Source organism: Salvelinus namaycush, unplaced genomic scaffold (genome assembly GCF_016432855.1).
Source record: "Salvelinus namaycush isolate Seneca unplaced genomic scaffold, SaNama_1.0 Scaffold570, whole genome shotgun sequence".
Lineage (NCBI taxonomy): Eukaryota > Metazoa > Chordata > Actinopteri > Salmoniformes > Salmonidae > Salvelinus > Salvelinus namaycush.
In genome coordinates this window covers 36,328-96,873 of record NW_024061276.1, presented here as the reverse complement: position 1 = coordinate 96,873, position 60,546 = coordinate 36,328, and the positions used below count along the sequence as shown (strand labels likewise).

The following is a 60,546-nucleotide window of genomic DNA, read 5'->3' as shown; positions in this document are numbered from 1 at the left end:
GGATACAGGAGGATGCTAGTGGTGCACCCGTGAGTCCCAGCAAAGCCGATGATCCTGTAGACTGCGATGAAGAATGGAATGGAGAGGGAGGGGCTGGGTTACCTAGCAACAGGTTGGAGGTGGAGCCCATGAGTCTCAGCCAATCTGATGATGATGATGCTGCAGACTGTGACGCAGGGGACACGGATTGGTTGCCTAGCAATGGGCTGGAGGCGGAGTCCATGAGTCCCAGCCAGTCCGATGATTGTGATGCTGCAGACTGCGATGAAGAATTGGACAGGGAGGTCAGGGATTGGATGGTTTGCGATGGGCTGGAGGTGGAGTTATCTCCAGAGAAGCACACACCAGAGCAGAAGGTGAATATTTATTTTCCCATTCAGAAAGTGAGTATTTATTTTTCCCAGTCAGAAAGTGAGTATTCATTTTCCCAGTCAGAAAGTGAGTATTAATTTTCCTAGTCAGAAAGTGAGTATTAATTTTCCCTGTCAGAAAGTGAATATTTATTTTCCCAGCCAGAAAGTGAATATTTATTTTCCCTATCAAAAAGTATTTATTTTCCCAGTCAAAAAGTGAGTATTTATTTTCCCAGCCAGAAAGTGAATATTTAGTATTCATTTTCCCAGTCAAAAAGTGAGTATTTATTTTCTCAATACTTTCATTGATTCCTCAACAACTTCTGCAAAAGGCTTTGGGAGAATATCGGATGTTCTTCCTCTTAGACTTTCTCCTTTATTGAGGAGGTTGAGGAGGATGAAGTTGAGGAGGATGAGGAGGTTGAGGAATCGAGGAGGAGGTTGAGGAGGAGGAGGTTGAGGATGAGGTTGAGGAGGAGGATGAGGTTGAGGAGGAGGAGGATGAGGTTGAGGAATCGAGGACGAGGAATTGAAAGACTTCAAAGTTCATTGACAGGTAGGAGAGGGTTTCCCATCCTGATTAATTAAGTCTCTTTTTTTGTGATTTCTAGGACAAGTGTCGCCCACCGAAGACCCTGTGTCGTGCCTCTCCCGGTAGCGCCTTCATTTTGGGTCTGAAGAGGGTGTCTGTGCAGCTGATGGACTGCAAGAAAACACTGGGGCAGAAAACCTGCAAGAAAACCCACTCCTGTGCTCAGTGTGGGAAGAGTTTTGCCACAAAAGACATTCTGGAGCGACATCTGCTAACTCACACTGGAGAGAAACAGAAAAATATATGTGCTGAATGTGGGGGAGTATTCAGTACATTTTCCAGCCTTTCCAGGCATCTGAAAACTCATACTGGAGAGAAATGTCATGTTTCTGAAACCACATGCTCTGAATGCGGAAAGACATTCAGTACACATTCCAGTCTTAGGAGACATCTGCTAACTCACACTGGAGAGAAACCGTATGTTTGCCCTCGTTGTAAGAAAGGTTTCAATGATCCAGGAAACTTGAAGAAACACATCAGGAGAGCTCACCCAGGAGAGAAGTTGGGTGTGGAGAGGCTCTACCGTGAACCGTGTCCTCACTGTGGGGAGAAGTTTCCCACAAAGAAGGCTTTGGAGGAGCACCTGGTAACCCACACAGGAGAGAAACCTCACCAGTGCTCTGACTGCGGGAGGGGATTCAATGAATTGTCTAGTCTTAAGAGGCATCTGAGAACTCATACTGGGGAGAAACCATACATTTGCCCTCGTTGTGGCAAGCCTTTTAATGATCCAGGAAACTTGAAGAAACACATAAAAAGAACTCACTCCGGAGAACATTCCAAAGAGAAACCTTCTGAGAACAATGTTGGTTCTTCAGAACAGGAGGAGACAGTAAAGAAGCCAGTCCTTCATCCATGTTCTCACTGTGTGAAGAAGTTGTCAACCAAGACAAGACTAAAGATTCACCTGAAGACCCACACTGTAGAGAAATCTCACGTCTGCCCCGACTGTGGGAAGAGCTTTGCTTTCCGTCCCTCCTTGACTAAACATCAGAAACTTAGTCATTCAGAGCACGGAGGAGTGAAAAGGCATGAATGTTCAGTGTGTGGGAAAGTCTTTAATCAGCCAGGAGCCTTGAGGTCCCATCAAAGAACCCACACTGGAGAGAAACCTCACCTCTGTGCTGACTGTGGGAAGAGTTTCTCTTTTCAGTCGTCTCTGAAAAGACATCAGGCACTTCACGCAGCAGGTAGTGCGAAGCCCCACATGTGCTCTGTCTGTGGGAAAGGCTTTAGAGATTCTGGATACTTAAAAAAACATCAAGCCATCCATTCGGAAGAGAAACCTCACCTCTGCTCTGATTGTGGAAAGACTTTTGCATCCTTATTTACCTTAACAAATCATTCCAAATTGCATCGTTTAAACAGAGACCAATTCCAATGCCCTGAATGCAAGCGCCATTTCCCAACAAAGGAAAGGCTGACAAGCCACCAGAGAACGCATACCGGAGAGAAACCATTTCGCTGCTCCCAATGCCACAAACGCTTCTCTCACTCAAGTAGTTATCAAAGGCACCTTCGTATGCACACTGGGGAGAAACCCTTCATTTGCCCCCTTTGCGGGAAGCAATTTAACGACTCTTCGAATCTTAGAACACATGTTAGAAGACATAAAGGAGAGAAGGTAGGAAAGACACAGGTCTCTGAGCCATGCCCTCACTGTGGGAAGAGGCTAGCTTCTAAGGCAGGGTTAGAGACTCACCTGCGGACACACACTGGAGAGAAACCTCACCTCTGCGCCGACTGCGGCAAGAGCTTCGGCTTCCACTCAGCTTTGAGAAGACATCAGAAAACGCAGCACGGAGAGCAATTAGCGAAGCCGCACGTCTGTTCTGTCTGTGGGAAAGGTTTCATGGAATCTGGAGCGCTGAAGAAACATGTGGTGACCCACGAGGAGAAACAGCACCTCTGCCCTGACTGCGGGAAGACCTTCAGGGTGCTTCAGGCCTTGTCAAATCATCAGAGAACCAAGCATCAAAAAACGAACGAGCAAGTAAGAGAGAAGAATCCGTTCCTGTGCCTTACTTGCGGCCAGGAGTTCAATTCAAAGCATCGATTGGTAATCCACGAGCGAAAGCACACAGGCGAGAAGCCTTACCAATGCTCCCATTGCGACAAACGCTTCACTGAGAAGTCTTACATGAAACGTCACCAGACTGTGCACACGGGAGATAAACCTTTCCAATGCTCCGTCTGCGATATGAAGTTCTCGCATGGTGCATCTTTAATACGGCACCGCCTAATACACTCAGGTGAGAAACCGTACCACTGCACTTACTGCGACAAGAGTTTCTCTCAGTCAAATACTCTGAAAACACACATACTAACGCACACCGGAGAGAAACCGTACCCATGCCCCGACTGTGGGAAGCGTTTCACTGAAAAGAAAGCAATGAAGAAACACCAACGCGACACACACGGGTCAGGGGCACACAACTCTGCTTTCTCTTTGCCTGGTAAAAAACAGAGATTGAGTCAAGACCAGAGCCCTCGAGCAAAGCCGTACCAATGCCCTGACTGTGGCAAGTGTTTCTCCGAGAAAAGAGCTCTTACGAAACACCAGAAGACACACCGGAGAGACACCGCCCCCTATTGGTCCGGTATACTGCAGCGATGGAGTCAAGATCCGCAACACTCTAATACTGACTCAGACTCTGACCAAGACCAAGACTGGACCTCTTTATAAAGACTCAGACCAAGACTCAAAGACAGGACAGACTAAGACTCAAACCAAGACTCAGACCTCTTTATAAAGACTCAGACCAAGACAGGACCTCTTTATAAAGACTCAGACCAAGACAGGACCTCTTTATAAAGACTCAGACCAAGACAGGACCTCTTTATAAAGACTCAGACCAAGACAGGACCTCTTTATAAAGACTCAGACCAAGCCTGGACCTCTTTATAAAGACTCAGACCAAGACAGGACAGACCAAGACCTCTTTATAAAGACTCAGGCAGGACCTCAGTATTGACCCCCCCAGTCAGATGAGACCAGGACCTCATTTAAACAGGGCAGATATGATTGTGTTGTTTTGGCCAGCAGTTCTCCAGGCTTTTTCCCCTTCTTCACACTATGTCAACCTTCAGTATGCCAATTCTGTTTAATTAGGAGACATTTTGTTTCGTTGCATGTTGTATTGAGACTTGAGATTTTGCCCAATTATATAACATAATATCTATCATTTAAGAAGAGTAATTGCACCAAGAGCAATGAGAAGATCATCTGGTCGGGAGTCTGGAAACACCAAGAACATGAGATCATCTGGTCTGGAGTCTGGAAACACCAAGAGCAATGAGAAGATCATCTGGTCGGGAGTCTGGAAACACCCAAGAACATGAGATCATCTGGTCTGGAGTCTGGAAACACCAAGAACATGAGATCATCTGTTCGGGAGTCTGGAAACACCAAGAGCAATGAGATCATCATCTGGTCTGGAGTCTGGAAACACCAAGAACAATGAGATCATCTGGTCGGGAGTCTGGAAACACCAAGAACATGAGATCATCTGGTCGGGAGTCTGGAAACACCAAGAACATGAGATCATCTGGTCGGGAGTCTGGAAACACCAAGAACAATGAGATCATCTGGTCGGGAGTCTGGAAACACCAAGAACATGAGATCATCTGGTCGGGAGTCTGGAAACACCAAGACCAATGAGATCATCTGGTCGGGAGTCTGGAAACACCAAGACCAATGAGATCATCTGGTCGGGAGTCTGGAAACACCAAGAACAATGAGATCATCTGGTCGGGAGTCTGGAAACACCAAGAACAATGAGAAGATCTGGTCGGGAGTCTGGAAACACCAAGAGCAATGAGAAGATCATCTGGTCTGGAGTCTGGAAACACCAAGAACAATGAGATCATCTGGTCTGGAGTCTGGAAACACCAAGAACATGAGAAGATCATCTGGTCTGGAGTCTGGAAACACCAAGAACATGAGAAGATCATCTGGTCTGGAAACACCAAGAACATGAGAAGATCAACTGGTCTGGAAACACCAAGACGACCAGATCAACATTCCATCTTCGGTATAAACAAGCTAAGGGACGGGAATGGGGGAAAACAACCTCAAATTCATAGGCAGACATGGCAACAGAAAACTGCCCATAGCATTTTACACAGCTAACAACCATTGGATTTAAAATGGATTCATTCATTGACTGTTCTTTGTCCTAACAACCATTGGATTTAAAATGGATTCATTCATTGACTGTTCTTTGTCCTAACAACCATTGGATTTAAAATGGATTCATTCATTGACTGTTCTTTGTCCTAACAACCATTGGATTTAAAATGGATTCATTCATTGACTGTTCTTTGTCCTAACAACCATTGGATTTAAAATGGATTCATTCATTGACTGTTCTTTGTCCTAACAACCATTGGATTTAAAATGGATTCATTCATTGACTGTTCTTTGTCCTAACAACCATTGGATTTAAAATGGATTAATTAATTGACTGTTCTTTGTCCTAACAACCATTGGATTTAAAAATGGATTCATTCATTGACTGTTCTTTGTCCTTCAAGATAACATTTCCACAACTCTTTAGTTACCAGGAAACAAGACAATTAGAAACAAGCGCCCCCCTCCACCACACCCACATACCTAAGAGACTCAATGAACTTAGAGTATATTGACGTGTTTCACAGTTGTGTACAGCAAGTCATTTGTTTTACATTTTTAATGGCTCTATTCGATCAGATCCACTTTAGTGGTGTCGGAGGTGGAACTGCGTTAGAGCCGTCAAATCCACAAGCGGCTCCTGGCATTATACCTAAAGCGGACATTGCGATCGGTATTGCACAGTCACAGAACTCCCATGCTGCCTTGTTTAGAAGTTGGAACACTGTGTGATGTAATCTACAGCCAGTTGAATGATTTTTAAATCTTGAGTGTATTCTTGCCATGTATAGTCGACAGTTCCAACAGTTCCCCCTCAGACGCCGCCAGAACATCCGCTATGCCGGTTAATGATCTCATTGAATCTAGGCCTGAGTATATACTTTGGCAGATGATATTGAAGAATGTTGTGTGTTTCAAAGGATGTTTGAGTCTATGTAAAAACACCATGGAAACCGTGACAGTAAACGTGTTTGAACTGAGTTCTGATGTTCTAGTCTTCAGTTATTTGACTGTCTGGTCAGTGGAGAGTTTTACAGCAGAGATTATCAATATGGACATGAAGGTTATTTGACTGGTCAGTGGAGAGTTTTACAGCAGAGCCAGAGATGATCAATATGGACATGAAGTGTAATTAATTGGAGGTGAAGTTAGATAATTACATGTCATTCTGAGTAACACTGTCCAGATAGCATTACTATTGGTTTTCTAGCCTTTACTGCCGGGCAGTTGGGTGCCTTCGTTGGCAGGGACGTAAGAAACATTTAAATTGTGATGTGGTCTGCGCCATCATATCCACGACCAGGGTTGGCACTTCACAGGCAAACATTTAGAAAAAACTTCTTCCACTTGTAGAAATTGAAGGATAAACTGATTGGAGCTCATTTCTAATAAAAACACATGGCACCTTAAGGTTTGATTATATTTGTCAAGACGCAGGTGATGTGGATCTACGTCTATACAGGTTAGTGTTGAAACAATACTGAACTATAAGAAAACACCCACACCGACGGCTGAGATGTAACGTTGCCATGGATACAGAACAGTACTAAATAGATCCTACACCGACGGCTGAGATGTAACGTTGCCATGGATACAGAACAGTACTAAATAGATCCCACACCGACGGCTGAGATGTAACGTTGCCGTGGATACAGAACAGTACTAAATAGATCCCACACCGACGGCTGAGATGTAACGTTGCCGTGGATACAGAACAGTACTAAATAGATCCCACACCGACGGCTGAGGTGTAACGTTGCCGTGGATATAGAACAGTACTAAATAGATCCCACACCGACGGCTGAGATGTAACGTTGCCGTGGATACAGAACAGTACTAAATAGATCCCACACCAACGGCTGAGATGTAACGTTGCCGTGGATACAGAACAGTACTAAATAGATCCCACACCGGCGGCTGAGATTTAACGTCGCCATGGATACAGAACAGTACTAAATAGATCCCACACCAACGGCTGAGGTGTAACGTTGCCGTGGATATAGAACAGTACTAAATAGATCCCACACCAACGGCTGAGATGTAACGTTGCCGTGGATACAGAACAGTACTAAATAGATCCCACACCGACGGCTGAGATGTAACGTTGCTGTGGATATAGAACAGTACTAAATAGATCCCACACCGACGGCTGAGATGTAACGTTGCTGTGGATACAGAACAGTACTAAATAGATCCCACACCGACGGCTGAGATGTAACGTTGCCGTGGATATAGAACAGTACTAAATAGATCCCACACCGACGGCTGAGATGTAACGTTGCCGTGGATACAGAACAGTACTAAATAGATCCCACACCGACGGCTGAGGTGTAACGTTGCTGTGGATACAGAACAGTACTAAATAGATCCCACACCGACGGCTGAGGTGTAACGTTGCTGTGGATACAGAACAGTACTAAATAGATCCCACACCGACGGCTGAGATGTAACGTTGCCGTGGATATAGAACAGTACTAAATAGATCCCACACCGACGGCTGAGATGTAACGTTGCCGTGGATACAGAACACTAAATAGATCCTACACCGACGGCTGAGTTGTAACGTTGCTGTGGATATAGAACAGTACTAAATAGATCCCACACCGACGGCTGAGATGTAACGTTGCCGTGGATACAGAACAGTACTAAATAGATCCCACACCGACGGCTGAGGTGTAACGTTGCTGTGGATACAGAACAGTACTAAATAGATCCCACACCGACGGCTGAGATGTAACGTTGCCGTGGATATAGAACAGTACTAAATAGATCCCACACCGACGGCTGAGATGTAACGTTGCCGTGGATACAGAATACTAAATAGATCCTACACCGACGGCTGAGTTGTAACGTTGCTGTGGATATAGAACAGTACTAAATAGATCCCACACCGACGGCTGAGATGTAACGTTGCCGTGGATACAGAATACTAAATAGATCCTACACCGACGGCTGAGTTGTAACGTTGCTGTGGATACAGAACAGTACTAAATAGATCCCACACCGACGGCTGAGGTGTAACGTTGCTGTGGATACAGAACAGTACTAAATAGATCCCACACCGACGGCTGAGATGTAACGTTGCCGTGGATACAGAATACTAAATAGATCCCACACCGACGGCTGAGATGTAACGTTGCCGTGGATACAGAATACTAAATAGATCCTACACCGACGGCTGAGTTGTAACGTTGCCGTGGATACAGAACAGTACTAAACAGATCCCACACCGACGGCTGAGATGTAACGTTGCCGTGGATACAGAACAGTACTAAACAGATCCTACACCGACGGCTGAGATGTAACGTTGCCGTGGATATAGAACAGTACTAAATAGATCCCACACCGACGGCTGAGGTGTAACGTTGCCGTGGATACAGAACAGTACTAAATAGATCCCACACCGACGGCTGAGATGTAACGTTGCCGTGGATATAGAACAGTACTAAATAGATCCCACACCGACGGCTGAGATGTAACGTTGCCGTGGATACAGAACAGTACTGAACAGATGAAAAAGGACACAGTGGATTACTAAGAAACGTTCTTTAATTGTTCCTGTTCATAAGGAAATATTGGTTTTAACATTTTTCATACAAAAACAGCACATACGTATTCGTAACGTCGACACATTGCATTGATACAATATTTGACACAGTTGCAAGGGGGGAGGAGTTACAACGAGGGGAAAGTAAAGACAGCAAAAAATAGACATTTAAAACGGCCACAAAAATGTCTTCCATACAAAAGTAATAATGCCACAAGACTGTTGTAGGGAAAAGACCAACCACGTCTCTTGTTGTATTCACAAAATGGCTCCCTATTCCCTTTCTAGTACACTGCACTATACAGGGAACCATTTAGGATACACACCCTTGGAGAAGGTTCTAGCAGGAGCTATAAAATTAGAGGGGAGGGGCTTTAACTTTATACATATATATATAAAAAAAAAAAAAAAGTTATTTTAAACTCCATTTAAAATATTATTACAGCACCGGGACAGTATTACACTAGAATCAGTCAAGTGGCATTTTGGGGGGCGGGGTTTAAGAGACACTTAATGGTTCACTATGAACGGGACACGGAGACAACATTTTTACGGTTAAAACTAAACCGGTTTGACACCGGTAACAGACACGGTGAGGGGGAAAGATTTCAGACTCGGTGACAGTAACTAGGTGGTCGTGGAACAACTAGCCTGGCCTGGTGTTCAGGACGATACAACGTAGAAAATACACACCAGATGAACGACGCGATTCCCTCTTCTATAGAACAAAGAAGCGCATCAAATCTAGATAGTCTATTTCTAGATGAATATTCTGTAACGTCGATCCTCATGGAACACAGACCCTGGCGGTGTACCAAATGGCCCCCCATCCCCTATATAGAGCACTAGTTTTGACCAGAGCGCTATAGACCCTGGTTAAGAGTAGTGGACCAGAGATCAGGCTGCCATTTCAGACCCTGATGTGTTGGGTGATTAGAACTACGCCTGGGTGTGAGTTCTCTCTCTGTATTGAACAGGTGTCCGTAGCACCACAACATGCAGAGTGGTAACTACCTAATCCATCACGATACAGGGGATTTATCAATCAATACATCAGAATTGAAAAACAGTGCGAGCAAAATAAAAAGACAAGTGGGGAAAAAAATATTGATTATGTCCCAAATGGCACCCTAATTCAATCCATAGTGCACTACTTTAAACCAGAGCGCTATTGACCGTGGTTAAAAGTAGTGCACTATATAGAGAATAGGGAGCCATTTAGGACTGTTTTTTCTTTCCTAAAGGAATATCCTGCTATGCCACATGCTGAGGACTCCTGTCATGAATTATGGCTTTAAGACGTTTCTCTCAGCCAGTCAGATTAGTGCAGCTGGTTGAAACTTCAGGCCTAGTTCCAAACCCGGTCCTAGGGGGTAGGAGTCAAGTGGCCAGGGGTAGGGAGCAGGAACCAAGGTGGTAAGGAGCCAGGGGCTCGGTTCCATCGCTACCAGACCTCAGGAACGTCGAACAGAGAAGAAGTCGTCTCTGCACCTAGAGGGAAAGATGAGAGATACAGAGAGACAGTCCCAGTCAGTCAACCTGAGGTACACCACTGGTGTTTTGTTGTACTGGTGACGTTGCTACGAGCAACTGTTCCAATACAGAGAGACAGTCCCAGTCAGTCAACCTGAGGTACACCACTGGTGTTTTGTTGTACTGGTGACGTTGCTACGAGCAACTGTTCCAATACAGGGAGACAGTCCCAGTCAGTCAACCTGAGGTACACCACTGGTGTTTTGTTGTACTGGTGACGGTGCTGCGGGCAACTGTTCCAATACAGAGAGACAGTCCCAGTCAGTCAACCTGAGGTACACCACTGGTGTTGTGTTGTACTGGTGACGTTGCTGGGGACAACTGTTCCAATACAGAGAGACAGTCAACCTGAGGTACACCACTGGTGTTTTGTTGTACTGGTGACGGTGCTACGGGCAACTGTTCCAATACACAGAAGCAGAGAGCAAACGCACAGCCAAGTTTAGGCTCCAACTATCAGGGTCTGGCACCAGAGGCTGTTAGCGCCACAGATACACTATTAGTGATTTACATACTTGGATGGTTCAACTTCCTGCATCTGAATCAAGTCCGAGGGTCTTATGACTGGAGCCGAAACAGAGAGAATCTGGCCACACATTTTAAATTCACCAGCAATAAAGGAACATTGATACAGAGAGACTCATCCTTTTATTACCAGCAGGCTTGACTACTGTAATGCTCTACTGTCTGGTCTACTACCCAAGAAAGCCATTGGTCAACTGTAAAACATACAGAATGCTGCAGCGTGGGTACTGACCAAGACCAGAAGGACATCACACCGGTTTTAACGTCTCTGGACTGGCTGAGAGTTTTACAATTCATGTTAAGATTCTTCTATTGGTTTTTAAATCAATCCATGATTGTGCAACTCAATACATGTCAGACATGTCTTTAAGTGATGTACCCAGTAAGTCTCTCAGGTCCTCTGGCCTTTTAACTCTCCCAAAGCCAAGGACCAAGAGAAATGGAGAGGCAGCCTCTAGTTACTCTGCCCCCAGCCTCTGGAATAGCCTGCCAGAGAACCTGAGGGGACCAAGATGCATGGAGAGACAGCCTGTAGTTACTCTGCCCCCAGCCTCTAGTTACTCTGCCCCCAGCCTCTAGTTACTCTGCCCCCAGCCTCTGGAATAACCTGCCAGAGAACCTGAGGGGGGACCAAGAGGCATGGAGAGGCAGCCTGTAGTTACTCTGCCCCCAGCCTCTAGTTACTCTGCCCCCAGCCTCTAGTTACTCTGCCAGAGAACCTGAGGGGGACCAAGAGGCATGGAGAGGCAGCCTTTAGTTACTCTGCCCCCAGCCTCTAGTTACTCTGCCCCCAGCCTCTAGTTACTCTGCCCCCAGCCTCTGGAATAACCTGCTAGAGAACCTGAGGGGGGACCAAGAGGCATGGAGAGGCAGCCTCTAGTTACTCTGCCCCCAGCCTCTAGTTACTCTGCCCCCAGCCTCTAGTTACTCTGCCCCCAGCCTCTAGTTACTCTGCCCCCAGCCTCTAGTTACTCTGCCCCCAGCCTGTAGTTACTCTGCCCCCAGCCTGTAGTTACTCTGCCCCCAGCCTCTGGAATAACCTGCCAGAGAACCTGAGGGGGGACCAAGAGGCATGGAGAGGCAGCCTGTAGTTACTCTGCCCCCAGCCTCTGGAATAACCTGCCAGAGAACCTGAGGGGGGACCAAGAGGCATGGAGAGGCAGCCTCTAGTCACCCTGCCCCCAGCCTCTAGTCACCCTGCCCCCAGCCTCTAGTCACCCTGCCCCCAGCCTCTAGTCACCCTGCCAGAGAACCTGAGGGGGACTTTTAGTTACTCTGCCAGAGAACCTGAGGGGGACCTTTAGTTACTCTGCCAGAGAACCTGAGGGGGACCTTTAGTTACTCTGCCAGAGAACCTGAGGGGGACCTTTAGTTACTCTGCCCCCAGCCTTTAGAGAACCTGAGGGGGACCAAACTGTGGACATTTGTAGCTCTGCATTTTCCTTCAGGTGTTTTTTAGTCGTTCAGTTGTTGTTGTGTTTGTTTATCCACTTGTGTTTGTTGTGTAGTAAATATTTCAGTTTCTATCTTCAGTGTTTTTAAGGTTTGTGGACGGTCATGTCTGAAATGTGCTGTTAGAAATAAAGCTTGATTTGATGGATCAATACAGACTTTAAAACAAGCCTTCCGGAACACACACGGCTCTCTCACTCGTCTCACCATCGGTCTTCCTCTTCTTGTTGTTCTTGCGGCTCTTCTTGCTCTGATTGGTAGAAGGCTGCTGTTGCCATTCGCCCGCCGCCGGATCACTAGCATCGTCTACCGCCTCCGACCCCACCTCTTCCTGGATCGGGCTCATGCTCGACGAATCAGACCCAGACCTACAGGGAACAGCAACCAATCACAGGCTTAGCTGCCTTCAATGAACACCCAAGTAGTTTTTCCAAGTTGAAGGCCCCACTATCAGTACTGGAGTTACATGTTCAACTGTACACATCTTTACTTACTGAGTTTTCAGCCAGCCTTCTGACGTCCTACTGTCCACTACTCCTGCATACGTCCGTACACAAACCCCTGGAGACAACACAGACCACATCAGATCCACACACCCCTGGAGACAACAGACCACATCAGATCCACACACCCCTGGAGACAACAGACCACATCAGATCCACACACCCCTGGAGACAACAGACCACATCAGATCCACACACCCCTGGAGACAACAACACAGACCACATCAGATCCACACACCCCTGGAGACAACAGACCACGTCAGATCCACACACCCCTGGAGACAACAGACCACGTCAGATCCACACACCCCTGGAGACAACACAGACCACATCAGATCCACACACCCCTGGAGACAACACAGACCACACACCCCTGGAGACAACACAGACCACATCAGATCCACACACCCCTGGAGACAACACAGACCACATCAGATCCACACACCCCTGGAGACAACACAGACCACATCAGATCCACACACCCCTGGAGACAACACAGACCACATCAGATCCACACACCCCTGGAGACAACACAGACCACATCAGATCCACACACCCCTGGAGACAACACAGACCACATCAGATCCACACACCCCTGGAGACAACACAGACCACATCAGATCCACACACCCCTGGAGACATCACAGACCACATCAGATCCACACACCCCTGGAGACAACACAGACCACATCAGATCCACACACCCCTGAAGACAACAGACCACATCAGATCCACACACCCCTGGAGACAACACAGACCACATCAGATCCACACACCCCTGGAGACAACACAGACCACATCAGATCCACACACCCCTGGAGACAACACAGACCACAACAGATCCACACACCCCTGGAGACAACACAGACCACAACAGATCCACACACCCCTGGAGACAACACAGACCACAACAGATCCACACACTCCTGGAGACAACACAGACCACATCAGATCCACACACCCCTGGAGACAACAGACCACATCAGATCCACACACCCCTGGAGACAACAGACCACATCAGATCCACACACCCCTGGAGACAACACAGACCACATCAGATCCACACACCCCTGGAGACAACAGACCACATCAGATCCACACACCCCTGGAGACAACAGACCACATCAGATCCACACACCCCTGGAGACAACAGACCACATCAGATCCACACACCCCTGGAGACAACACAGACCACATCAGATCCACACACCCCTGGAGACAACACAGACCACATCAGATCCACACACCCCTGGAGACAACACAGACCACATCAGATCCACACACCCCTGGAGACAACACAGACCACATCAGATCCACACACCCCTGGAGACAACACAGACCACATCAGATCCACACACCCCTGGAGACAACACAGACCACATCAGATCCACACACCCCTGGAGACAACACAGACCACATCAGATCCACACACCCCTGGAGACAACACAGACCACATCAGATCCACACACCCCTGGAGACAACACAGACCACATCAGATCCACACACCCCTGGAGACAACACAGACCACATCAGATCCACACACCCCTGGAGACAACACAGACCACATCAGATCCACACACCCCTGGAGACAACACAGACCACATCAGATCCACACACCCCTGGAGACATCACAGACCACATCAGATCCACACACCCCTGGAGACAACACAGACCACATCAGATCCACACACCCCTGGAGACAACACAGACCACATCAGATCCACACACCCCTGGAGACAACACAGACCACATCAGATCCACACACCCCTGGAGACAACACAGACCACATCAGATCCACACACCCCTGGAGACATCACAGACCACGTCAGATCCACACACCCCTGGAGACAACAGACCACGTCAGATCCACACACCCCTGGAGACAACAGACCACGTCAGATCCACACACCCCTGGAGACAACACAGACCACGTCAGATCCACACACCCCTGGAGACAACACAGACCACATCAGATCCACACACCCCTGGAGACAACAACACAGACCACATCAGATCCATACTCCTGGAGACATCACAGACCACATCAGATCCACACACCCCTGGAGACAACAGACCACATCAGATCCACACACCCCTGGAGACAACACAGACCACATCAGATCCACACACCCCTGGAGACAACACAGACCACATCAGATCCACACACCCCTGGAGACAACAGACCACATCAGATCCACACACCCCTGGAGACAACAGACCACATCAGATCCACACACCCCTGGAGACAACAACACAGACCACATCAGATCCACACACCCCTGGAGACAACAGACCACGTCAGATCCACACACCCCTGGAGACAACAGACCACGTCAGATCCACACACCCCTGGAGACAACACAGACCACGTCAGATCCACACACCCCTGGAGACAACACAGACCACGTCAGATCCACACACCCCTGGAGACAACACAGACCACATCAGATCCACACACCCCTGGAGACAACACAGACCACATCAGATCCACACACCCCTGGAGACAACACAGACCACACACCCCTGGAGACAACACAGACCACACACCCCTGGAGACAACACAGACCACATCAGATCCACACACCCCTGGAGACAACACAGACCACATCAGATCCACACACCCCTGGAGACAACACAGACCACATCAGATCCACACACCCCTGGAGACAACACAGACCACATCAGATCCACACACCCCTGGAGACAACACAGACCACATCAGATCCACACACCCCTGGAGACAACACAGACCACATCAGATCCACACACCCCTGGAGACAACACAGACCACAACAGATCCACACACCCCTGGAGACAACACAGACCACATCAGATCCACACACCCCTGGAGACAACACAGACCACACACCCCTGGAGACAACACAGACCACACACCCCTGGAGACAACACAGACCACATCAGATCCACACACCCCTGGAGACAACAGACCACATCAGATCCACACACCCCTGGAGACAACACAGACCACATCAGATCCACACACCCCTGGAGACATCACAGACCACATCAGATCCACACACCCCTGGAGACAACAGACCACGTCAGATCCACACACCCCTGGAGACAACAGACCACGTCAGATCCACACACCCCTGGAGACAACACAGACCACGTCAGATCCACACACCCCTGGAGACAACACAGACCACGTCAGATCCACACACCCCTGGAGACAACAGACCACATCAGATCCACACACCCCTGGAGACAACACAGACCACATCAGATCCACACACCCCTGGAGACAACACAGACCACATCAGATCCACACACCCCTGGAGACAACACAGACCACATCAGATCCACACACCCCTGGAGACAACACAGACCACATCAGATCCACACACCCCTGGAGACATCACAGACCACATCAGATCCACACACCCCTGGAGACAACAGACCACGTCAGATCCACACACCCCTGGAGACAACAGACCACGTCAGATCCACACACCCCTGGAGACAACACAGACCACGTCAGATCCACACACCCCTGGAGACAACACAGACCACGTCAGATCCACACACCCCTGGAGACAACAGACCACATCAGATCCACACACCCCTGGAGACAACACAGACCACATCAGATCCACACACCCCTGGAGACAACACAGACCACATCAGATCCACACACCCCTGGAGACAACACAGACCACATCAGATCCACACACCCCTGGAGACAACAGACCACATCAGATCCACACACCCCTGGAGACAACAGACCACATCAGATCCACACACCCCTGGAGACAACACAGACCACATCAGATCCACACACCCCTGGAGACAACAGACCACATCAGATCCACACACCCCTGGAGACAACAGACCACATCAGATCCACACACCCCTGGAGACAACAGACCACATCAGATCCACACACCCCTGGAGACAACACAGACCACATCAGATCCACACACCCCTGGAGACAACACAGACCACATCAGATCCACACACCCCTGGAGACAACACAGACCACATCAGATCCACACACCCCTGGAGACAACACAGACCACATCAGATCCACACACCCCTGGAGACAACACAGACCACATCAGATCCACACACCCCTGGAGACAACACAGACCACATCAGATCCACACACCCCTGGAGACAACACAGACCACATCAGATCCACACACCCCTGGAGACAACACAGACCACATCAGATCCACACACCCCTGGAGACAACAGACCACGTCAGATCCACACACCCCTGGAGACAACACAGACCACGTCAGATCCACACACCCCTGGAGACAACACAGACCACGTCAGATCCACACACCCCTGGAGACAACACAGACCACGTCAGATCCACACACCCCTGGAGACAACACAGACCACGTCAGATCCACACACCCCTGGAGACAACAGACCACATCAGATCCACACACCCCTGGAGACAACAGACCACATCAGATCCACACACCCCTGGAGACAACACAGACCACATCAGATCCACACACCCCTGGAGACAACACAGACCACATCAGATCCACACACCCCTGGAGACAACACAGACCACATCAGATCCACACACCCCTGGAGACAACACAGACCACATCAGATCCACACACCCCTGGAGACAACACAGACCACATCAGATCCACACACCCCTGGAGACAACACAGACCACATCAGATCCACACACCCCTGGAGACAACACAGACCACATCAGATCCACACACCCCTGGAGACATCACAGACCACATCAGATCCACACACCCCTGGAGACAACACAGACCACATCAGATCCACACACCCCTGGAGACAACACAGACCACATCAGATCCACACACCCCTGGAGACAACACAGACCACATCAGATCCACACACCCCTGGAGACAACACAGACCACATCAGATCCACACACCCCTGGAGACATCACAGACCACATCAGATCCACACACCCCTGGAGACAACACAGACCACATCAGATCCACACACCCCTGAAGACAACAGACCACATCAGATCCACACACCCCTGGAGACAACACAGACCACATCAGATCCACACACCCCTGAAGACAACACAGACCACATCAGATCCACACACCCCTGGAGACAACACAGACCACAACAGATCCACACACCCCTGGAGACAACACAGACCACAACAGATCCACACACCCCTGGAGACAACACAGACCACAACAGATCCACACACCCCTGGAGACAACACAGACCACAACAGATCCACACACCCCTGGAGACAACACAGACCACATCAGATCCACACACCCCTGGAGACAACACAGACCACATCAGATCCACACACCCCTGGAGACAACAGACCACATCAGATCCACACACCCCTGGAGACAACACAGACCACATCAGATCCACACACCCCTGAAGACAACACAGACCACATCAGATCCACACACCCCTGGAGACAACACAGACCACAACAGATCCACACACCCCTGGAGACAACACAGACCACAACAGATCCACACACCCCTGGAGACATCAACACAGACCACATCAGATCCACACCCCTGGAGACATCAACACAGACCACATCAGATCCACACCCCTGGAGACATCAACACAGACCACATCAGATCCACACCCCTGAAGACAACACAGACCACATCAGATCCACACACCCCTGGAGACAACACAGACCACATCAGATCCACACACCCCTGGAGACAACACAGACCACATCAGATCCACACACCCCTGGAGACAACACAGACCACATCAGATCCACACACCCCTGGAGACAACACAGACCACATCAGATCCACACACCCCTGGAGACAACACAGACCACATCAGATCCACACACCCCTGGAGACAACACAGACCACATCAGATCCACACACCCCTGAAGACAACAGACCACATCAGATCCACACACCCTTAGAGACAACACAGACCACATCAGATCCACACACCCCTGGAGACAACAGACCACATCAGATCCACACACCCCTGGAGACAACAGACCACAACAGATCCACACACCCCTGAAGACAACAGACCACATCAGATCCACACACCCTTAGAGACAACACAGACCACATCAGATCCACACACCCCTGGAGACAACAGACCACATCAGATCCACACACCCCTGGAGACAACAGACCACAACAGATCCACACACCCCTGGAGACAACAGACCACATCAGATCCACACACCCCTGGAGACAACAGACCACATCAGATCCACACACCCCTGGAGACAACAGACCACATCAGATCCACACACACCTGGAGACAACAGACCACATCAGATCCACACACACCTGGAGACAACACAGACCACATCAGATCCACACCCCCCTGGAGACAACACAGACCACATCAGATCCACACCCCCCTGGAGACAACACAGACCACATCAGATCCACACCCCCCTGGAGACAACACAGACCACATCAGATCCACACCCCCCTGGAGACAACACAGACCACATCAGATCCACACCCCCCTGGAGACAACACAGACCACATCAGATCCACACCCCCCTGGAGACAACACAGACCACATCAGATCCACACCCCCCTGGAGACAACACAGACCACATCAGATCCACACCCCCCTGGAGACAACAACACAGACCACATCAGATCCACACCCCCCGTGGAGACATCACAGACCACATCAGATCCACACACCCCTGGAGACAACACAGACCACATCAGATCCACACCCCCCTGGAGACATCACAGACCACATCAGATCCACACCCCCCTGGAGACAACAGACCACATTAGATCCACACACCCCTGTAGACAACAACACAGACCACATTAGATCCACACACCCCTGTAGACAACAACACAGACCACATCAGATCCACACACCCCTGTAGACAACAACACAGACCACATCAGATCCACACACCCCTGGAGACAACACAGACCACATCAGATCCACACACCCCTGGAGACAACACAGACCACATCAGATCCACACACCCCTGGAGACAACACAGACCACATCAGATCCACACACCCCTGGAGACAACACAGACCACATCAGATCCACACACCCCTGGAGACAACACAGACCACATCAGATCCACACACCCCTGGAGACAACACAGACCACATCAGATCCACACACCCCTGGAGACAACACAGACCACATCAGATCCACACACCCCTGGAGACAACACTGACCACATCAGATCCACACCCCCCTGGAGACAACACTGACCACATCAGATCCACCCCCCTGGAGACAACACAGACCACATCAGAACAGGTGTTTCTTGATTCTTGTTTTCCTTTAAAACATTTTGTCATGATTTGTACTCTGGTGGATATATACACTTAGTTACTGTCCGTCTTCTAGCAGGGGAGTGTGTCTGTCTCTGTGTGTGTGTGTCCTTACCGTCGGTCCTGATCTTCTTGCTGCCCGTGTCGGAGTGTGTGTGACAGTGTGTGTGTGTGTGTCCTTACCGTCGGTCCTGATCTTCTTGCTGCCCGTGTCAGAGTGTGTGTGAGAGTGTGTGTAGCCACTCCATCCGTCAGCGTGTCTCTGAGCCTCTCCGTCTGTAGGCTGCTCCTCCTGGATAGGACTGACGCAGCGCTTCCCCAATGACGGCCTGACACGTACAACAAGGTACAACACACTTCACATTTAAACATCAACCTGCCTTAGAGATTCCACGGAGAACGCTGGAGGACAAGGTACAACACACGGACCGGCCTTCACATTTAAACATCAACCTGCCTTAGAGATTCCACGGAGAACGTGTAGAAAGCTGGAGGACATCCTGAGCTTCTTTTAATAACAAACATGGACATTTTCTTTGACTGAAGCCTTTCAAGACACTCTTCCATTAAAAAGTCCATCAAATGAAGTGGTGTGTGTGTGTGTGTGTGTAAGTAAAAGAGGCGTGTACCTGTTGTGACCGTAGCTGTAGCCAGTAGGACCAGCACCAACGGTAGAGGGGGAGGTGTAGTGGGGTTTAACCCAGCCGTCCTCATCCCAGGACTGGGTAGAGTGGCCCTGGCTCTCCCTGACCTGCCGTCTGCCCTGGACGTACTCTGCATACGTCTGGATACGGTAGCTCTCCGCATAGCGACTGGTGTTAATCGCTAGACACACAGAGGAGAGAACGGGAGTCAGTCAGAATAAATATCAACTTTGACTCATTTGAAGTGAAATGTTCAGTTGTTTTCGAGAACAGTGTTGGTCAACCTGGTGCCACATCAACCTCTGGTTCAAGGGCAGGGGAACAGGCTCAGGCCTCTGGTTCAAGGGCAGGGGAACCGGGTCAGGCCTCTGGTTCAAGGGCAGGGGAACCGGGTCAGGCCTCTGGTTCAAGGGCAGGGGAACCGGGTCAGGCCTCTGGTTCAAGGGCAGGGGAACCGGGTCAGGCCTCTGGTTCAAGGGCAGGGGAACCGGGTCAGGCCTCTGGTTCAAGGGCAGGGGAACCGGGTCAGGCCTCTGGTTCAAGGGCAGGGGAACCGGGTCAGGCCTCTGGTTCAAGGGCAGGGGAACCGGGTCAGGCCTCTGGTTCAAGGGCAGGGGAACCGGGTCAGGCCTCTGGTTCAAGGGCAGGGGAACCGGGTCAGGCCTCTGGTTCAAGGGCAGGGGAACCGGGTCAGGCCTCTGGTTCAAGGGCAGGGGAACCGGGTCAGGCCTCTGGTTCAAGGGCAGGGGAACCGGGTCAGGCCTCTGGTTCAAGGGCAGGGGAACCGGGTCAGGCCTCTGGTTCAAGGGCAGGGGAACCGGGTCAGGCCTCTGGTTCAAGGGCAGGGGAACCGGGTCAGGCCTCTGGTTCAAGGGCAGGGGAACCGGGTCAGGCCTCTGGTTCAAGGGCAGGGGAACCGGGTCAGGCCTCTGGTTCAAGGGCAGGGGAACCGGGTCAGGCCTCTGGTTCAAGGGCAGGGGAACCGGGTCAGGCCTCTGGTTCAAGGGCAGGGGAACCGGGTCAGGCCTCTGGTTCAAGGGCAGGGGAACCGGGTCAGGCCTCTGGTTCAAGGGCAGGGGAACCGGGTCAGGCCTCTGGTTCAAGGGCAGGGGAACCGGGTCAGGCCTCTGGTTCAAGGGCAGGGGAACCGGGTCAGGCCTCTGGTTCAAGGGCAGGGGAACCGGGTCAGGCCTCTGGTTCAAGGGCAGGGGAACCGGGTCAGGCCTCTGGTTCAAGGGCAGGGGAACCGGGTCAGGCCTCTGGTTCAAGGGCAGGGGAACCGGGTCAGGCCTCTGGTTCAAGGGCAGGGGAACCGGGTCAGGCCTCTGGTTCAAGGGCAGGGGAACCGGGTCAGGCCTCTGGTTCAAGGGCAGGGGAACCGGGTCAGGCCTCTGGTTCAAGGGCAGGGGAACCGGGTCAGGCCTCTGGTTCAAGGGCAGGGGAACCGGGTCAGGCCTCTGGTTCAAGCAAGGGCAGGGGAACCGGGTCAGGCCTCTGGTTCAAGGGCAGGGGAACCGGGTCAGGCCTCTGGTTCAAGGGCAGGGGAACCGGGTCAGGCCTCTGGTTCAAGGGCAGGGGAACCGGGTCAGGCCTCTGGTTCAAGGGCAGGGGAACCGGGTCAGGCCTCTGGTTCAAGGGCAGGGGAACCGGGTCAGGCCTCTGGTTCAAGGGCAGGGGAACCGGGTCAGGCCTCTGGTTCAAGGGCAGGGGAACCGGGTCAGGCCTCTGGTTCAAGGGCAGGGGAACCGGGTCAGGCCTCTGGTTCAAGGGCAGGGGAACCGGGTCAGGCCTCTGGTTCAAGGGCAGGGGAACCGGGTCAGGCCTCTGGTTCAAGGGCAGGGGAACCGGGTCAGGCCTCTGGTTCAAGGGCAGGGGAACCGGGTCAGGCCTCTGGTTCAAGGGCAGGGGAACCGGGTCAGGCCTCTGGTTCAAGGGCAGGGGAACCGGGCGGGTCAGGCCTCTGGTTAAAGGGCAGGGGAACAGGGTCAGGCCTCTGGTTAAAGGGCAGGGGAACAGGGTTAGGCCTCTGGTTAAAGGGCAGGGGAACAGGGTTAGGCCTCTGGTTAAAGGGCAGGGGAACAGGGTTAGGCCTCTGGTTAAAGGGCAGGGGAACAGGGTTAGGCCTCTGGTTAAAGGGCAGGGGAACAGGGTTAGGCCTCTGGTTAAAGGGCAGGGGAACAGGGTTAGGCCTCTGGTTAAAGGGCAGGGGAACAGGGTTAGGCCTCTGGTTAAAGGGCAGGGGAACAGGGTTAGGCCTCTAGCAGTGCTCCACAAGGCCTGAAACAGCTGTTCATCCTGGACCATTAATATGTAGCTGCAGGAACTCTGCAATAGTTCAACGTATTCTATAAGGAGGTGCCAGAACTCAAGCAGTAGAACATTTGAGGTGCTGCTGGCCCGGTACTCCGATCATGTGAGCTGAGGTGCTGCTGGCCCGGTACGCCGATCATGTGAGCTGAGGTGCTGCTGGCCCGGTACTACGATCATGTGAGCTGAGGTGCTGCTGGCCCGGTACTACGATCATGTGAGCTGAGGTGCTGCTGGCCCGGTACTACGATCATGTGAGCTGAGGTGCTGCTGGCCCGGTACTACGATCATGTGAGCTGAGGTGCTGCTGGCCCGGTACTACGATCATGTGAGCTCCGGCCCAAGTCAAGTACTGGTCTCTGGGTCAAAGGTAGTGCACTATATAGGGAACAGGGCTGGTCTCTGGGTCAAACGTAGTGCACTATATAGGGAACAGGCTTATGGATAGGCCAGTACTCACCGATCTGTACCTGGTCTGTCTGACTCAGACACACAAACGCTGACGTGTCATCAATCCACGACACCTGGATGTTACCTAGGAGACATGTGGGAAGACATGGGAATTAAAAAGGTTCTGGTGTGGTGGCCCAGTTGGCCGCGACTGGCCCAGTTGGCCGCGACTGGCCCAGTTGGCCGCGACTGGCCCAGTTGGCCGCGAGGCCAGGACGGTGGCTTTGATTCCCACTGGGACCACCAATGCCAAATTGTATGTTGTTTTGGGTAAAAAGTGTCTGCTAAAATGGCCTATATTATTATTATCATCATATTATGTGGTGGGTCTTACCGAAGGCACTGAACAGCTGGTAGAGGTCACTGGTCTTCCACTCCTTAGGGAAGGTGACGTACAGAACATGATCCCTCTTGGGCTGGACTGTAGAGGGGGATGAAGGGAAGGGGGGGATAAAGAGGGGGGGGGGGGGGGGACAAGGAATGTTCTCAGTCACCACTGACCAATGATAGGTTTATATTCATCATTGCCACGGCCCATTTCTATATGCCATCTTTAATAAATCCTCGCCATTTTCCTTTGGCTGCAGACGAGGTAGTGTCTAATACTACTGAGCTGTAGGATATGGTGTTGTACTACAGTATATAGTATCACATTAAACTACTAATACTACTGTGTTGTACAGTATATAGTATCACATTAAACTACTAATACTACTGTGTTGTACAGTATATAGTATCACATTAAACTACTAATACTACTGTGCTGTAGGATATGGTGTTGTACAGTATATAGTATCACATTGAACTACTCACGGTCTGGTCCGCTGATGTTGAGGTAGGGAATATCTATGATCCTCATCAGGAACAGTCTGGCGAAGACATGAGACATCAATGTAGCATTATAACGCTTCATACAGCTGACAGATGCGTTATAACTACACTAAGACTAAGTTGAGGTAGAGGATATACGAGTCCCCACAGGAGAGGTAAAGAAACTGAAGAAGACAACAAAGATCTTACTTGTTGACGAAGGGCTGGATGAGTTTAGATTGGGATGGGATGTGGGCTCTGGGGGGAGTCAGGAAAGTACCTGACAAGGAAAGAGAAAACGTTTTAAAGATTGAGAAACAGCCACCGATGACCAAACACATATTACAGCAGCTACTGCTATAGTCTACACGGCATCATAGAGATTCAACGCTGTCCATGGAACTGTTCCCCCCATCCGTTTTCACTAACGGTAAGCGGTAGTGTTACCATGGAGATGGCCTTTTCTCCATTTGGATTTGCTCAACTCCCACATCCTCTCACGCCTCCTTTTGGAAAAGGTCAGAGGTAAATCGAGGAGAGGCAGCGATGAGGGAACGTGTATGTAATGAGTTCTCCACTAGCACCACGAGGCAAATGACATTTACAGGGGTGGGATCTCATAAGAAAATGTGTAATGTGACGAAAACAAATTAAGTTGTGGAGGACTTTTTATAGATGAAAACAATAAGCAGCATATTGTTTTTAAGTGAGTACATGCTCGTCTCCCCCGACAACACCTGATTCAAAAGGGGTGTGGCAGATCAACTCTTCCGTGAAGGACTTAGGGTAGGAAACACTTCACTATCCTCAATGGAAAAGGTGGCTGTCGAGGAGGACTTCCGTTCCCTACTAACCAATTGACATCTTTGACCACAGGAGGAGAGAAAGAAGGAGAGCAGACTTTTGCCCAAATGAAAAAAGGCCATTGAAGTACAGGCCAGCGGTGTAGGGTTAGAGCCACGGGCCAGCGGTGTAGGGTTAGAGCCACGGGCCAGCGGTGTAGGGTTAGAGCCACGGGCCAGCGGTGTAGGGTTAGAGCCACGGGCCAGCGGTGTAGGGTTAGAGCCACGGGCCAGCGGTGTAGGGTTAGAGCCACGGGCCAGCGGTGTAGGGTTAGAGCCACGGGCCAGCGGTGTAGGGTTAGAGCCACGGGCCAGCGGTGTAGGGTTAGAGCCACGGGCCAGCGGTGTAGGGTTAGAGCCACGGGCCAGCGGTGTAGGGTTAGAGCCACGGGCCAGCGGTGTAGGGTTAGAGCCACGGGCCAGCGGTGTAGGGTTAGAGCCACGGGCCAGCGGTGTAGGGTTAGAGCCACGGGCCAGCGGTGTAGGGTTAGAGCCACGGGCCAGCGGTGTAGGGTTAGAGCCACGGGCCAGCGGTGTAGGGTTAGAGCCACGGGCCAGCGGTGTAGGGTTAGAGCCACGGGCCAGCGGTGTAGGGTTAGAGCCACGGGCCAGCGGTGTAGGGTTAGAGCCACGGGCCAGCGGTGTAGGGTTAGAGCCACGGGCCAGCGGTGTAGGGTTAGAGCCACGGGCCAGCGGTGTAGGGTTAGAGCCACGGGCCAGCGGTGTAGGGTTAGAGCCACGGGCCAGCGGTGTAGGGTTAGAGCCACGGGCCAGCGGTGTAGGGTTAGAGCCACGGGCCAGCGGTGTAGGGTTAGAGCCACGGGCCAGCGGTGTAGGGTTAGAGCCACGGGCCAGCGGTGTAGGGTTAGAGCCACGGGCCAGCGGTGTAGGGTTAGAGCCACGGGCCAGCGGTGTAGGGTTAGAGCCACGGGCCAGCGGTGTAGGGTTAGAGCCACGGGCCAGCGGTGTAGGGTTAGAGCCACGGGCCAGCGGTGTAGGGTTAGAGCCACGGGCCAGCGTGTAGGGTTAGAGCCACGGGCCAGCGGTGTAGGGTTAGAGCCACGGGCCAGCGGTGTAGGGTTAGAGCCACGGGCCAGCGGTGTAGGGTTAGAGCCACGGGCCAGCGGTGTAGGGTTAGAGCCACGGGCCAGCGGTGTAGGGTTAGAGCCACGGGCCAGCGGTGTAGGGTTAGAGCCACGGGCCAGCGGTGTAGGGTTAGAGCCACGGGCCAGCGGTGTAGGGTTAGAGCCACGGGCCAGCGGTGTAGGGTTAGAGCCACGGGCCAGCGGTGTAGGGTTAGAGCCACGGGCCAGCGGTGTAGGGTTAGAGCCACGGGCCAGCGGTGTAGGTTAGAGCAACGGGCCAGCGGTGTAGGGTTAGAGCAACGGGCCAGCGGTGTAGGGTTAGAGTAACAGTAGGATTAATAGTAGTAGAGAGAGCAGAGACAATAGCGGTATACAGTGCAAAAGGTAGTACCTATAGCGGTATACAGTGCAAAAGGTAGTACCTATAGCGGTATACAGTGCAAAAGGTAGTACCTATAGCGGTATACAGTGCAAAAGGTAGTACCTATAGCGGTATACAGTGCAAAAGGTAGTACCTATAGCGGTATACAGTGCAAGAGGTAGTACCTATAGCGGTATACAGTGCAAGAGGTAGTACCTATAGCGGTATACAGTGCAAGAGGTAGTACCTATAGCGGTATACAGTGTAAAAGGTAGTACCTATAGCGGTATACAGTGTAAAAGGTAGTACCTATAGCGGTATACAGTGCAAAAGGTAGTACCTATAGCGGTATACAGTGCAAAAGGTAGTACCTATAGCGGTATACAGTGTAAAAGGTAGTACCTATAGCGGTATACAGTGCAAAAGGTAGTACCTATAGCGGTATACAGATCAAAAGGTAGTACCTATAGCGGTATACAGTGTAAAAGGTAGTACCTATAGCGGTATACAGTGCAAAAGGTAGTACCTATAGCGGTATACAGATCAAAAGGTAGTACCTATAGCGGTATACAGTGCAAGAGGTAGTACCTATAGCGGTATACAGTGTAAAAGGTAGTACCTATAGCGGTATACAGTGTAAAAGGTAGTACCTATAGCGGTATACAGTGTAAAAGGTAGTACCTATAGCGGTATACAGTGTAAAAGGTAGTACCTATAGCGGTATACAGTGTAAAAGGTAGTACCTAGGTAGTTGGCCATGGAGATGAAGCAGAGGCCAGTGATATAGGCATCGTAGCCCGCCTCGTGGAGCTGTTCCTGGGCTGTATCGTAGCTGGGGAACCCCTCCGCCGTTACTGGACCACGGAGGAAAGAAGCAGGGATAAATCAGACATTACATTAGCCGTGGACGGAGACCTGTCCTATTCTACTGTAATCAGACATGGACAGAGACCTGTCCTATACTACTGTAATCAGACATGGACGGAGACCTGTCCTATTCTACTGTAATCAGACACTACATTAGCCGTGGATGGAGACCTGTCCTATTCTACTGTAATCTGACACTACATTAGCCGTGGACAGAGACCTGTCCTATTCTACTGTAATCAGACATGGACGGAGACCTGTCCTATACTACTGTAATCAGACATGGACAGAGACCTGTCCTTTTCTACTGTAATCAGACATGGACAGAGACCTGTCATATTCTACTGTAATCAGACACTACATTAGCCGTGGATGGAGACCTGTCCTATTCTACTGTAATCAGACATGGACAGAGACCTGTCCTATTCTACTGTAATCAGACACTACATTAGCCGTGGATGGAGACCTGTCCTGTTCTACTGTAATCAGACATGGACAGAGACCTGTCCTATTCTACTGTAATCTGACACTACATTAGCCATGGATGAGACCTGTCCTATTCTACTGTAATCAGACATTACATTAGCCATGGACAGAGACCTGTCCTATTCTACTGACGTACATAGGTATATAACGTAAGTACATGACGTAATGACGCCACGAAAAATACAGCGCGACACAGAACAAAACCAGAAACACAGTAAATGCACACTTCCAACAACTAAACAACTTCAAGTCGAGCAGTCATTTGAAAGAGTAATTACATTTCAGCGAGACAACTCAAAAGGCGAAATCCATTAACGCCAAGATAACGGAATTCATGATGCTGCTTGCTATGGGCGTCACGACTTCCATTTGGACCTGCGATATCATCCCCATGGGCATGCGGAGTCTGACAGCACAGTGGGTCGATGAGGATTTCCTACTGAGGAAAGCCGTATTGCTGAAGAATGTGCTGGTTCTCATTCCACTGCTGCCATTTCAATGGCATTTGAGAACATGTTTAAAACATGAACACTCCTAGCACCATTCAAACAACTGACTAGAGAAATAAGCTCATCAACTGCGTCTGCAGCAGACGTGATTCCCTCTCATGGCATTGAAACGTCCGCTCAACAAAACTGCCGACAGACCGTGGGGTTAACTTGGAAAAGTACTCGAAGCTGTGAACAAGCGATTCGGTGGCATTCTCTCTGAGCCTCTTTACGGCGTCGCCACCATGCTCAATGCTAGGTACAAGGACCGCTACTTCGATGCAGACAAGAAACAGGGTTTACGTGAAACGTTACATACACAGCTGGACAAGATGGAAAGCTCTTGATTTGTTTTCGACTTGCGGTAACGCTCCGTGGTTCGACGTCGATAGTTGTTTAGCAGTTTTAAAAAATGGCGTTAACATGAACTTACATGACCTACAGCATAGTCAAGCAACTGTTTGTTACGTGCTAAATGATTTGTGGACATCACCAGACAGATGTTGCTGTCCGGTTTTGTGATGAAACAAAAAAAAGTGTGTTTGAATTCATTCTGCCACTGTGTTATTGTCTGGGCCTTAGGCCTATATAACACAGTGGCAAGGCATATGAACTAACAGGTTATAGAGCGAACAAAGCAAGTATCACAACAGGTTTTTTCCCATGAGCTTGGCCTCATGTCTATTACAGCATATTGATGACTGTCATTCATATTCCATTCACCCAGTTCAATGTAACATCAATAGGTTTAGGTTACTGTCATTCATATTCCATTCACCCAGTTCAATGTGACATCCATAGGTTTAGGTTAATGTCATTCATATTCCATTCACCCAGTTCAATGTGACATCAATAGGTTTAGGTTACTGTCATTCATATTCCATTCACCCAGTTCAATGTAACATCAATAGGTTTAGGTTACTGTCATTCATATTCCATTCACCCAGTTCAATGTAACATCAATAGGTTTAGGCTACTACATGATACTCACATTGTCCCTATGCCCATCATGAGGTTGCTACAACATAGGTTGCACACAGGTCGAGATAAACATTTGAGGTGACCGTGACACATTGAACAATGCCTTGCACACTCTTGCCTGCATCTGGCGGATGTAATCATTAGTCCAAGTTGCATAGAAGAGTTTCTATTGGACACATTCAGGTATGTTTAACCTCGTTTTGTTCCATTTGCTTTTTTAAAAGAAAAGTTAACAGAATCGGATAAATGAATACACCCCCTTATCACGTGTTGACTTTCATAGCAGCCACGTTGTATTCCTTCTCACATTCGCTCTCCTCCTCTCATCCCTTCGCTTGTGGACTTCAATGCACAACACATCAGCTGTGTGTGACCAGGCGAAAAACAACCTTCCAAGCCATACCATATAACCGCTACACAAGATCTACATCGTTGTCACATATTAGCTAAAGTAACGTCATAGTCAACATAGCTAATAGAACTAACGCGTTAGTAAACCTGCTACAATCATGCAGTAACGTTACAGTGTACAGCCAGTAAGTAGTTTAGCAGTTACACAAGCGAGCCCCGGTGGCAATAAATAAGTAAAACCAAAAGCTTGACTTGGAAGAGTTCCAGTGTTGTGTTGGATAGTCACAGCCAGCTAGCTAACATAGCATCCCTCTGAGCAGCGTGTTTCAGTAGGCTAAACTAGGTAACTGCATTCAGCTAAAACTGAAAATAACTAATCTCTAGCTTCTTTATTTTGGAAGAAATTACTTTGTTCAAAAATGTTCAACTATTGTATTTCTCTCTTTGAGTCAACTATTCACCGCAGTGCTAGCTAGCTGTAGCTTCTACTTTCAGTACTAGATTCTGACATTCTCTGATCCTTTGATTGGATGGACAACATGTCAGTTCAGTTCATACAAGAGCTCTGATAGGTTGGAGGACGTCCTCCGGAAGTTGTCATAATTACTGTGCAAGTCTATGGAAGGGGGTGAGAACCATAAGCCATAAACCAAAACGTGCACCCTTTGGGGTCTCGAGGATAGAGTTTGGGAAACGCCGACATGGGTTGGTTATACATTTAATTTCTTTCTGGCTCTGCTTCCCCAGTGATTTTGTCCACACACTGCTACTGCTTGCAACCCAAAATCTAATGACGATAAACTTAGATTTTTGTTAGTACATGGTCCCATACAATAATCTGTACTCCTAATAAAAGAGACCCCACTGCAGTTGCCCTGGGGTCGGTTCCCCGACTTTGAATACCACTGCATTACAGTATCTACACAGGTCCTATAGATCAATGGTTCTACCTCGGTTAAAATACCAAGTATATTTTGCTCTGTCCAGACTACCCCTGAAGTACTCCCTCTTGCATTTTAACAGTAAGCCTATGGTATTAGGAGCCTTCTCAAGCACCCCATGTGGATAGGTCTAGTACCGCCAGGGGCTCCGAGTACCCCTGGTTGAGAACCACTGCTATAGAATCTTGTCCTTTTACTATAGACAATATAGGTTGAGTAAGTTAGAATTTTGTACACAAATGTACCACCATTTCTATTATATGTTAAAAGTTGTATGATTTAGTTCATGTGATGTAGTTATTTTGTTAGATACTCCTCCCTATTAGCTGAAATCGTATTTTTTCAAAGCCATTTTAGCCTTTGCGTCAGGTGTCTGAGCGCCAGCTGTCCTAGCGCCAGCTGTCCGAGCGCCAGCTGCTAGCTTTTGAATTAACTTCCTGTTCCTTTAACATGGTGTAGATGTCATGTTCTCTTACCAACTTTCGGAGATTTGAAGGGGCTCTCTTTCAGCTGTTTCTGCAGCTCTGCTAGAGATGTGATGTTGATCAACTCCTAGAAGGGTTCAAATAAAGTCACAATAAATATTCTTCAGACTTCCACAGGGAGTTTCATGACATCCTTTATTAACCTGACATCTAAATACTTGAAATAGTTTTACCTTGAAAGGTTGCGTAGTGGCCATGAGCTTGGTGTCCAACAGCCTGAGGAAACAATAGAGAAAATACTTGGTCCATTGGTTAGAGAGGAACATCTGCCTTTACCAACAGCACCAGATATACACACGCATTGAGGGGGAGGGCGACGCGCTGAGGGGGAGGGCGACGCGCTGAGGGGGAGGGCGACGCGCTGAGGGGGAGGGCGACGCGCTGAGGGGGAGGGCGACGCGCTGAGGGGGAGGGCGACGCGCTGAGGGGGAGGGCGACGCGCTGAGGGGGAGGGCGACGCGCTGAGGGGGAGGGCGACGCGCTGAGGGGGAGGGCGACGCGCTGAGGGGGAGGGCGACGCGCTGAGGGGGAGGGCGACGCGTCGAGGGGGAGGGCGACGCGTCGAGGGGGAGGGCGAAGCATTGAGGGGAGGGCGAAGCATTGAGGGGAGGGCACTGGGTCAGACGCAGAGCAGAGCTCCTGGATGAAAAACGTGGTGGGTTAAGTGGCTTGCACAATGGCAGGAGATGGTACATGGGATCAGCAGCCTTCCAGCTGCCAGTTCATTCCCATGTGTGTCGCCGGCTCTTCCAGCTGCCAGTTCATTCCCATGCGTGTCGCCGGCTCTTCCAGCTGCCAGTTCATTCCCATGCGTGTCGCCGGCTCTTCCAGCTGCCAGTTCATTCCCATGCGTGTCGCCGGCTCTTCCAGCTGCCAGTTCATTCCCATGCGTGTCGCCGGCTCTTCCAGCTGCTGGTCCCCCTCTCCAACCTCTGGGCTACTGGAGAGGTTTCTAGATCAACAGTGCACCAGATAAATACACTGACTCCCAGAGAGGTTAGGTTAAAGTAGTGGGAAGCCTTGTCGGCGCCAGAACGGCCCATAGAGAGAAGTAGTAGCAGAATGTATTTACCCGGGGAAGACCCGCCGACACCCTGACGCAGCAGAATGTATTTACCCGGGGAAGACCCACCGAAACCCCGACGCAGCAGAATGCATTTACCCGGGGAAGACCCACCGAAACCCTGACGCAGCAGAGTGTATTTACCCGGGGAAGACCCACCGAAACCCCGACGCAGCAGAATGTATTTACCCGGGGAAGACCCACCGAAACCCTGACGCAGCAGAATGCATTTACCCGGGGAAGACCCACCGAAACCCCGACGCAGCAGAATGTATTTACCCGGGGAAGACCCACCGACACCCTGACGCAGCAGAATGTATTTACCCGGGGAAGACCCACCGACGCAGCAGAATGCATTTACCCGGGGAAGACCCACCGACGCAGCAGAATGTATTTACCCGGGGAAGACCCGCCGACGCAGCAGAATGTATTTACCCGGGGAAGACCCACCGACGCAGCAGAATGTATTTACCTGGGGAAGACACACCGACACCCCGACGCAGCAGAATGTATTTACCCGGGGAAGACCCACCGACACCCCGACGCAGCAGAATGTATTTACCAGGGGAAGACCCACCGAAACCCCGACGCAGCAGAATGTATTTACCCGGGGAAGACCCACCGACACCCCGACGCAGCAGAATGTATTTACCCGGGGAAGACCCACCGACACCGACGCAGCAGAATGTATTTACCCGGGGAAGACCCACCGAAACCCCGACGCAGCAGAATGTATTTACCTGGGGAAGACCCACCGAAACCCCGACGCAGCAGAATGTATTTACCCGGGGAAGACCCACCGAAACCCCGACGCAGCAGAATGTATTTACCCGGGGAAGACCCACCGAAACCCCGACGCAGCAGATTGTATTTACCCGGGGAAGACCCACCGACACCCCGACGCAGCAGAATGTATTTACCCGGGGAAGACCCACCGAAACCCTGACGCAGCAGAATGTATTTACCCGGGGAAGACCCACCGACACCCTGACGCAGCAGAATGTATTTACCCGGGGAAGACCCGCCGACACCCTGACGCAGCAGATTGTATTTACCCGGGGAAGACCCACCGACACCCTGACGCAGCAGAATGTATTTACCCGGGGAAGACCCGCCGACACCCCGACGCAGCAGATTGTATTTACCCGGGGAAGACCCACCGACACCCTGACGCAGCAGAATGTATTTACCTGGGGAAGACCCGCCGACACCCCGACGCAGCAGAATGTATTTACCAGGGGAAGACCCACCGAAACCCTGACGCAGCAGAATGTATTTACCTGGGGAAGACCCACCGACGCAGCAGAATGTATTTACCCGGGGAAGACCCACCGACGCAGCAGAATGCATTTACCCGGGGAAGACCCACCGACACCCCGACGCAGCAGAATGTATTTACCCGGGGAAGACCCACCGAAACCCTGACGCAGCAGAATGTATTTACCCGGGGAAGACCCACCGACACCCTGACGCAGCAGAATGTATTTACCCGGGGAAGACCCACCGAAACCCTGACGCAGCAGAATGTATTTACCTGGGGAAGACACACTGAGTGACTTCTTTAAAGTCATTCAGGTCCTGTGGGGGAAGAAAGAAAAGACTTTGTCAAATAGAAAAGATACAAAGTTCTTCTGAAACACCGTGTTTCCGATTCTAAACCACCGTGTTTCCGATTCTAAACCACCGTGTTTCCGATTCTAAACCACCGTGTTTCCGATTCTAAACCACCGTGTTTCCGATTCTAAACCACCGTGTTTCCGATTCTAAACCACCGTGTTTCCGATTCTAAACCACCGTGTTTCCGATTCTAAACCACCGTGTTTCCGATTCTAAACCACCGTGTTTCCGATTCTAAACCACCGTGTTTCCGATTCTAAACCACCGTGTTTACGGCCTCATTCCGTCAGTAGAGGACGCCTGGTTATTCTTTAAAAGTACTTTCCTCACAATCTTAAATAAGCATGCCCCATTCAAAAAATGTAGAACCAGGAACATATATAGCCCATGGTTCACTCCAGACCTGACTGCCCTTGACTAGCGCAAAAACATCCTGTGGCGTACTGCATTAGCATCGAATAGACCCTGCGATATGCAACTTTCAGGGAAGTTAGGAACCAATATACACAGGCAGTTAGGAAAGCTAAGGCTAGCTTTTTCAAACAGAAATTTGCATCCTGCAGCACAAACTCCAAAAAGTTCTGGGACACTGTAAAGTCCATGGAGAATAAGAGCACCTCCTCCCAGCTGCCCACTGCACTGAGGATAGGAAACACTCACCGATAAATCCACGATAATTTAGAATTTCAAAAAGCATTTTTCTACGGCTGGCCATGCTTTCCACCTGGCCACCCCGACCCCGGTCAACTGCCCTGTACCCCCCACAGCAACTTGCCCAAGCCTCCCCCATTTCTCCTTCACCCAAATCCAGATAGCTGATGTTCTGAAAGAGCTGCAAAATCTGGACCCCTACAAAACAGCCGGATTAGACAATCTGGACCCTCTCTAAAATGATCAGCCGAAATTGTTGCAACCCCTATTACTAGCCTGTTCAACCTCTTGTATCGTCTGAGATCCCCAAGGTGTGGAAAGCTGCCGCGGTCATCCCCCTCTTCAAAGGGGGACACACTCTAGACCCAATCTGCTACAGACTATCTATCCTACACTGCCTTTCTAAGGTCTTCGAAAGCCAATCCCACCGTACCTTCTCCGCTATGCAATCTGGTTTCCGAGCTGGTCATGGGTGCACCTCAGCCACGCTCAAGGTCCTAAACGAAATCATAACCTCCATCGATAGGAGACAATACTGTGTACCTGTATTCATCGACCTGGCCAAGGCTTTCGACTCTGTCAATCACCACATTCTTATTGGCAGACTCGACAGCCTTGGTTTCTCAAATGATGCCTCGCCTGGTTCACCAACTACTTCTCAGACAGTTCAGTGTGTCAAATCGGAGTGCCTGTTGTCCGGACCTCTGGCAGTCTATGGGGGTGCCACAGAGTTCAATTCTTGGGCCGACTCTTTTCTCTGTATACATCAATGATGTTGCTCTTGCTGCTGGTGATTCTCTGATCCACCTCCACGCAGACGATACCATTCTGTATACTTCTGGCCCTTCTTTGGACACTTAAACCTCCAGACAAGCGTCAATGCCATACAAATCTCGTTCCGTGGCCTCCAACTGCTCTTAAATGCAAGTAAAACTAAATGCATGCTTTTCAAACGATCGCTACCAGCACATGCTCGCCCATCCAGCATCACTACTCTGTTCTGACATCTACAAATACCTAGGTGTCTGGTTAGACTGTAAACGCTCCTTCCAGACTCACATTAAGCATCTCCAATGCAAAATTACATCTAGAATCGGCTTCCTATTTCGCAACAAAGCATCCTTCACTCATGCTACCAAACATATCCTCATGAAACTAACTATCCTACCGATCCTCGACGTTATTTACAAAATAGCCTTCAACACTCTACTCAGCAAATTGGATGCAGTCTCACAGTGCCATCCGTTTTGTCACCAAAGCCCCATATACCACCCACCACTGCGACCTGTATGCTCTCGTTGGCTGGCCCTCGCTTTATATTTGTCGCCAAACCCACTGGCTCCAGGTCATCTATAAATCGTTGCTAGGTAAAGCCCCGCCTTATCTCAGCTCACTGGTCACCATAGCACAGACATGGGCAAACTACGGCCCGCGGGCCACATACGGCCCGTTAGGCTTTTTAATCCGGCCCGCCGAACTTGTCCAAATTATAGTAAAAACCTCCTTTTTTTCCCCTTTCCCTGCAATGCCCACGTTTCCCCAATAGATGGCGCACTCAAAACACATTGACCGTTGTTGGAGTGGCGCGTATTTCTCTTTATTTCACTTTAATTTTCACTTCGTTTCACGTCACCATTAAGCCCTTCTGTGAAAATGAGCGGACCAAAGAGAAGGAAAGTGGACAGCGAATGCCGAGTGTTTAATAAGGAGTGGACAACAAAATACTTCTTCACTGAAGTCCGATCAACGGCTGTATGTCTGATATGCCAAGAAGCTGTTGCGGTTTTCAAAGAGTACAATATCAGCCGTCACTTTGCCACGAAGCATGCAAACTATGCTAGCAAGCAGTCAACACAAGAACGGGCGGCGAAATAGTATGTAAATGCCATATCTTGCATATTCCTTGAGACAAATTTATTAACTGATAAGGGCTATTTTTCACATTTGAAAGACAGTTAATAAATTGGGTTGTAGTGTTCTTACTGTGCTATGAGGTTTGCACACACTACATTTAATGCTTTAGTATATCCGGCCCAAACACTCCCTCCAAATGCTCCTGGCCCGGCCCCTCTGTCAAATTTTAGAACCCATTGTGGCCCGCGAGTCAAAAAGTTTGCCCACCCCTGCCATAGCAGCACCCACTCGTAGCACGCGCTCCAGCAGGTATATTTCACTGGTCACCCCCAAAGCCAATTCATCCTTTGGCCGCCTTTCCTTCCAGTTCTCTGCTGCCAATGACTGGAGCGAATTGCACAAATCACTGAAGCTGGAGACTCATATCTCCCTCACTAACTTTAAGCATCAACTGTCAGAGCAGCTCACAGATCACTGCACCTGTACATAGCTCATCTCTAAAATAGCCCATCCAACTACCTTATCCCCATACTGTTATTATTTTATTTGTTTGCTCCTTTGCACCCCAGTATTGCTACTTGCACATTCATCTTCTGCACACCTATCACTCCAGTGTTTAATTTTATTTTGTCGGTTTTGTGCAAGCTATTTTGGCAGGGAGTAAATTGCGTTGTTTGGCTACTGTAGTGAGCTAATAGAAATATATAGTGTTTTCGCTGAAACACTTAAAAAATCGGAAATATTGGCTGGATTCACAAGATGTTTATCTTTCATTTGCTGTACACCATGTATTTTTCATAAATGTTTTATGATGAGTATTTATGTATTTCACATTGCTCTCTAATTATTCTGGCTGCTTTGGTGCTATTTGTGATGGTGGCTGCAATGTAAAACCAGGATTTGTAGCTATAAATATGCACATTTTCGAACAAAACAAATGTATTGTATAACATGTTATAAGACTCATCTGATGAAGTTGTTCAAGGTTAGTGATTAATTTTATCTCTATTTGTGGGTTTTGTGAAGGCTACCTATGCGGTGGAAACATGGTGAAAATATGCCGTTGTGTGTTTGGCTATTGTGGTTAGCTAATATAAATATATATTGTGTTTTCGCTGTAAAACATTTTAAAAATTGGAAATGATGGCTGGATTCACAAGTTGTTTCTTTCATTTGCTGTATTGGACTTGTGATTTCATGAAATTATATGATATCCCTGTCCCGTTAGGCTAGGCTATGCTAGTCAGCTTTTTTGAGGAGGATCCCGGATCCGGGAGAGAGAAGCGGTAGAGGTTAATTGCTAAATTGTAATCATTTCGCCACTATGGCCTATTTATTGCCTTACCTCCCTTATCTTACCTCATTTGCACAGACTGTATATAGACTTTTTTCCTATTGTGTTATTGACTGTATGTTTGTTTATTCCATGTGTAACTCCGTGTTGTTGTTTGTGTCGCACTGCTTTGCTTTATCTTGGTCAGGTCGCAGTTGTAAATGAGAACTCGTTCTCAACTGGCCTACCTGGTTAAATAAAGGTGAAATAAATACCACATTTTTAAAAAATGAACCATTGTGTTCATATAAATGGTGTGTGTTTGTACCTCTGGCAGTACGCAGTAGAACTGATGGATGGTGTGCATGACGTCCAGCAGCATGTTGTGGCCAACCACCAACTTTCCCTGGGTTGGAGAGAGGGGGAAAAGAGATGAGTCCCATCCTAAAAGTATAGCGCCCAAGAGAGATAAAGGAGAACTCACTCAAATACAATATTCCTTATAGTTTCAGTGCTGGATTGCAAAGGCAGTTGGCATATACTGTACATCGTAACATAACAGAAGACACAGATTAAAACTAAAACAACAAGTTGATAACAGGTTGTCAGGGTAACTCACAGATTTGGAGATGGCGTGTATGACCCTGGAGAATCCCACAGCGTCATTCAGCTCCTCCTGGAGGGATTGACGAGGGTCATGTTCAGTAGGGAACACAGCAAAACATTGCAAAGAAACTACAAAAGGAATGTCTCTTATTGGACAAGTCATCTCCCAGATTCAAAACGTTGCCCCTCCTGATCGTGTTTCTTCTAGGGGGGGGTGGGGAGGGGGGGGTGAAGGTTTGGAACATTTCAAGAAGAAATGTTCCGTCTCTGCTTTTTAGATCCAGTAGAAGGGAATTCAGCTGGTCATGTGAATTAGGAGTTAGTGTGTTCAGACTGGTTCCATCTAGAACACCACAGGGAGAAATGTTCTGGAATGTTGGTTCGCTTTGTAGAAAGACAAGAGTAGAAGGAACGTCACCTGTTCTCTCTCCTGTTTCTGCCGTTCTCTCCTCTTCCGCTCCTCGTCGTCCACCTTGCTGATCTGGATGTAACGCTCTTTCTGAAACACCGTATATCATCACATGATACACCCGTCTATGATGTACATCAACACACACCTACTGGTTATATAACACCTACTGACTGGAGACAAGCCCACAGCATCACTCACATCACATGATAGTATTTCTGTACTCTAAGCATTGTGTTATTCCTTCTAGATCTGGATGAGACCAAGAACACTGGCAGGAGGTCAGACCTAGAACACTGGCAGGAGGTCAGACCTAGAACACTGGCAGGAGGTCAGACCTAGAACACTGGCAGGAGGTCAGACCTAGAACACTGGCAGGAGGTCAGACCTAGAACACTGGCAGGAGGTCAGACCTAGAACACTGGCAGGAGGTCAGACCTAGAACACTGGCAGGAGGTCAGACCAGGGCTCTGGCAGGAGGTCAGACCAGGGCTCTGGCAGGAGGTCAGACTAGGGCTCTGGCAGGAGGTCAGACTAGGGCTCTGGCAGGAGGTCAGACTAGGGCTCTGGAATAGATCAAATACATGGACTGGCTGGGGGTCCCCCCCGAGGAGAGGTTTGAGAACCACTGATCTAGCTGGCAGACTGACCTTCTCTGTCTCCAAGGTCTCAACATGAAGGCCCTTTGGGAACCTATAGGAGATTAGATCAACATTATCCTTCTATAAAGATATGTCATCTCTGTACAATATACACACTCAGTACTGGTAAATATATAAACATTATATTATTAACATTAACTGTGACTAAGCAGCGTTAAAACTACAGTTATAAACCCCAATTCATTTGTTTTAGAAATAGCAGAATGTAAACAAACAATTAAAAAGTGGATTTCGTTCATCTCCCTGTATTGACGGGGTGGAACACTGAATTATATCTGCAGAGTTCTAGAACATTGCTGCTCTTGAAGGACAGGAAGTACTTACTTGGAGTTGAGTGTCTGGTAGATCAGTTTCCTCTGAAACCTGGAGTGGAGCAGAGAACAGGGGGAATGGAGGTTTTTAATAAACAAAACCATGGTCAATGTTGCTGGGGGATCAGGAGAACCATGTTAACTTGGTAAAGCACTTTGAGACTGAAAGAAAAGTGTTGTATACATGCACATTTCTCTCACACACACGTTTCTTTACCCAGTGCATGGCTCCAGGTCCACAGTCTTCTCTGAGGTAGTGAACAGAGACTCCACCTTCGTTCTGCAAGGGACAAAAGGAAAGACTTAACAAAACGACTACAGGGTTGCATTCAGGGCTGGAGCTGAAGGGTGGTGTCTGGACTGTTACCATGGATTTCTACTCCGCTAGACATAAATCAGTACCATGTGACCACACTGTGGACCGTAGGACGGGTTCCGCACTGAGGCTATAACACCCGTTTGGAGGAGTTTAAACCATGCCTTATATGAAGGACAACTATGGAGGAACTGGTGTCAGCAGGTGGCTAGGGAGGGAAAGGGGCTAGGGGTGGCTGGAGGAACTGGTGTCAGCAGGTGGCTAGGGAGGAAAAGGGGCTAGGGGTGGCTGGAGGAACTGGTGTCAGCAGGTGGCTAGGGAGGGAAGGGGCTAGGGGTGGCTGGAGGAACTGGTGTCAGCAGGTGGCTAGGGAGGAAAAGGGGCTAGGGGTGGCTGGAGGAACTGGTGTCAGCAGGTGGCTAGGGAGGAAAAGGGGATAGTGGCGGCTGGAGGAACTGGTGTCAGCAGGTGGCTAGGGAGGGAAAGGGGCTGGTGGTGGCTGGAGGAACTGGTGTCAGCAGGTGGCTAGGGAGGGAAAGGGGCTAGTGGTGGCTGGTGGCTGGAGGAACTGGTGTCAGCAGGTGGCTAGGGAGGAAAAGGGGCTAGGGGCGGCTGGAGGAACTGGTGTCAGCAGGTGGCTAGGGAGGGAAGGGGCTAGGGGTGGCTGGAGGAACTGGTGTCAGCAGGTGGCTAGGGAGGGAAAGGGGCTGGTGGTGGCTGGAGGAACTGGTGTCAGCAGGTGGCTAGGGAGGGAAATGGGCTAGGGGTGGCTGGAGGAACTGGTGTCAGCAGGTGGCTAGGGAGGGAAAGGGGCTAGTGGTGGCTGGAGGAACTGGTGTCAGCAGGTGGCTAGGGAGGGAAAGGGGCTAGTGGTGGCTGGTGGAACTGGTGTCAGCAGGTGGCTAGGGAGGAAAAGGGGCTAGTGGTGGCTGGAGGAACTGGTGTCAGCAGGTGGCTAGGGAGGGAAAGGGGCTAGGGGCGGCTGGAGGAACTGGTGTCAGCAGGTGGCTAGGGAGGTAAAGGGGCTAGTGGTGGCTGGTGGAACTGGTGTCAGCAGGTGGCTAGGGAGGGAAAGGGGCTAGGGGCGGCTGGAGGAACTGGTGTCAGCAGGTGGCTAGGGAGGAAAAGGGGCTAGGGGCGGCTGGAGGAACTGGTGTCAGCAGGTGGCTAGGGAGGGAAAGGGGCTAGGGGCGGCTGGAGGAACTGGTGTCAGCAGGTGGCTAGGGAGGGAAAGGGGCTAGTGGTGGCTGGAGGAACTGGTGTCAGCAGGTGGCTAGGGATGGAAGGGGCTAGGGGTGGCTGGAGGAACTGGTGTCAGCAGGTGGCTAGGGAGGGAAGGGGCTAGGGGTGGCTGGAGGAACTGGTGTCAGCAGGTGGCTAGGGAGGAAAAGGGGCTAGTGGCGGCTGGAGGAACTGGTGTCAGCAGGTGGCTAGGGAGGGAAAGGGGCTGGTGGTGGCTGGAGGAACTGGTGTCAGCAGGTGGCTAGGGAGGGAAAGGGGCTAGTGGTGGCTGGTGGCTGGAGGAACTGGTGTCAGCAGGTGGCTAGGGAGGAAAAGGGGCTAGGGGTGGCTGGAGGAACTGGTGTCAGCAGGTGGCTAGGGAGGGAAAGGGGCTAGTGGTGGCTGGTGGCTGGAGGAACTGGTGTCAGCAGGTGGCTAGGGAGGAAAAGGGGCTAGTGGTGGCTGGAGGAACTGGTGTCAGCAGGTGGCTAGGGAGGGAAAGGGGCTAGGGGCGGCTGGAGGAACTGGTGTCAGCAGGTGGCTAGGGAGGGAAAGGGGCTAGTGGTGGCTGGAGGAACTGGTGTCAGCAGGTGGCTAGGGAGGGAAAGGGGCTAGGGGCGGCTGGAGGAACTGGTGTCAGCAGGTGGCTAGGGAGGGAAAGGGGCTGGTGGTGGCTGGAGGAACTGGTGTCAGCAGGTGGCTAGGGAGGGAAAGGGGCTAGGGGCGGCTGGAGGAACTGGTGTCAGCAGGTGGCTAGGGAGGGAAAGGGGCTAGTGGTGGCTGGTGGCTGGAGGAACTGGTGTCAGCAGGTGGCTAGGGAGGGAAAGGGGCTAGGGGTGGCTGGAGGAACTGGTGTCAGCAGGTGGCTAGGGAGGGAAAGGGGCTAGTGGTGGCTGGAGAAACTGGTGTCAGCAGGTGGCTAGGGAAAGATGCAGATTTGGGACCAGGCTGTCATCTCTCTCACCACTCCGTTACCACATGCAACTACAATCTAAAGTTGTAACTAGAAATGGGAGTCGGGTTTAAACTTACACCACTCGTCCGATGTACTCCCTGTGCTCCTCGGGGATGCTGCCGGGGCCTTTGTTTGAGTTGGGGGAGATGTAGGAGGGGTTTCCTGATCCGTTACTCTGACTCCGCCTCTCCTCATACTGCTCCCGCAGCTGCACTTCCTCTTCTTGGTTCAGGTACGGGATCCCTACGGCAACCAGAAAAGGAGGCGGGGTTAGATGGCGGCGTGTTGGTTAGCTTAAATCAATCACTTAGTCATCTTTATTGTCCCAGTTGGAATATCTAGAGCAACCAGAACAGGGGAGGGGTTAGCTAGAGTAGCTTCAATCAATAAAATCAATCGATCATCTTTATTGTCCCGGTTGGGATTTCTACGGCAACCAGACAGAATGCCACCTACCATGACGGAACACTTTGTTGAAGTCAAAACCCTGACTGGCCAGGAAGTCTATGCTGGAACTCTGAAATAACAAACACAAACATATTTAAGGAAGCACCGCCAGGGGCAACATGGGTCCTATTCTCCAGGAATGAAAGGGAAGCAAAAGGGCTGAAACGAGGAGTGACTACCTAGACCTGTCCAATAAGAAATGCTTGTACCACCCAGATTAAATAAAACAGACCAAGGTTTTCTAACCTGGCAGATGAACTTGGTGTCTGGTGAGGTTCTGTTGAATGGCTTTGGGAATATATAAAAATTAAAAGTCTTTATGACGTACCTGTGGGGACAAAAACACCGGGAGAGAAAGAACAGCAGGTCAGGTAGGTTAAACATTCCTATAGCCTGCTGCATAGAGATCACATCATTCAATATAGCTGACTTAGACTTCTATTTAACACTAAATCAGCCTTCTATTTCATTCTGTGGCAGACTGGTCCCAGACATGTATTTCAGACACAACCCGTTTGTTATGACAGTGTCACAACACAGCAGAGAAGAGTTGGCTAAATCACTAACTGATCTGGAGTCAGGTCAGGGGTCCTATGTGTCAAGCTTATCTAAGTAAGAGGGCTGATATAGGATCAGGTCCATATGGAATCTCATTCAGAACGAGCCGAAAGGCTACAAACTGATCCTAAATCAGCACTCCAACACTCTGAGACGCTTCATGTTACTCAGATGTCACTCAGTTCAAAACCGACTATGTGTTAAAGGTTAAAGGTTAAATCTAAGAGCTAAATCCCACTCACTTGGACTCTGCCTGGTCATATGTGAACGTACACAGTCCAAACTGAAACAGCAAGAAGTCCATGGAATGCTGGATAAGAGGGGGGGGGGGGGGGGGTGGAGAGCCAGAGTCGACGACAGAGAGTCAAACGTGTACATTTAAAGCAGGACCGATAGCACGTGGCCTTGTGGCCCATACATAGACTCCAGGAATCTAAAACACCCGAAAACCATGATCATACAAAAAGTTATGCGAGCTACCTCGCTATATTATTAGTCATATACAGACGGAAGTTTACATACACTTAGGTTGGAGTCATTAAACCTCGTTTTCAACCACTCCACACATTTCTTGTTAACAAACTATAGTTTTGACAAATCGGTTAAGACATCTACTTTGTGAATGACAAGTAATTTTTCCAACGATTGTTTACAGACAGATTATTTCACTTATAAATCACTGAATCACAATTCCAGTGGGTCAGAAGTTTACATACACTAAGTTGACTGTGCCTTTAAACAGCTTGGAAAATTCCAGAAAATGTCATGGCTTTAGAAGCTTCTGATTGACTCAAATGATGTCAATTAGCCTATTGGAGGTGTACCTGTGGATGTATTTCAAGGCCTACCTTCAAACTCAGTGCCTCTTTGCTTGACATCATGGGAAAATCAAAAGAAATCAGCCAAGACCTCAGAAAACAAATGGTAAACCTCCACAAGTCTGGTTCATCCTTGGGAGCTATTTCCAAACGCCTGAAGGTACCACGTTCATCTGTACAAACAATAGTACGCAAGTATAAACACCATGGGACCACGCAGCTGTCATACCGCTCAGGAGTCTCCTAGCGATGAATGTACTTTGGCGCAAAAAGTGCAAATCAATCCCAGAACAGCAGCAAAGGACCTTGTGAAGATGCTGGAGGAAACAGGTAAAAAAGTATCTACATCCACAGTAAAACAAGTCCTATATCGACATAACCTGAAAGGCCGCTCAGCAAGGAAGAATCCACTGCTCCAAAACTGCCATTAAAAAGCCAGACTACGGTTTGCAACTGCACACAGGGACAAAGATCATACTTTTTGGAGAAATGTCCTCTGGTCTGATGAAACTGAAATATAACTGTTTGGCCATAATGACCAACGTTATGTTTGGAGGAAAAAGGGGGATGCTTGCAAGCCGAAGAACACCATCCCAACCGTGAAGCACAGGGGTGGCAGCATCATGTTGTGGGGCGGCTTTGCTGCAGGAGGGACTGGTGCACTTCACAAAATGGATGGCATCATGAGGCAGGAACATTATGTGGATATATTGAAGCAACATCTCAAGACATCAGTCAGGAAGTTAAAGCTTGGTCGCAAATGGGTCTTCCAAATGGACAATGACCCCAAGCATACTTCCAAAGTTGTGGCAAAATGGCTTAAGGACAACAAAGTCAAGGTATTGGAGTGGCCATCACAAAGCCCTGACCTCAATCCTACAGAAAATGTGTGGGCAGAACTGAAAAAGTGTATGCGAACAAGGAGGCCTACAAACCTGATTCAGTTACACCAGCTCTGTCAGAAGGAATGGGCCAAAATTCACCCAACTTACTGTGGGAAGCTTGTGGAAGGCCAACCAAAACGTTTGACCCAAGTTAAAGCAATGCTACCAAATAATAATTGAGTGTATGTAAACTTCTGACCCACTGGGAATGTGATGAAAGAAATAAAAGCTGGGGGAAAAAAATTCACTCCACTATTATTCTGGCATTTCACATTATTAAAATAAAGTGGTGATCCTAACTGACCTAAAACAGGGACTTTTTACTAGGATTAAATGTCAGGAATTATGAAAAACTGAGTTTAAATCTTTGGCTAAGGTGTATGTAAACTTCCGACTTCAACTGTAGCTACTCACTCAGTACCTGACCGACAGTTATAACCAGGGCCATATATTTAGTGTTAGGCAATATGTTAGAGTTTTGAATATCGTTCTCATTCTAGACATTCCGTTCCATAGCATTGTTAAATATTCCCCGTGTTAAACTAACGGGGAACCAACATGGCTGCCATAAAATGTTGTAGTGTCAAGTAAATGCAGCATAATGCAGAAACCGCATTGCCCCCAACTCTAAACGCATGCCTCTCTTGACAATTACCTTTTTTAGCTTCATGTAGCGCTCCTCCGGCGTGTCCAACCCGTTAGTCAGTGCGCTGACGTTGGGCCCATCGCTAATACCTGAAACCGAAAAGAGTGTATTTTCTACTGTATTAACTAGAAAAATATGAAGATGTCAGAGTTCAAAACCGACTGCGCGTGTGGCTTGTAGCAGCCACGAGAACTGGTTGGCCAGCGAGCTAGCTAAGATGTAACTATAAACGTTTGCCAGTTAAATAGCTAGCTAACAATGGCTTACCTGAAAATTCCCCATCGATTGCGAGAAAGTCTGCTTCCTCTATTGCGCTGTACACAGTGCTTAAACTGTCTTTGAAATCTGTAATACAAAAACAACAATCAGCCAACATGCGTTGGTGGTTACTCAACACGCAAGCTAGCTAGTTAGCTGGTTAGCATTCACAACCTCGCGGACGTGAACGGAATCATATTCGTGCGATTGTGCGGTGAGAAACGACAGCTAACGTTGTGTATCTAATAGCATATTAATATAATCTTGGTGTATATTATCTATAAGGGTGCATAAAGAGGTTAATTACTTGTTCGTGTCACCTCCATCCCTACAGAAAGAAAAAAAAATACAATGTACCAAACCGCTGCTGTCACTCAAGAGGATTTTAATCTTTCCAACAAACACTTCCGGCGTAGTGACGTTTTTGACACGGCGTCAATCAAAATATGGCTACGACAAAATAAAAGCCGTATGATGCACGAATCACGTTTACGCGCTTTCTATGTATGTACAGTATGGATTTATTAGTCGTGCGGTGAGCATAACTGAACATGTTATAATGAGTGTGTCCCCCATTTTGAATAGCATTTTTAATTTGTCTTTTCACGTCATCAACAGTCACCCAATGCAAAAGCACAAAACTCTGCCATGAAAGACGGACTGAAATGAAGATCGACATTTTTTAGATAGGTGACAAATAATGGTAGTATAGCAATCTTATCCGGATTAATGTGTGTTTATGTAAAAATTACACATATGACTATTGTTATCTAACTTAAGATAGAATTACACCTTTATTGTCATTATTGATCAATTAACAAATAATTACAAATCTAAGATTTTAATTTCTGTCCTCACAAAATGTTGATGTAACACTACATACATGCACTTTGCCTGTGACGCTTGAACCCTTGGTTATACTAGGACCCTAAATTATACTAGGACCCTAGATTATGCATAATCCTTCTTACTCATAAAGATCTACTCTAACAACACATTGCTGTCACCATTTTTATTAACTCTAGTTGGTGTTCAGCAATAAATTGAAAACATTCCTTGAAATGGACAACATACACTACATGACCAGAATTATGTGACCTGCTCGTCAAACATCTCATTCCAAAATGACGGGCATCAATATGGAGTTGCCCCCCCTTTGCTGCTATAACAGCCTCCACTCTTCTGGGACGGCTTTGGTACATTGTTGCGGGGACTTGCTTCCATTCAGCCACGAGCATTAGTGAGGTCGGGCACTGATGCTAGTAATTAGGCCTGGCTTGCGATTAGGCCTGGCTGAGTGAGGTCAGTGCTCTGTGCAGGCAAGTCAAGTTCTTCCACATCGATCTCGACAAACCATTTCTGAATGGACCTCGCTTTGTGCACAGGAGCATTGTCATTCTGAAACAGGAAAGGTCTTTCCCCAAACTGTTGCCACAAAGTTGAATCATCTAGAATGTCATTGTACGCTGTCGTGTTAAGATTTCCCTTTACTGGAACTTAAGAGCCTGAACCATGAAAAACAGCCACAGACCATTACTTATCGTAGGCTTGTGTGCAGCTGCTCAGCCATTGAAACCCATTTCCTAACGCTCCCGACGAACAGTTATTGTGCTGATGTTGCTTCCAGAGGCAGTTTGGTACTCGGTAGTGTTGATGACACAAGTTTACTGGAGAACTGAGACGAAGTAGAGACTCTGGACAGGGTGGATATTCGTATAATAAAAAGCAGTTTTATTCAGAGGTAAAGATATCTGATACAAACATGCATGGACTCGTTCATTCAGCTCGTAAGGAACCTGCAGACAGAGCCCAGATAACAGAAATACATAGTCATTTTATACAGCACAGAAAGTAGGTTGAGTCTGGAAGTTCTGGTCCTTTGGTTGGTTCTGATGAGTTGGGCGAGGTCTCCTTCAGGCTAGTATCACTGTCCCATTGGCTCTAAGTAGAGTTCTTTGTCTTCAAAAATGTTCAGACTGAAGAGGAGTTTTTTGTGTGTGCGTTGATGTTCCTGTCTTATCTGTGTTTTATGAAAGATTTACGTCAGCCCTCAGTCCTTGGTTATGTGTGTGTGTCTCATTATCTCGTGGGAAGCCGTACCAAGCACTCTTGCTCAAGGCCTTCCCTGCTTTATCAGTGTTTATGAATGTTCTGTGTCAGCCATCTGTCTCTGGTGTGTGTGTGCCTCAGTTTCTGCTTGTGAGTATGTGAGAGAACCTTGTTTAAGAAAGAAGTTAGTTATAACAATGTAATAGCAATATGCTTGTGTTATTTACAATGGTATTTCTTACAAATCCCCCTCTTCACGTCTCACAAGAGACGTGACAAAAGCTATAAATGGCAGAATAGGGCAAACTTTATCAGAAGATAAAGCTTTGATTCCCCCTCTTCACGTCTCACAAGAGACGTGACAAAAGCTATAAATGGCAGAATAGGGCAAACTTTATCAGAAGATAAAGCTTTGATTCCCCCTCTTCACGTCTCACAAGAGACGTGACAAAAGCTATAAATGGCGTTGAATCAGTCATCAGTCAAATAGCCTGGCTCAGCATCCTCCAGGGCAAGCAGAGGAAACATCTGTCCCTTCTCTGTCTGGTTGGGATCAATAGCAGTAGTTATGATCCTAGTGGCCAGCGTTCGAATACATGGAATGCAACAGCATCCACAAAGCACCAGTATCGCAGCGAAGACAGATATAGATACCAGTATGGAAGAAACAAGCGTCTTATATTTACCAAACGCATCCATCCAAGAGTCCCACATTGAGGTATTCACTCCTGAGTGGCTCTTCATTTTCCCATTAAGAGTACGAAGACCTTCTAAAGCAACAGTAAGACTACCATCAGTTGCTGTGTTATTGGGAATGAAAGTACAACATTGCTCTCCGAACATGGCACAAACACCTCCGCGTTCAGCCAACAACATATCCACCGCGATTCTATTTTGGAATGCCATCAGGGAAGTAGCTTCCAATTGGCCATGGACCGCCTCGAAGCCTTGTTGAGTCCAATTGCCTAGTTTCTGGACATTAAAATTAATGTAATTGATTCGGTCCACATTTTTATTAACTGTACACCACCAGCAAAATGATGATTCAAAACCCGCTGCAACCTGGTCTACTAGTTTATACTTATCTGGCACCCCCCTAGGGACTCCTATGGCGTCAATATAGGTGGGGTCTCCAGGATCCACTCCTGTTGATCTTTTGGACCGGGATAAATCCCCGTCCCTCTCTACACGGGCCATCAGGTCCTTTACTTCCATAGGATACACTGAAACAGGAAGAAGCAGAGAGACAAGAGCACAAAGACCAGTGGCATTCCCTGGCAGGCGGTCATATAGATGATTTCCTCCACACCACCACCAGACATCAGCTCTAGACACAGGTTGGAAAGGGGCATTAGGATTATGGGTATTATTGCACCATTCATAAGATAGTGCTCCCAGTATTGGAGGGCCAAGGGACATATTTATAGAAGTGAAATTAGCCCTGGCAACCCGAGAAGAAAACATCGGGCCCTTTCTAGTACTTTTAACAATAGGGTAAAACTTGTCCCATACGGAGCAGTTGGCAGTTGGGTTGTCATGTTTCATAACAGGAAGAAGACATACGTCAGGTAGGGTAGCCGGTACAATGCGTAGGAGTGGACGGGCTCCCATACACACCACACAGCTCTGGTGGGTGGCCTTGCCCGCCTCCTCAGCCAATAATAGCCAATTATTCGTAAGTCCCGAGACCCCTGTAGCTGTAAGGATAGCACCGTCGAGAGTGGGCGGTGCAAGTTTGCCCACGATGAGGATGAGCAAGGACCAAAAGGAGACCACTCCAAGAACTACCCCTGGACATATTAGTAACCAAAAAACAAGAGTATGTTAAACCCTCAGGTCCATCCCTCTATACAACCTGTATCAGGTGGGCTCGTCGCCACCCGGGAACTTCAAACCTTCACAACAGGGAGGACAAACATCACTTTTTATTCATTCGACAACATCAACTACAGCGAACCAAGGGTCCTCCTCTGTCAGGCCCACTCTCCTGCGAAAGCTTGATTCCGTATCAGCCTCTCCAACTGGAGCATCAAGCAGCGGCATCATACTAGAGGCCCTTGCCACATCTGTAACAGACTTCTTCAAACAAGGTATGATACAGGCAGCACAGAAATGAAAAACAACAACTAGTGTCAGAAATTCAGTAATCATCATTGCAGTGTACTTACCAAACCAACCACCCAGCCAAGGGAACAGTCCACTCTCCTCCAAACCTGCAAGACCCCCCATCTCCACCGATAACCTTGCCAACCCACTCAGAGCTTTTTGAAATGCTCCCATCCGAACTAGTATTGTTAGGGACAAACGTGCAACACTGTTCTCCAAACATTTTACATACGAGGCGCATGTCCAGTGCTAGTCTATTTGGTCTACGAGGTGGCATCCAATTGTTCAGCCACCCCCGTAAGTGCTGTGTGGGTGTATTTAACAAATCATCATTAATTATAGTAGATATAATTGATCCAGGCATTATGCTTAGCATCAACAATAGCTGGGCCAATGATGGGCATCAGATGCCACAGGCCATCATTCCTGTTTAATGTCTGGAATTCGTGGGGGACCCCTATTGGGACCCCCAACAGGTTGGTGTGGATGTTATCTGTACTCTTGGACCAAGGAGCGTCACGTTTCTGCCGACTCCTGGGTTGGTCCCAAGCCTCTGTCATGTGCAGCTCCCAAAAGTTGGTTAGCTGTAACCTCAATAATAGGCAATGGTGTTTATCAGACTGGCCAAAACACATGTTCCCTGATAATATCCTTTCAAAATGGGGTCAACCGCCTGGCAGGTCCACACATCCACCATACATCAGCAACACCTCTAGTTAATAGTGACATTGGTGATGCAGGCAGCAATAGGGAACCTCCCATAGTCCATACCTCTACCTGTACCAGTGTTACAGCTGTAATATCCCCCATATGCCTTAACTCCCCACGGTGCCTTCTGGGGAGGGACTTCTGGGAACACAAGACTCAGAGTTTTACACAGGGTTGAATTTGGCTTAAACTTTCCAATATGCACATCCAAACTTCCCCATTACTTAGGGCAACTGGGTGGGCAGCCAGAATAGGTCTGGCATGTCCACATACGACACAGTCCTTTCTATTAAGTGTTTTATAGGCCAACCACATATTCTCCCTTCCCTCATAACCAGAATCAGTCCCCAATTGGTCACTCTCTGAGATGTCTTTTACATTTATTACCTATACCAGATTGTAGAATTCAGGTGATGGTGTGGGACTTGGTCTTGAAGTGGTGGAGGAGGCCGGCTGAACCTGGTCTGTTGGAACTGGTGGTGGTTCTGGCAGTACTGTGATGGTAACATCCCCATCGTATCCTAAACAGACAGCTCAGGACTACAAGCAGTCCTGTAAAGCCCCACCCTCTCCCAGAGAACACATCATCAGCCAGAGACCAAGCAACACTTTCACTTCTATGAACAAACACAGGGATGGAATGACGGGAAAAGGAATTCTTCATTAAGGAGTTGATCCCCGAGCTCTATTAGCAACGGTTCGTCTCCTTAACTCTGTGATCATTCGGCAGTGTCAGTGTGTCTCACCCTCCAAGTGCGATATGCCCCCAGGTCGAGTGAATCACCTTCTCCTTTAATTCACCTGTAATGCATAAAATCTTGGACATACAGGTTTGGTCAACAAACAGTTTATCATTTGTTCTATCTGATTATATATTTAAATTCTATGCCTATTTTTTAGCTAGATTTTTTAATTAGTTTATTATCCAATAGGCCCCATCCTATCCTAGACCACAATGTACCCCTCCCCCGTTTGATACCTGGCTCTGGCCAGGTATCAACCTTACCTATTCTAAATAATGACTTAGTAAAATATTCTTATGTTCTACATTATTATGTTGGAGCGCCCCTTTTATTTTCCACATGTCCAATTCTCCCTTTTGTCTCCATTCAGTAACTGTTATCTACCCATTCTGTTATCTCTGTCCTGGCGCCCCTTCCAAAACTCCCTTCTCTGCTCTCAAACCTTCAAGGTCTCAGCAGTGCGGGGAGGGCCACTCTGTCTGCCCTTTCCCTTATCTGTCTGTAGCTTGGTCCCAAACATTAACTAAGTGTCTCACTGTTTTGACTTTATCTAAAATCATGGATTTAAAATTAACAACATGTCTTATAGTGTCAATCTCTAAAGTCCTTACATAACCTTAATAAACCTATCTCTATCTTCTTATGGCCAAAACAAATGCTAACCATATAAATTCCTTTCTTTACTAATAAGCTCTCTATCACTTTTATTTCCATGCCCTATAGGCTTAAAATATCTCCTGTTCAAACCAATTCAATAACAGCCCATTCAAAACCGTCATCGCCAATGTTTAAAAACAGAATCCTGACTCCTCTGTGGTTAAAACTACAATTATGGTCAAGAGTTATAAACTCTATTATATCAATTTACCTCAAAACTAGTATTCCCAAATGACCACAATTTCATTATCCTCACTACATTTCCCCTGTGGGTGATCAATCCACACGAAAATGCAATGAAGACAGGTCAAGAGGTTACATCACCTCCTTACATTCGTGTTTCATACTATATCTAGATTTACTAAAAGAACCCTTTATCTTAACAAAGTCCCTTGTCTAAATAAAACTCAAAGTAAAACACCTAATATTATCTTGTCTCTCGGAACACGGAAAACCCCTTAACCCAAAACGTTTACCACAAAAACAAAACCTAATAATTATGATAATACGCTTAAATCATTCGTTTTAAATTTCCCCGATGTTTCATGTACTAACCATACAACTGTGATAAACGTACACTGTCCCTTTAAAAACTCTCATGCCTGCCATACCAGGTTGCGAGTCGTTCTTTGTTCCCCATAATGAAAACAGATCACGTTTAGAATACGTTTACTTATTGTTCGAATTCTCTGGTGTTACCTAAACCAAAACCCATAACTTTCAGCAACTTTTGAAAAGTATCTCAAAGCTATAATGTACACATTTTCCCTCTAAATGACACAACCAATTTTCTCTAGCATAATTTAATACAGCCACACCCGGTAAATCATTATCAAATGTTAAATATACAGGTTTAGTACTTTTATCAAATAGATTAGTATAGTTCAAATAAAGATATGCGTTTACTAGCGCTCAACCTGTATTCAGAACGCAGCAACTAGCCAATATAATACCAAAAATGACTGTCTTATTCATGCCTCTAGGCAAAACATCTAGTTACTCCAACTAAGTTTAGCAGCAAAACTATCCTATAAGTAAAATCAACTTCTCAACTCTTTCCATTTCAAAGTGTAAACTTACCATATACTTCGCTAAATTTATATCGCATGTCAGCCAATCCATAACAATAATATCATTAGTCTGTAAATTTAACCTAAATAAGTTATTAAATGTATTCTCTCTACTCCGAATTGGTTCTAATTTTTTCTGTCACCAGCACTCAAACCGGCTCTCCATTTTCTGGGAGACCGTTGAGTGCTGCAATACTGCCATCTTCTGTCCATTCTCTGTACAGCTCTAAGAGTTATGAGTGTTTTATTTATTTTTTCATTTTTTTTTATTTTACCGTTATTTTACCAGGTAAGTTGACTGAGAACACGTTCTCATTTGCAGCCTCTAACTGGGAGAGGTTCCTTCTTCAGGGGAGGCGAAGTTTGATGCCGCATCACCTGAATCAGGAGTGTCTTAATTTGGAATCGAATTTAGGCCGCTCAAATCGGCTCTGACTTCTGTAAGGAATTGGAGCTAGAGTACAATGTGTGAGGTGGTGCCAAGGTGCGCCTGATTTACCTTTGACCTGAACTGAGTGTGAAGTAACCTCCTTCACTTCGTACAGTTCAGTCTACCTGGGTTCCAGCCACTTTCTCTTGTGGACCTTTTAACCCCACCCAGTCACCATTTTACATTGTGGTGGCGTGCCTCCTGGCAGCTTCCCCTCTCGGACCTTGCGAACCTGGGTAGAGAGTGCTACAGAGAGTTCCGTCAGTTGTTTCACATAATTACATCAAGAGCGGGCATATGACCTCCCTCTCTTGGTGGACCAGTCATTATCTCATGAGGAGAGAGATGGGTGCCTGCCCCTGGAGAGGCTCTCATGGCCATCAACGCCAGAGGCAGGGCTTCAACCCATATCAACTTCGAACCTGCACATACTTTAGCTATCTTAGCCTTAAGGGTTTGATTGGCGCGTTACACGAGACCCTCTCTGTCTTATAAATTAAGTACTATGTGTGTGTAATCTATCCACTATCTTTGTATACTTAGCCCGTCTCTGAGTATAAAACCCGAGACGAATTCTCGGTGCAAGTGCAGACTTATCTCTTGCACTTCACCCTCGCACACAAATAATTATTTACAGCAGTTATTACTGTTAATCAGTTTTTCGAGTTGTTGTATATTTTCCCAGAAGGTGTCGGAATCGCCCTTCCGGAAGAATATATTAACAAATCCAGGCGCTTCTGAACCAATTGTCAATTCAATTTTAAGAATTATTTTGCAATAGTTATAATTGCTTTTTAGTTTTTCGATTCGTTAAATACCTTCCCAGAAGGTGTCGGAATCGCCCTTCCGGAACAGTATATTAACAAATCCAAGCGCTGCTGTACCAATTGTCAATTCAATTTTGAGAATTATTTTGCAATAGTTATTATCGCTTTTCAGTTTTTCGATCTGTTAAATATCCTCCCAGAAGGTGTCGGAATCGCCCTTCCGGAACAATACATTAACAAATCGAAGCGCTGCTGTACCAATTGTCAATGCAATTTTGAGAATTATGGAAACACCAACACCACAATAGAGGAAAAATACAAGTCAGTTTTCAGCTCGGCGGCTGTACAACGGGCCAAAAGAAGACTCAGCTGTCCTCCCGAAAGTTATCAACTTATGAGTCTCGTGAAACGGCCAATCTTACATAGCATTCAAATGAACATTTCCACATTTGTATTTTATTACATAACAACATTAATACATTGATCGCAAGTTAAGTTCTTCACAGTGCATCTAGTTAAGTGCCAAGTCAACCATTGCCCGCTATCTGAACTCGTATTTTTATTTTTATTTTGTTGATTCCCCCTAGGTAACTTCCAAGTGTTTTAACCAATCAAATGTTGTTAAGTCTGGGGAACCTTTTTTAGACTTGGATTCTCACGGAATTCTCACTCAACCCGACTATCTGAATCTTTTTATCAAGTCAGTTACAATTATAACACAATTTCTTGGATTCTCACGGCTTCTACCCGACTATGTGAATCGTTTTACAACACAGTTACAATTATAACACAATTTCTTGGATTCTCACGGCTTCTACCCGACTATGTGAATCGTTTTACAACACAGTTACAATTATAACACAATTTCTTAGATTCTCACGGCTTCTACCCGACTATGTGAATCTGAGTCTCACGGCTTCTACCCGACTATGTGACCCTCTTTTTAATTGCTTTAGAGTCTCACGGCTTCTACCCGACTATGTAACTCTGAGTCTCACGGCTTCTACCCGACTATGTGACTCTCTATATCTCAGATATCTTTACATGTTTGCTTTTACATTTACAATAGACATTTATCATAAATTTAACAGTAATCCATACTCCACCTCAGTACTTCTGATCTTTAAATTTGGATTTTCCTATTATACAATATGCAGATTTTGATTTAACAGGTACTGCTTACCTCTGTTTTGACGGCCGTCTAGATCAGTTTCCTGAGGCGAGCTGGATTCCCGGCTGCTCCGTCGGACCGGTCACCCTTCCTTTCTGATCCGTCTCTCACTTGTCTCTTTTCTCTGTCAACTTTGATGGATCGAATTCAGAGAAGAAAACCATCCTCTGCTACCATTTTGTTGATGACACAAGTTTACTGGAGAACTGAGACGAAGTAGAGACTCTGGACAGGGTGGATATTCGTATAATAAAAAGCAGTTTTATTCAGAGGTAAAGATATCTGATACAAACATGCATGGACTCGTTCATTCAGCTCGTAAGGAACCTGCAGACAGAGCCCAGATAACAGAAATACATAGTCATTTTATACAGCACAGAAAGTAGGTTGAGTCTGGAAGTTCTGGTCCTTTGGTTGGTTCTGATGAGTTGGGCGAGGTCTCCTTCAGGCTAGTATCACTGTCCCATTGGCTCTAAGTAGAGTTCTTTGTCTTCAAAAATGTTCAGACTGAAGAGGAGTTTTTTGTGTGTGCGTTGATGTTCCTGTCTTATCTGTGTTTTATGAAAGATTTACGTCAGCCCTCAGTCCTTGGTTATGTGTGTGTGTCTCATTATCTCGTGGGAAGCCGTACCAAGCACTCTTGCTCAAGGCCTTCCCTGCTTTATCAGTGTTTATGAATGTTCTGTGTCAGCCATCTGTCTCTGGTGTGTGTGTGCCTCAGTTTCTGCTTGTGAGTATGTGAGAGAACCTTGTTTAAGAAAGAAGTTAGTTATAACAATGTAATAGCAATATGCTTGTGTTATTTACAATGGTATTTCTTACAGTAGTGAGTTTTGCAACCAAATTCAGACGATTTTTACACGCTCCGCGTTTCAGCACTCGGTGGTCCCGTTCTGTGAGCTACCACTTCGCGGCTGAGACGTCGTTGCTCCGAGATGTTTCCACTTCACAATAACAGCACTTACAGTTGACCTGAGCAGCTCTAGCAGGGCAGAAATTTGATGAACTGACTTGTTGGAAAGGTGGAATCCTATGACGATGCCACGTTGAAAGTCACTGAGCTCTTCAGTAAGGCCATTTTACTGCCAATGTTTGTCTATGGAGATTGCATGGCGGTGTGCTCGATTTTATACACCTGTCAGCAACAGGTGTGGCTGAAATAGCCAAATCCACTCATTTGAAGGGGTGTTCACATACACAAGTATCTTAACATCAACTCTTAATACAAAAACTCAATTTGAACTCAACTTGAACAGGGAGCCGAGCAGCATTATTTCAGTTTGAGACAGATTGACAAAATATAATTTAATTCCCAAGTTATACATACAGGATACAACAGCATGGCATTTTTGAATGTATTATGAACTAGTCATGGTGGTAAGACTGCTGACAAGTCTTTTAAAACCAGAACTCAAGACACATGGACCCAATGGGCCCAGTCCTAAATTCCCCCTAGACCCTAGACCTAGATCCTAGACACTAGATCCTAGACCCTAGAGCCTAGCCCCTAGTCCTTAGACCCTAGTCCTAGACCTTAGACCCTAGACACTAGACCCTAGCCCCTAGCCCCTAGTCCTAGACCCTAGACCTTACGCCATATGCACTTGTGGAGATCGGAGAGGTTTTGTCAGGTGTAAGCAATATGGTAATAGCTCTACCACTCAATGATAGGCGGAAGTCATACCATATTGCTTACAACCAATTAGATTATCTTACATCTCCACAAGTGCATAGGGTCTAGATGTCAATTTGGGATTGGGCCCTTCTCCAATGGTCCAATGATAGGAAGTCAGCTGTATAGAGTTGTACATTCAGCCGTTTGTCTCTGGTAACCTCAGTCATCTAGATCTGCCAACATGGAGGGGTTGTCAAGGTGACGGTATTACCACCAGACCGGCGGTCACAAGCCATGACGGCAGTCAAATTCCACGTGACTGTTTAGTCACGGTAATTAGGCTTTTCTGATGCTCCAGATTGTCTTTAGTAGCCTAACCAAACTCGCAAACTGCCTGGTACTCAGCACTGTATTGTCCCTTTAAATCACTCTGACATCAATGCAAATGTAATGTAAAATCTATTCAAAACACTTCATGAGAGTCCTTTTCAACATTTCTATAGGCTATGTAATTGCGTGAGAAAACAGAGTGATGGCCTCTATTAAAAAGAGGAGGATCCCATCAGCTTTCTGTAGGCTAGGCCTATTATATTTATAAACTTTCCTTATATTAAGCACATTGCTTCTCTTTACAATAGGAGTATAGCCAACCTGGCTGGCATGAAAATGAACCACAGGAAAAACGTCCTCCATTTCGCTATTTAAGTGCATAGTTGACACATTCTTTTCCCCCATATCCCTGTTTCGATACAGGTGCATGATAATGGTCCATTCTAAATCAAAACTAAATTTCACACATATTCTTTAGTATATGTAAATACAACATTAAATTAAGAATAGTCTGATGGGTGACAATATTAGCCTATCACTTGTGAATGATATATTATCACTTGTGAATGATGCCCAGCTTCTGCAGTAAGGCAAAGAATAACTCATGCGTTTTATTGCGACTTTTTCAAATCATAGTCGCACACCGTATGTAGCCCAGCCCATAGGCCTATATGGCTTGATAAGGTTTTTATCACAACTAAAGTGGCCAAATAACTCCTTAAAATGAAGCACAGGAAGCACAGGTAGCCTAGTGGTTAGAGCGTTGGGCCAGTCACCGAAAGGTTGCCAGATCAAATCCCCGAGCTGACGAGGTAAAAATCTGTCATTCTGCCCCTGAACCAGACAGTTAACCCACTGTTCCCTAGGCCATCATTGAAAATAATAATTTGTTCTGAATTGACTTGCCTAGTTAAATAAAGGTAAAATAATAAACATTAAACCGCTTTATAACCGGTGTAGAGCCTAATAAGCTGTGCGTGAGTTTCAAGCTTGGGGAAGATCATTTTCACCATAACTATGCACCTTTATAATAGACTATTACATGCACAATCGTATTTGCCTTCACCTTCGGGAACAGTGTTTTCCTGCTAATTGATTGCATTTTGGAACATTCGCACTCATATGCACATTAATACAGTTCTAATATGAAGAAATAGCCTAATAGTTTATCAACATTTTGAGCTAAAGGTTCTGATCTGTTGCACCAGCCTCGTTGCTTTAAAAAATATATATGTGTTTGGAGGCGAGTTGCTGTATTCATTTGGGATCTATTGCATTCTACAAGCTGTCCTAGAGTATGTTCGGCATATTTATTCCTTGCACAGAAGAACAGTTAACCAATAGCATAGATCAACTTTTGCACTATGGAGGGAGGATAGTACATTGGCATAAGCTAGTGCTGTTGCTGTTGGTTAGACCGACTCATCTGATTGGTTGACGAAAAGTAAAATGTGGACAGTTGTAACATTTTCAATATGCGCCTCGGAATTTGACGCGCGCAGTGACGCCCCCGATGTGTCTGTCTTCATTCACTTTTAGCCTACATCTTAGCTGGAATGACTGTGACATGGACCCGATCACGTGACGGGCATTGGCTACATCTGAAGGAGCCATATGAGTGAGAGTAATTATAATTATTATAACACTCACATTGGCCATGAAAAGGCACAGATTTTTTTATGGGGCCTTACAGCCACACAAGGGGGATGCCACCGGGAAATTCGAGGCCTGGTGTCACGATCGTCTTTAGGAGAGAGTGAGGACCAAAATGCAGCGTGTGGAAAATACATCTTCTCTTTATTAGAAGAAGGAAAAAAACGAAACAAAAACAACAAACAGACGAACGTGAAGCTATTCAAAACATAAGTGCTGACACAAAACACTTAGACATAGACAATTTCCCACAAATGCATGATGCCCATGGCTGCCTTAAATATGGCTCCCAATCAGAGACAAATGAAAGACATCTGTCTCTGATTGAGAACCACTCAGGCAACCATAGACATACCTAGACACATTCACTCAACCATAGACATACCTAGAAACATTAACTCAACCATAGACATACCTAGAAACATTCACTCAACACAAACTCATACACTACACCCAACACCCCCTTTACCATATAACCACCCAAAACGACAAAACACAAACATTCCCCATGTCACACCCTGACCTAACTAAAATAATAAAGAAAACAAAGAATACTAAGGCCAGGGCGTGACATAACCCCCCCCTTAAGGTGCGAACTCCGGGCGCACCAGCACAAAGTCTAGGGGAGGGTCTGGGTGGGCGTCCGTCCACGGCGGCGGCTCCGGCACTGGTCGTGGTCCCCACCCCACCACAGTCACTACCCGCCTCCGTAGCCTCCTCCAAATGGCCACCCTCCACATTAACCCCACTGGATTAAGGGGCAGCACCGGACTAAGGGGCAGCACCGGACTAAGGGGCAGCACCGGACTAAGGGGCAGCTCCGGACTAAGGGGCAGCACCGGACTAAGGGGCAGCACCGGACTAAGGGGCAGCACCGGACTAAGGAGCAGCACCGGACTAAGGAGCAGCACCAGGATAAGGGGCAGCACCAGGATAAGGGGCAGCTCCGGACTGAGGGACGGATCCTGGCTGGATGACGGCTCTGGCGGATCCTGGCTGGACGGCTCTGGCGGATCCTGGCTGGACGGCTCATGGTTGGCTGACGGATCTGGCTGCTCATGGCTGGCTGACGGATCTGGCTGCTCATGGCTGACTGACGGATCTGGCTGCTCATGGCTGACTGACGGATCTGGCTGCTCATGGCTGACTGACGGATCTGGCTGCTCATGGCTGGCTGACGGATATGGCTGCTCATGGCTGGCTGACGGATATGGCTGCTCATGGCTGGCTGACGGATCTGGCTGCTCATGGCTGGCTGACGGATCTGGCTGCTCATGGCTGGCTGACGGATCTGGCTGCTCATGGCTGGCTGACGGATCTGGCTGCTCATGGCTGGCTGACGGATCTGGCTGCTCATGGCTGGCTGACGGATCTGGCAGATCCTGTCTGGTTGGCGGCTCTGGCAGATCCTGTCTGGTTGGCGGCTCTGGCAGATCCTGTCTGGTTGGCGGCTCTGGCAGATCCTGTCTGGTTGGCGGCTCTGGCAGATCCTGTCTGACGAATGGCTCTAGCGGCTCCTGACTGACTAACGGCTCTGACGGCTCGGGACAGACGGGCGGCTCTAATGGCTCGGGACAGACGGATGGCTCAGACGGCACTGGGCAGACGGATGGCTCAGATGACGCTGGGGAGACGGATGGCTCAGATGGCGCTGGGGAGACGGATGGCTCAGATGGCGCTGGGGAGACGGATGGCTCA

The 60,546-nt window shown here is 48.1% G+C and overlaps 2 protein-coding genes across 3 annotated transcripts; one reads left to right on the top strand and one right to left on the bottom strand.

The window, feature by feature from the left end:
* Positions 1–239: 239 nt before the first annotated feature.
* LOC120041890 (zinc finger protein 585A-like) lies at positions 240–6,058 on the top strand. The gene is made up of 2 exons (XM_038986750.1): positions 240–356; positions 965–6,058. The coding sequence occupies exons 1-2, from the start codon at positions 297–299 to the stop codon at positions 3,629–3,631; spliced, it is 2,727 nt and encodes a 908-aa protein (XP_038842678.1). The 5' UTR covers positions 240–296; the 3' UTR covers positions 3,632–6,058.
* Positions 6,059–8,614: 2,556 nt separating this feature from the next.
* LOC120041886 (poly(A)-specific ribonuclease PARN-like) lies at positions 8,615–46,303 on the bottom strand. Of its 2 annotated transcripts, XM_038986745.1 has the most exons (26): positions 45,857–46,294; positions 45,559–45,636; positions 45,301–45,380; positions 43,186–43,253; positions 42,632–42,713; positions 42,395–42,455; positions 42,016–42,181; positions 39,664–39,726; positions 39,460–39,498; positions 39,124–39,166; positions 38,483–38,563; positions 38,078–38,134; positions 37,787–37,864; positions 33,598–33,641; positions 31,174–31,216; positions 30,992–31,067; positions 27,145–27,255; positions 24,324–24,393; positions 24,117–24,172; positions 23,638–23,724; positions 23,314–23,388; positions 20,532–20,727; positions 20,086–20,231; positions 12,629–12,695; positions 12,342–12,502; positions 8,615–10,115 (listed from the first exon to the last, which is right to left on the bottom strand). In XM_038986745.1, the coding sequence occupies exons 1-26, from the start codon at positions 45,873–45,875 to the stop codon at positions 10,069–10,071; spliced, it is 2,094 nt and encodes a 697-aa protein (XP_038842673.1). In that variant the 5' UTR covers positions 45,876–46,294; the 3' UTR covers positions 8,615–10,068. The 2 variants fall into 2 exon arrangements, with proteins under 2 accessions (XP_038842673.1, XP_038842674.1); XM_038986746.1 differs by lacking the exon at positions 8,615–10,115 and having other exon boundaries at positions 12,385–12,502; positions 20,018–20,231; positions 45,857–46,303.
* Between the last annotated feature and the right edge of the window lie 14,243 nt (positions 46,304–60,546).

Bases quoted from the DNA above. Each gene is read 5' to 3' on its own strand.
- LOC120041890 (XM_038986750.1), top strand. From the start codon at position 297: ATGGTTTGCGATGGGCTGGAGGTGGAGTTATCTCCAGAGAAGCACACA. The intron at 357-964 runs GTGAATATTTAT...TGTGATTTCTAG, and splicing joins AGCACACACCAGAGCAGAAG to GACAAGTGTCGCCCACCGAA.
- LOC120041886 (XM_038986745.1), bottom strand. The intron at 39,727-42,015 runs GTAAGTTTAAAC...TGTCCCTTGCAG, and splicing joins GAGTACATCGGACGAGTGGT to AACGAAGGTGGAGTCTCTGT. The intron at 12,503-12,628 runs GTAAGTAAAGAT...TGTTCCCTGTAG, and splicing joins GAAGGCTGGCTGAAAACTCA to GTCTGGGTCTGATTCGTCGA.